Source organism: Xenopus tropicalis, chromosome 1 (genome assembly GCF_000004195.4).
Source record: "Xenopus tropicalis strain Nigerian chromosome 1, UCB_Xtro_10.0, whole genome shotgun sequence".
NCBI lineage: Eukaryota > Metazoa > Chordata > Amphibia > Anura > Pipidae > Xenopus > Xenopus tropicalis.
In genome coordinates, this window is record NC_030677.2 from 101,305,259 (window position 1) to 101,377,347 (window position 72,089).

Below are 72,089 nucleotides of genomic sequence, written 5' to 3' on the forward strand. Positions count from 1 at the left end.
ATGGTTGTATATATAGAGGAAGAGGATTGCGTGTTCGCAGCTACCCCAGTAAACAATTACAATCACTGGGGGGGTGCCTAACATTTTGGCATCCCCCATTGATTGTACCTTTTCTCCTCCTTTAGGCTGTAGTTCCCAGCACTCTATTACTAGGTAGAAATTATTTTTAAAATGTTATAAGAATTAGTCCCTGAAGGGGAAAATTGGCCTTAAATGTGGATTGTATCTTGAAAAACTCCAACTCTATCCAACCCTTCTGGCCATGTGCTCATTTTGCTGCCTTTCTGAATTTGCAACCATATTACTCACTTAGTAAAGGTTTATCCAGAATGCTGGGGTTTTTGGATAAGAGGTATTTACCTTAAATCTGATAAAAATCATTTATACATTTATTAAACCCAACAGTATTGTTTGCCAATAATATAAATTTATGCAGCTTGTTACTATCAAGTACAAGACACTTTTATTACTTTTTAAATGAGCTTCATGTGTGATGGCTTTCCTGTAATTCAGAGCTTTCTGGATAACAGGTTTCCAGATAAGTATCCCATATGTGTACCTGGAACCATAAATACACTAAAATATCCTTCCTTATTATTCATTAATCTTCAGACTCACTGGTCATAATGTAAACAAAGCCATCCAAATATATTTCCCTTTTCTGAGTGATGCTTGGGTGCAGAGGATCAGTATATTTTCATGAAGATTCATGGAAACCCCACAAGAAAATGCTGCTATATACTACTTTTATGTTTGTTTTTATTACAACTGTTGCACAAAATGGGTACATGCTTACTGCAGATTGGTTGCTAAGGGGTTAGGGGTTTAGGACTGGGGCAATACTTCTATTGCTATTGTATACTGTATATGTAAGGCTTTGTATGCGATGGTAGATATTTATAGAGGATATCAATTGTTACCCCAGAGATCCACTAAAAATACCTAGTACTTAATGCATTGGTGACTTGCTATTTCTGTGCTAAGTGTGAGAGTTATTACTATATCCAAAAAAAAAAATATTAAAAAGGAGTGCTTTAAGTACCTCTAATTAGTTGTTGTTACATACTTAGGGAGCTATGTAGTACCAGTGGCAAAAGAAAAGCCAGGACAAACTTTGCTCACACAGTAAATATACATTTATAATAAAGGAGAACCCTGAATATCATGTGCTTAATGATGTCCTCAGTTATACTCTGATTGGTAACGGAATTTCTGTCACATGACTCATTGAAACTTGTGCATTATAAAAAATAATGTACCCCTGATGTAGAATATGAGGAAAATAGAAGTCATGTCAGAGGGAGTCCTCAACCCCCCTCCATTAGAGCATAAGCTCATCCAGGAGAATCGGATAGGGGTATGTTATAACAATTTCAGTAACCTAAAGAAGTCTGGTAGGGCTTTGCAAATGGTGGATATTTCCTTTAACGTTTTAGGATATTGAAACATGTGGTTATGTATATGGTATGTAGGATTACTAACAGCATCGAGTGAAGTTTTTTTACTCTATACTTAACTTTTGACACTTGCCATTTTTGGATGTCAAGACCCTGTCTTCAAATCACTCCCCCTTTTTTTTTTACAAAATGAAGACAAAGTAAAACAAATAGCTTTTATTTTTTCCAAAAAAGTTATCAGTATGTATAAATAAAGTGGGGTAGGACTGTTTGCAATACGGCACAATACATGGAATTCAGAATAGTGGTATTAGTATGCAAAAACAATACATATTGTCATGCAGCTTAAATATCAATATCTTAGTGCAGTGGCAACAGTCTTGTGTTTTAAAAGGAGGTATAATGACTGTATGGGTGCCAAATGTTAGGCACCCCCAGTATATTAGAATGGCTTATCTGAGACCTTGGGACGGTGCCCCTGTATGCTGAAAACCGCACCAGATTGGTGTACTTCTATAACAGCACCACACTGCAATCTTTTTCTGCATCTTTCTGTTTGGCCCCAGAACAGTGCGCCTGAGCTTTAACCATACTGTGCATGCACATACAGACAGGCGCCAAAGAGGTGTTGCTTTTAGCACAGTACCCTGTGTGGAGCAGTCTTTAATAAACAGGATAACCAGCCCAGGGTTTCAGGTAAGCAATTAAAATCACTGGGGGAAGGGGGGGGGGTGCCTAAAACGTTGGCACTCCCAGTGATAACCTTTCCTACTGCTAGAAAGAAGTATAAATCATGGGGGGGTGCCAAACAATAGGCACTCCCAGTGATTATAATCACTCACCTAATACCTCAGGCCAGTGCTCCTGTTAGCAGAAACCTGCAATGGCCAGGGGTATTTCTGAACAAGCATCACTAAGCGATCTTCTTCCTGCTTCTGCTTTGCACCAGGCGTGCACATGCAGTAGAGTGAATAGCTAAACTTTAAGCAAAAAGCCTGCATTTTCACTTTACTGCAAATGTGCCGGCCGGGGCCACTAAAGAACAACAAAGCAAAAGAAGAAAATCACTCCATGGTGCTCCCTTGGAAACCTTATCATTTGGCAATTTTTTCTTATCCTTTAAAAAACTACGGCCCCTTTATAAATAGGGAATATCTTCCACTGATTTTATCCTCAAGGCTAGTGCGACACGTTTGTGATCTGTTGCATTCCATCCCTTTACAATGCACTAGGAGGAGCAGTATTAGTTTGTAAGCGCACACATTAGTTGGATTTTGTTGTAAAAATGCATACTTTTATGTTTATTTATCCCAGCAGATATCACAATGTATGACACTAGCCTATATTGTTAATTTCATCAGAATCCAAAATGTTTGAGTCTGCTTAAAACAATAGTAATGTTGTGTAAAGCTGTTCACAGGAGATTTTTAAGATGGCATGGAGGAATCCATTTATGGGTAACACAGACTATTTCTATTTCCTTAATGTCTAATAACAGAGGACCTATCTTACTTTATGACAGAGTTTCTCCTTACACTGCCAGGATAATTACAGCTGTTTAGAACGAGGTTGCAGCGTGTGAATACGGTAAGCAATTTCAAGGCAAGTTTATTAATACAAGTTCTTGGTGCCCCTGCAATTACTGGACTACTGTGGCTCTTAACCAGTATAAATTAAAGCATAAATTAAATAATAAATGTATATTTAATTTTTAAAGTAGAAAGAAATGGAAGATAATCACTATTTATAAATGAGGTATGTGTACCCATACCAGTTTGCATCATAGTTACAATATACTTTCACCTTTTATGTCAAGAAGTTAGTGCTTTCATGGGTGATTCTAGCCCCAAAGCCGCCCTGTGCTTACCTTTACAGTGGGGCCACATCACTAGTGCACAGAGCACAACTGCTGCACTAGAAGAGCTTAATTTCTGGTTTAATAACTGGAAATTCAATTCTTAATGTTACCAAAAGTGGCATTTTGCAGGCCTGGTAACTTGTGGCGTGCTACCGCCTGAGACAAGGTTCAGACCTTGCCTCATAGCAGGAGCACCCCTAAATGCTTTGACCTCTCCTTAACAGCTCCACTTACTGTGCTGAGATGGGCTGAGCTGCACACTGCCATAACAAAGATCTTAACCTAAAAAAATAACTTAGTGACCACAAGAGTCATGTTTAAAAAAAAGAGTACATTATATAATTGTGTATTTGTACTTTGTTTGCTATACATTTGTCACATAATGTGCTTTTTTAAAAAAAATTTGTATATGCAGTCAATAATGGCCAAGGTAAGTCTAAAAGTCCATGTTCATTCCATTTATTCAGGTTTCCCATGGCTGCTTGAGGCTTTACCCATTGCTAATACATCCGAGCTCTGCAAAGATAAAAGAGAAATCCTATATCATTGGCTTGCTTCATCTCACATAACTCTTTAATTGCACTTATTTATTCCAACTGTGAGGTGGCAGTTTTTGGTGGCTAAAGAAGGGGGAACCAAAATATGAAAACCCAAATACATGGAAGAGTGGAACAATTAGAATAGAAAAATATACTTTTGTAAAGTTACACCTTTCTGTAAGGTTTCAACTTCTCTAGATTTTGCAGATAAATTAACAACACAACCTGGTAATTTATCCGCAGAGAATTCAGAATGTAACTGAAGGCCTGTAGTATTGCCTGCTTCAAGCACCATATAATGTTTCCCCATTTAAAAATTACACTTCAATTAGTTTTGTCCACCACCTACCATCATTTAGGGGCAGATTTATCAAAGTGTTTAAATAAAGCTTACTAAAGAAAAACTCACCCACATTCTATTCATTTCTATGGGATTTTAAGAAGCGTATTTATCTTTGGGTGAAATTTAGAGGTCACCATTTTTTCTGTGGTGAGTTCTAATCTCACATTTTGATAAATCTGCCACATAGTGTAAAGGTGGCCATACACGGGCCGATTTTGTATTGGCATCACAGATAGACCTCCACGACAGACATCTGGCCAGATCTTGATCGGGCAGATTTGATCTTTTCCTATTCCCGCCATTTTAATTTGATCATTAGCCTGCTATCACCCACCCATAAGTAGGCACATTGGGAGAAGATCTGTTTACTTGGCAACCTCGTGTATGGCCACCTTAACTGTCTCTTGCATAGGCTTCTGGATACTGGATGCAGCAATAGCAATGTCTGTGCACATTTGTATCATTAGATTTTAATCATATTAGTATGATTACTTACCGGAGACTGTACTTTGGAGAAATTTACGTGGGCATATAATAACATAGCAATATCATTCTGTCCAGCTTCCAGTGCTATAGATAAAGCGTTACTTCCATCCTAAAGAATACAAAATTATATAACATTTAAACTCTAAACTACTGCAGATATTTGTAGTACAAAACTTTTCTTTTCAGGTCCATCCTTCTTTTAAGGCTCCAAAACTAGCAACAGCCTCTTTTAAAATATTAATTCAATTACAAAACCAGTATGAAAATGAAATAACGATTATTTGATACAAAAAGGATTTTCAGATTCTCACTAAGGACAGTGAGTGTGGTTATGCTTCTCATTGATGATGCTCTACTATAGTGTATGGGGATTTTGATAAGAGTGGCAGATGGAAAAATCAGGATGCTAACAGGGACTGAAGATAAAAGAATTTGTCTCATCACTCACATTATCTGTAATGGACACATCACAATCTGTTTGTGCTAGCAGCAACTTCACAATCTCTGCTCGGCCATGTTCACTTGCACACATCAGTGCTGTTGATCCCTCATCATCCTGAAGGTTAACATTGGCTCCACAGGCAAGCAGCGCCTGCACCATTTCCTGCCGACCATGGCTCACTGCAAGCATCAGTGCTGTCTGTCCAGCCTACATCAAGATCAAAGGCAATAAGAAATAGTAACATTTCAACTCAACCCTATTTTGAATATAATGTCTTATATCTGAATCTTTGAGGTCTGAAGCCTAAAGCCAAAATAAAAAAAAAAAAAAAAGGAACTATCACGCTACTCTTGAAAATTTGCTCAGGCCCATTAGGATTAAAGGAGAATGCAAGTCAAAATTAAAAAAGCATACTGCACAATAGTCCTCCTATTGTTAAGTAAAAACGCCACACTTTTGGCTCACCTAATCAAATATTTACTCAGTCACACTTACTTCACATTTTCTAGAACAGGCAGCAATCTCTAAAAAGGTATTCTCCCTTCCTTTCCCTCCTTGCTTTATACTGCACATGTGTTTCATTCCCTCCCCCCCTCCCCTCTGCCAGATCCGCTTCTGATTGGCTGGTGGGCATGTGTAGCTCAGAACAGGAGACAGGATCAAGTTACACACATGCTCAGAGAATAGGAAGGCTGCCGCTGGCAGCCTACTTGAAGGGAAGAGAGATTTCAGTGATGTCACTGGAGTCTTCACACTGCTGTAGGCTGCCAGCACCATATCTCAGAGAAGCAAGCAGGGATCTGGGAATTTAGATATGCAGTAAGTACTTAAAAAGAATGCCTTTAGACTTACTTTTAATTTATATTAACCTTTCATTGTCCTTTAATAGCACCAATACACCTGAACCCAAAACCATTCAAATTCCTGTCTCAAATAAATAAAAGCTGTTACCTGACTGGCTTTAGCATTAACATTGCCCAAGCTAAACAGCCTGCTCACAACATTCATGTCATCTTCCTTTTCCACAGCTGCTAGGGCGGCTAACATGATTGCAGTGTAGCCTGCCTTATTCTGTCGGTCAACATTGCAAACTCCTGAAGAAATGAACAAAGAAAGTTTACACACTTAAGAGGGCAAGCCAAACCAATAAATGTAAAAGACATAAATGAGGTCTACAAATCTACAACGTTTTATAATAAAATATTACAGAGTTCACATTTATACTGGAGGCAGTATATGGAGCTTAAAGATTTGTTAGACAAATAACGAAGGTCTTTTAGGGGTACATTGTGCATACAGTCATTTACTATGTTAATGTATCTGATGTTGGTTTTCTTTTTTTAGTAAAACTGTCTGTGAAGCATGAAGTATATTACAAAAACTCTATCCTCCTGTCTCTTCCAAGCATCTCTACACAATTCAGTGATATTGTGAACAACTTCCCTATGCCCCTAGAGAAGGGGGTCAGCTCCAGTGCCTACACTCACTGATCAGCAGCTGTTTTGCTATGAAGACGCAGTGATACAGCGAGTCTTCCAGCACTACTGTGAATCAGCTGTCCTCGCCTTGCTTATTTACATAGTATTAATAAAAGGCTGGTTGGAGTTTATACTGTTAATGCTTCAGAGATTGAACATTAAATAAACCCAACAGTATTGTTTTGCCACCAGTAAAGATGAATTATATCTTAGGATAAGGTACTGTTTAATTAATACAGAGTATAAAGAGATCATTTTTATAATTGGAAATTATTTGATTAAAATATGGGAGATGGCTTTCCCGTAATTTAAAACCTTTTGGATAACCAATGTCTGCATAACAGATCCCATACCTGTATGTATATGTATAATACAGTGGAGGAAATAATTATTTGACCCCTCACTGATTTTGTAAGTTTGTCCAATGACAAAGAAATGAAAAGTCTCAGAACAGTATCATTTCAATGGTAGGTTTATTTTAACAGTGGCAGATAGCACATCAAAAGGAAAATCGAAAAAATAACTTTAAATAAAAGATAGCAACTGATTTGCATTTCATTGAGTGAAATAAGTTTTTGAACCCCTACCAACCATTGAGAGTTCTGGCTCCCACAGAGTGGTTAGACACTTCTACTCAATTAGTCAACCTCATTAAGGACACCTGTCTTAACTAGTCACCTGTATAAAAGACACCTGTCCACAGAATCAATCAATCAAGCAGACTCCAAACTCTCCAACATGGGAAAGACCAAAGAGCTGTCCAAGGATGTCAGAGACAAAATTGTAGACCTGCACAAGGCTGGAATGGGCTACAAAACCATTAGCAAGAAGCTGGGAGAGAAGGTGACAACTGTTGGTGCAATTGTTCGAAAATGGAAGGAGCACAAAATGACCATCAATCGACCTTGCTCTGGGGCTCCACGCAAGATCTCACCTCGTGGGGTGTCAATGATTCTGAGAAAGGTAAAAAAGCATCCTAGAACTACACGGGAGGAGTTAGTTAATGACCTCAAATTAGCAGGGACCACAGTCACCAAGAAAACCATTGGAAACACATTACACCAAAATGGATTAAAATCCTGCAGGGCTCGCAAGGTCCCCCTGCTCAAGAAGGCACATGTGCAGGCCCGTCTGAAGTTTGCCAATGAACACCTGAATGATTCTGTGAGTGACTGGGAGAAGGTGCTGTGGTCTGATGAGACCAAAATAGAGCTCTTTGGCATTAACTCAACTCGCTGTGTTTGGAGGAAGAAAAATGCTGCCTATGACCCCCAAAACACCGTCCCCACCGTCAAGCATGGGGGTGGAAACATTTTGCTTTGGGGGTGTTTTTCTGCTATGGGCACAGGACAACTTATTCGCATTAACGGGAAAATGGACGGAGCCATGTATCGTGAAATCCTGAACGACAACCTCCTTCCCTCTGCCAGGAAACTGAAAATGGGTCGTGGATGGGTGTTCCAGCACGACAATGACCCAAAACATACAGCAAAGGCAACAAAGGAGTGGCTCAAGAAGAAGCACATTAAGGTCATGGAGTGGCCTAGTCAGTCTCCGGACCTTAATCCAATAGAAAACCTATGGAGGGAGCTCAAGCTCAGAGTTGCACAGAGACAGCCTCGAAACCTTAGGGATTTAGAGATGATCTGCAAAGAGGAGTGGACCAACATTCCTCCTAAAATGTGCGCAAACTTGGTCATCAATTACAAGAAACGTTTGACCTCTGTGCTTGCAAACAAGGGTTTTTCCACTAAGTATTAAGTCTTTTTTTGTTAGAGGGTTCAAAAACTTATTTCACTCAATGAAATGCAAATCAGTTGCTATCTTTTATTTAAAGTTATTTTTTCGATTTTCCTTTTGATGTGCTATCTGCCACTGTTAAAATAAACCTACCATTGAAATGATACTGTTCTGAGACTTTTCATTTCTTTGTCATTGGACAAACTTACAAAATCAGTGAGGGGTCAAATAATTATTTCCTCCACTGTATATATATATATATTATAGATATATAGATATTATCTACCAAGCAGTACCACACAGACACATAGAAATACAGAAGCTGAAGTTAAAAAAGACTTTGCTCTTTGTCTGTTAAATATTTTCCAAAAGATCTGCAATCTTTAAATGACTCTAATTTGCAGCAGAATGAGGGAGAAGCTCCTTTGTAGATTAATTTAGTACTAAAAAGTTATCTGACACTTTGAAACTCTCAGTACCACTGCTTAGAGATAATCCTACAGTCACTGATTACAAATTAAAAACTCCCTTCTGAACCTGTTCAATATTTTTTAATCCCAAGAGATAATTTTGTGTTATGTAGAAACAACTACAGAAAATAAGGCAGTAAAATGTTTATAGTTAAGCATATTCCATATAAGCACTTGTGCTCTATACAGGACAGTATTTAGCTGATTCTAGCTGCTGTGTAATGGCATTACTTGATACAGCTTATTCTGCTATGTAACAGTTATCCCTGGCAGGCATGAATTTCAAGTTTTTGCTCTCCAAATAGAATTCACTTGACCAGTCAGTGATTTAGCTAATGTACCAAATTGGTTCTTGCAGGGCATGCCCCCTTTTACTGACAGCACTAGTCATTTAATCATGAACCCTCTTTATTTGTCCTTTTTTTTGTTTGTTTTGTTTCATTTTTTATGGTTTTGGTACATACCAGTGTCCAGCAGCAACTGCACAATGAAGAAGTTGGAGTGAGAAACACTATAGTGAAGGGCTGTGTTCCCATTTCCATCAGTAAGATTTACAACATGGCTTAACATTTCTGGGGAGATATCCATAAAAGCTTTGAGGTATGCCGCCACAGTTTCCGCCACAGAGGATTTCTGACTGGAGGCTCGAAACCACTCTTGTTGCACAATGTGGGAACTGGCCAGCTGAATAAAAGAAGAAATAAATATAAGCTCTTTGTTCTCTTGTACTGAAAATAATTAACAGTGCCCTGGAAAAATTATTTTAGCAACATTGAAGTCAAAGGAAATTATGGAAATGATGTCTAATATATGGTGCCCACTCCCAACAACAACTAATTATTACAGCTGGGGAGTACCAGTAGGTGCAAGGAGCAGGAGAGCCCTGTATTTACTGCCTGCCTACAGGCATCAAGTACTGGGCTGCCTTGCATCTGTCAGTGCTGGGTCTGTGCATGGCTGCTAAGGGGCACAATTTTGTTTTGTGCTCTAGCTTGAAGTAGTGCTCCTAAACCACTACTTCAAGCATGCTTTGCTTTGTGTTTAGAAAGCATCCATATAGCCTGAAAATTAATTGCTAACTTAAAAAACAAATATGGGTAGAAATTACGTATTTTATATACTAAACTTACTGCATCAGTCTGAAGTTTCAGAATATCTAATACATTAATGATCAAGGCCTTCAAAGTTGTGCACAAGGGGGTCACCATCCTGGATTCTGTTAAAAGTGTCAGTGAAACATGCTCAGAGTACTCTGGGCAGCAGAAGGCAGAAGGCTGTCCAAAGACATCAAGCAAAAAATAAAATTCACTTGTCGTAGAAGCTGATGCTACAGGGCCAGTTAGATCTGATGCTAATTGCTCTGCCATGTAATGAGAATCTGAACTAATTACTAATCATCCTTCCATTGTGACATTTATATTCTATGTATACTGTAAACTGTCTGAAGCCTGTCCCTAAGCTCAAGAAAGTGACAGCAGCACAGAACATTGTGGTGAATCAGCAGAAAAGAAGATGGGGAGCTACTGGGGGCATTTTTGGAGTCACAGATCTTCCATGCTAAAGGGCTGTGTTCTAGGCTTTAGCTAACCCTGCATGCCTAGATTTGGTTGGGTAGTTTAGCTAATTTCCCCAAGTTTTAAAGATTCTACCATTTTTTTAGTAAACCCTTAACAATATAAATTGAGCTATTGACAGCAATAAAAATATTGCGGTTTTAATAAATTCAAGCACAGTACTTGAAATAACTCAATAACTGCATTGTAAGATACAGACATAATATATGTTGGTTTAGGATAAGGGCTAATGTGCTATACTTACAGATTGTTTTGTTTTCACAGCATTCGGTTCACATAAATGAATACTGACCACCAGACAGGCCTCCTGCATCTTCTGACTCAGAACACAGCTGAAATACAATAAAGAAACTTTCCAAAAGATTTCTACATAGACACACAAGTCATTTTTAAGCAAACATGCATGTCGTACAAGATTGGAATAGAGAAACACATTTTTAGCAAAAACAAAGATTTTATCTTGAAACAAACCCTGATTTAAAATAGATTTTCTTTAACAGACATGTTACAGGGTAACCCTTTTGAAATAAAAAATAACAAAAGTGGTATAAAGGTGATACCTTTATTGGCTAACTAAGATAACCATAGCAAGCTTTCAGAACATTTTAGTTCCTTTTTCAAGCTGAAAAGCATTTTAGTTCCTTTTTCCTGCATTAACAGACAGAAACAGGAAAATTACATGCTGCTTGCTTAACTAAGGTAAGCTAGAAAATGTCTATAATAATCAAAGGATCAGCATCATTCAGATAGCACATGAACAAGGGATAACCATCTAATCTGTAGTGACATGTCAGAAAGAACAAATTTTGCCTGGACCAAATTTGCCCAGGGAGGTCCCAGCTGAGTTAGCAGGGTGTGGGAAGGGGAGCTGAGTCTGTTATGTTATGTTTTGGGGGTAGGCCCAAAATGATGCTCTGCAAAGGAGTTTTAGTTCTAGCATTACCCAGTGAGTTTCACTAATGCAGCACCATGCTGCAATGGTAAGCTCTTCTGTAGTACTGGGTTACCAAGTTTACTTTCAACCTGGGCACTATCTACAAGGAGTTTTGCATGTTCTCCCTATGCTTTTGTGGGTTTCCTTATACTCCCGTTTCCTCCCAAAACATATAGGTAGATTCATTGGCTCCTGATAAAAGTAACCACAGAGTATTTGTCAATGTGATAGGGACTGTAAGCTGAACTGAGGCAAGGAATGATGTATATCTCAGTAAAGTGTTGTGGAATATTTTGGTGCTATATAAAATATAATAATAATAATACATAGACAATCGGTTACATTTCTTCAGAATATAGTCTTCTCTTTTATTCTTTAGAGAAGTGAAATTATATCTTTTTGTTCAGGACACTTACCTCTTTTTAGTGTCATGTTGAGTTGGTTGTTCTTCCCTATCTTTCCTTTTCTTTACTTTTTCCTCTTTTCTCTTCTCTTCCACTGCACAGTCCTCTATATCACTGTCTGTATCCTGCATGTTGACATTCATCTCTTCCTCTGAGGTGTCCTCATAGTTTAATGCCTCACTGTCAGAGCTGTCCTCTGACACTTTGTCTGAAGAGCTGTCACCTTCATTGTCACTAGATTCTTCACTTGAAGTACTTTCATATCTATATAGTTAAAGGGATTCTGACATTATGTTATGGTGTAGTTTTTATTACTAAATTACACTGTGTACATTGAAAATAATTAATTCAATAAATTGCAAAAAAAATCAGTCAACTCTTTAAACAATTTTTAGCTATAATATTGGAGTGTAGGCAGCCATCTCAGTGCACTGTGCCTGATTTTGTGCTTTTAGAAAGTGCCAGCACTTTCCAATGGAACTGCTTTCAGAGAAGCTATTGTTTCTCCTACTCAATGCAACTGGAGAAGTCATGACTTAGGTGAGCTGAACTTGGATTTTTACAAATGAGTGCTAATGCTATATCTACCACTAGGTGGCAATACAGAAATATGGATTTCAATGCAAGATTAGGTTGCACGAGCGCTATTAAGTAATTCATTTTCTAAAAAATATATGTTTTCCTTTGACAGCATCCCTGTATATAGGGATGTATAGAAGGATGCTCAACATCCTCTTTCCAACTACAATGAACTGATTTCTATAAGCACAAAAGATCATTTAAGCAGTCATTACCCTAAACAAAATTGTGTGAGGGTTTGTATTATTATAGTATTACTGGCCTACTTGGAAAAGATCACTATCCTAGTCTTGCCTTAGCTGCTAGGTTGTGCAGACTACTGGCAAACTATTCAAAAAGGTTATTAGAGGAGTAATTAGAGGAGTATTAGAAGAGCAAGTTGTCTCCAAAAAGAGAACAATGGCATCTCACGGAATTCTGGAAATGCAAACAGAGTTAGGAAAGGTGGCAACAGATGTCCATGTGAGTAGTCTGAGTTTGGATGGACCATTTTAACTATACTATACTAATAAAGTTATATACTGTAGTGATAGTAACGCTTTGAACAATACATTATATGCAATGTAAACACTTCCACAGGACATATTAGGCAAAAACCAAATCCACATACTCTCCATTTAATATGCCCACAAACTGAAGACTTTTCTTCTCTCGATTTATTTGACTTTTGGAAGCACCGTCCTTGTTTTTCATGATTGATTTAAGTGCTCCTAGAAAGGAAAGAAGGCAGAAAACATTTCTTTATACATACAAAATAGAAAGAAACAAGAAACATTCTTAGATATTGTATATTTGCACAAAAATGTAAAAACAAAAATGTTGCCTTTAAATGAGAAGAGGAGCAGAGAGGGGGGGCACAGCCCTTTGAAGTAGGCAGACAATGGAAAGATAAAGCCTGCCTGCTTTGCGATGCTATGCGAGGGAGGGAGGGGGAACTCTTTGAAGCAAACGGCAAGCTGAATCCTCCCAGTTTATGACATAGTCCTTTTGACAGATTGAGAAGCTACAGTCGGGTTGCCAGACAGTCGGGTTCAGGATTTTCAGTAAGAGAGAAAGAGGACTTTTAGGAAAAAACAGTCAACATGACCTATAGGTAGGTTTGAAAGTAGGTTCATATTTTTATAAGAAAAAGATAATAATAAGATAAAATTCAACGTAGGAACCATTTAAAGAAATTGTTGAGAAAATTACAACTAGGTTGATCATTTATTAACAAAGGTGATAGATATTACCAGTGCAGTTAATCATAGCAACTAATCAGATGTTTCCAGATGCTGTTATCCAATTGCTTTCCTATTGCAAATTAATTCCTATAGGCATAGCACTTGTGCAATATTACACCAATATGAGGATAAATTGGAATTATTAGGTAGATTCTGTTTTTAAGTAAAGGGCGACAAGGAGGGCTCATACACCTTTAAATGAATAAACATTAGGAAATAATGGGTCTGCCAACCTCCACAATAACATAAAGAAGATTGCAGGTTTATTATAGACAGAAGTAGGTGACTCTACATATATTTCCACCAGTTTCACCTATTTTGCTATGTAACACTTTCCTGACTGTCAATAACACAGATATCCAAGTTGAAAGATGTACCAGTTCATCTGAATGTGTTTGACTGCTTTGAGTAGCACAATATCTTGATACATATAAGGACGCAGCTGCTGGGGGTGGGAGACACAGAAGGACGCGGGGGGGCGCAGGGAGAATGTTGGGGGGCGCATGTGCAGTAGAGACAGTGAGGGAAAGGGAGTGGGCATGCCTTATTAAAGATGGCGGCGCCGTTCACTGAAACAAGTATGTAGAATGTAGCAGGTGTATCTCTGTAAATCTTTCATTAGGCAAGCCAGAAATATAGCGTTTTTACACAGCAATAGCAGTACTATTTAATAGTGTGCTTAATAGATTTTGACTTTCCTTGTCCTTTAACGTACTGCTGTCAGTGTCTGTATTGCTACCCCCATTCTGGAGCATAAGTGGTGGAAACAATGTGGGGGCAATAAGTTCAGGTGCCAAAGCACTAAGAACTGACAACAGTTCTCCTGTGATTTTTCTTTTTGCATTATGCAGGTTGCCAAATATTAGCAAGTTTTTTTGTAGTAACAAAGAATGTGACACAGTCATCTGTATTCTATACTGAGAATCCACAAATGGAGGAAAATCTCCCAAACGCCTTTGTATTCCTATAAATACAGTGCATGTTCCAATAATAAATACCTGCAGTTTACTATTTAAAATACTAAATGACCTAGGTCACTCAAGGGATAGAGATAAAAGGGGCATTAGCGACTTCAACTGATTATAAACCAAACTGTCTCTAGAGAAGTGCTGCCCCAGGGAAGCAATAAATATCTACAACAGGAAAGATTTTCATTAATCACTGTGAGGGTTTTCTTAACCAATGAACCCAGTATTTGCTATTGTATGTGACAGGGCATAAGCATTCTTGTACAGCACCATGTAAACAGGAAGCAATTTAGAAAAAATAGTGCAATAAGTTAACATGTATTAAGTGAGGAAGGATGAAGCAGGACTATGCTCACAAGAAGCTTCTATTTGGAAATAGGAGGCAAGTGACCAACAGGACTATTAATCTCACTTTTTGTTGGCGGATATTGGCTACACGTGCCTGCACCCAGGGCCGCCATCAGGGGGCACATCCCGGGCTGAGGCGATTTTGACTTTTAAAGGGGGCCTGGCGTGCTACAGTCTTCTGGCTAGCTCAGGCCTTTAATCTCTTATTAAACTGTATTCGATTGGTCGTGCCCCGTGTGTACGTGTGACGTCAGTACGCATGGGGCACAACCTTATAAAAGGTCTGTCTCCTTTCGCGTGGAGACAAAAGTGAAGAGGCGTCTTGCGGGAAGTATCTTGCCGGAGCCTGCAGAAGCCAACGGAACCAGCCCAAAGAACCCAACGGAGGAGGAGACCGATGAAGCCAACAGAGAAGGTGTATGGTAGGCACTGTGTATGGGGGGCACTGGCCAGCATAATAAGGGGGGGGGGGTCCTGGCAAGCATAGAGTATGGGGGGCACTGTGTATAGGGGGCCCTGGTCAGCATGTGGATGGGGGGCACTGTGGATTGGGGGTTCTGGCCATCATAGAGTATGGGTTGTACTGTGTATGGGGGGCCCTGACCAACATGCGTATGGGGGGCACTGTGGATGGGGGTCCCTGGCCAGCATAATTAGTGGGGCCCTGGCCAGCATAAGTATGGGGGGTACTGTGTATGGGGGGCCTTCGCCAGCATAATTAGGGGAGACCGGGCTAGCATAAGTATGGGGGGCACTGGGACCCAGAAAATCTATTTGTGAGGGGCCCCGTGATTTCTGATGCCGGCCCTGCCTGCACCTGAGCATATTTAATGCTTCTGAGTGCAGGCAGGTAGAAGATTTTTGCAAAGTAGGGGCGTATTTTAAACTCATTTCCATGAATGTAGGTCATTTATTAAAAGATCTGAATTGAAACAGCACAATTGAAATAGCACAAACAAAAAAAAATGTACGGAAAAAATGTGAAAACTGCAGCTTTTTCATATTATTGCACAAATTACAGCATTAAAAAACCCTGAAAACCTCTCATACTGCAATGCAAAGCTTTGTTGCATAATAAATCACAAAAAATTTTTTTTTTCCATGACAAAATCATATTTTGGCACCAAACAACATTAATAATGAAAAAAAATTGAGCATTAGTAAATCCCCCCTTAAGACCTTTTAAAATACATAATTAATCTGAATCAGAACCTCAAATGTGATAGAATAAATGATCATTCCTGGGAAGTAAACTAGGGGGATCCATAAGTAGTCAGCTCTGTACCACGTTGTTTCCACTGAAAAAACTGCTGAGGACTATTTTGAATTACCACCCTCTTCACCATTTGGCAAGATTCACACCTGAGCACACACGCTTAACTGAAACTGGATAATCATGTATATAGGAATTTAGACTGGAAATTGAATTGAAGAGGGCCCTCAGTAGAAACACAAGATAATTTAGTTTTTTGGTAGCTACCTAGACAGATGGAATAAAAAATGACCAATTCAAATGTTGCTAAGAATAGGTTGATATGTAATACTAAACATTTCTTTAGAACTTCCTATTTAAGTTACAATAAACTTATTGCTAACACGCTTCTCGACTCAGTAGACATGGAGCGGCTGATTAACTAATAAAGGTGACAAACTGCAAATGTGCAGTTGTCCATAGCAACAAATCATGTATAGTTTGTGTACAAACAACTCCTAACAAGTCCCACCAGGTGTTTCCTTATACATTAAAAGGACTTTATTACTGTATTTAGTATGAAGGATACAGTCGTAAACTAAAGACAGATCTGTAAATGCTGGGATTTACAAACTTACATAAACGGTTGCTTTCATGTGACCTGTTAATATCATACAATGACATCTGGTATTTAAGTATTTGCTTGTTTTCAGATACTGATAACTAAACTACCAGAAGGGGTCAGTGTTAGCCAAAATGCTATGAATGCTTTGGAAATAGGATCACATTTCTTTATTCATTGTGATTGGGATTTAAATTTTGAGTCAATATAGACATTTGCTACTAAGGGGCCCAGGAGGTCCCAGTGACTGTGTAGCTGCATTAAATGTGTTCAAAACCAATGATCCTAAGATTCTGTCACAATAATTTTGGTGTGGGGCTCTGCTAGAAAGACTGATCTTCAGTATGACAAAAGATGAGGATAAACAGCAGGAAAGTGAATAAAGTAAATGCAATTGAGGCCCCTGAAGACAATAATTGTAGTTGCATCTGTTTCCCATGATATTTTGTCTTTAAAGAAGAGCATAATTTTCAGTTCAAATATCTAGTTTTCTTACTTTTAAAATATCCTAACTATATTTTCCACATCTTTGCACTACACAATGTGGCAACATGTCTACTTGTTCTCTCATGCTTTTCTTCCAACAACACAAAACATCAGCATCTCAGGAAACTAGACCCCAATACAATATTCTGGATATGTATAGGTATGTCACCCTGTTATTCAGAATGCTCGGGATCTGGGCTTTTCCTGGTCAGGGATCTTTCCATAATTTGGATCTCCATATCTTAAGTCTACTAATAAATCATTTAAAGGAAAACTATACCCCTGGAATGAAAAACCATCAGTTTATATTATGTTAAGTACCTATTAAAGAATCTCGCCAAACTGGAATATATATATCAGTAAATATTGCCCTTTTATATCATTTCCCTTGATCCACCATTTAATGATGGGTTGTGTGCTCCCTCAGAGATCACATGACTAGAAATAATGTAGCTCTAACTGTAACAGGAAGTAGTGTGGAAGCAAAAGGCAGAACTCTGTCCATTCATTGGCGGATGTGATCTAGCATGTATGTGTGCCTTGGCTTGTTTGTGTGCACTGTGAATCCTACGATCCCAGTAGGCGGCCTTTAATTCTTAAAATGGCAATTCTCTATTTAGGAGTACCCAATAGCAAATACTACTAAAAAAGTATATTTTTATGAAAATGGTTTATTCAGATGAAGCAGGGTTTTACATATAAGCTTGTTTATGCAATACATTTTTAAAGAGACCTACATTTTTTGGGGGTATAGTCTTCCTTTAAACAATAATTAAACCCAAAATCATTGTTTTGCCTCCAATAAGGATAAATTATTTCTTAGTTTGGATTAAGTAAAAGGTACTGTTTTATTATTACAGAGAAAAATAAAAGTATTTTTAGAATTATTTGCTTATAATGTAGCCTATGGGAGCTGTCCTTTCCAAAATTTGAAACTTTCTGGATAACGGATCCCACACCTGTATTTGTGATACAAACACATTGGTGCAAATCAGTGGGTTTTATAAGCAAAAGTCACAAAGTCTGCACAGGGACTAGTAACCCTTGGCAACCAACCAAATACTTTCTTTCAAACAAGCGACTTGCAAATGCCACCTGCCAATGGATAGTTTATAGGTTACTAAACCATGTGCAAACTTAGGGGGCAATTTGCCTTCTTTGGTAAGTATTACCAAGTGGTAACACTGATAGTAGGAGCAATTTATTTTTTTCACTGAAATGATAAATTCCAGGAAAAAGTAAGGAAAATAACAGCATAAATCCATTCTCCCTACATGCGCTATGAATTAGTGAGTAAGGATTTGTATGGGTGTGAATGAATGTGAATGTGACAACTTTATCAGCTTTAAGAAATGTGTTAAAAATTAGTTAAAACATTCCAGAGATTTTTCCTGACAGCTAGGAAGGGTGTAATAAATCCAGAAACATATTACACTGGTCAAAATCAATTTGGACTGGCCAGTTCAATCTTTCATAAATAAGCCCCCTTGTGTCTTTTTTTATATTTAACTTTTAGTTATATATTATCCATACTTTAAAAGGTTTCACCTTTTAAGAAAGATTGGCAAAGTAATGTGTTATACAATGGAAAAGGAAATACAACTGGCTCAAAATCACATATGCCTATGGCAACTAGTTCTATTTCATAGATTCCCTTTTCAGTACTTTGTTGGAAGGAATTGGGCTATAAATGCATTAGTTAATTTTAGGAATACTTAAGAAAACAGGATAATAGGATACTCTGCTTTATTAAAATGTTCTGTTAGCATCTGATATGGAAAGAGCACTGAAATGCCATGATGCTTCTGCTGGTGAACCGACTAGTTTCCATTCAATGCAATGTGAACTGATCTGGGGACATTTGCCTGCTTAATTAAAGACATATCCTATATCTACAATATACAAGAATATAAAGTTTCAATCAGACCTTGATTAAGCTCAAATGGGACCCCCTCTTTCTCCTTTGTATTATTATATAGTGGTGCAAATAATAATTGTGAACAACAGTTGCAGGCCATATATGATTTAACCATCTAAAGGTGCCTAAAATAATACCTCCCTTATTAAGGCTTGGTCAAAAATTCATTAGACCAGTCTGAGGACTGCTTAAGACCATTAATGTTTTCAGTGGGGATCTGTAAAGGCCACCTATATAATCTGATCCCTTGCCCAAGGGCCAAAATATTTCATTAGCTCAATCTATCCATCGCATATATATGTATTCTTCTCCCTTACATTAGATGTGTAGTCATATATTTTAATTCTGATACACTTACGCCTCCCAAAAGATTTACAGAAAGGTTACTAAAGAGTTATAAAAACCTTACTGTTGGAATAATGTTTGACATGAAATTTCTGGGAACCTGAATTGAATCAAAGTAATGTAAATTAACATAGCATTAGAGGAAGATGATTTGTTGATGTATGTTATTTCTGATCTGCTCTCTGTCACCAATTGATTGATACATGTTGGGCTTACAAATGCTGACCACATTAACCTGTCAGCAAATGCAAACAGAATATTAAATCCTTTCCACTGTACAACACAGAACAATGTGCCAGGAGTGCCACAAGAAAATAAATATTGCCCAGAAATATCTTACCACGATTACCAAAATTGGCCATACTTGTGTCTTCTTCTGCAACACTTCCCTTCTGAGTATCATTATCCTCTGGTTGCTCTCCTGAGTTCTGAATAATTAAACAATGCTCATCTCCCCCTTCTGTGGTCAAGTTGAGTGCTGTGACCTTTCCTGCCACTGTAATACTTTCTTCTGTCTTATCACACTTTTCCACATGCTTTGTGATATCCTGGTTATTCTTAGCAACATCCACCTCATCCTGTGCCAACAAAGTCATCTTACATTTGGATTTTAAAATTAAGTCACTTCTTGGCATACTTATAGCTTCTATTATGGTGCTACTCATAGAGGATTGCACTTCAGTGTTTTTTTCCAAATTAGCCTGAGTGCTTTTTTCCTGATATCCTAACATCTGATCTGTGCCAACTGCAACTTCCTTTGCTTCTGAGACACAGCTGACTGCAATGCAAGACAGTTCTGAACAACAATTAACTCCTGCATCAACCATTTTCAAATGTTCTCCAGATGCCTGGTTGAGCATAGAAACCACTGCTTCAGAAGCTGTTTCCAGTGTTTGAGGATGCGCCATAACCTCTTTGTCTGCCATGTCTTTCTGTCTCCTAGAGTAAACTGCCACCCTTAATTCTTCCAATTCATTTGCTGCTTCCTTCAGGTGGCCTTCCAATAAGCCAATAACCCCTCTTTGGTGGTCTACTGTATGCTGAAGAAGTTCAATCTCTTTTTCTGCCTCACATGTCATTCCCAACAATGATTCAATCACCCAAACTTCAGCATCTTTTGTTTCTCTTTCACAACCTACCGCCACTTCCCTGTTTGTGTTTTGAGATCTATAATAAAACACAACATCATTCATGTCCATCTCCTCACCCACTGCTATTGACTTGGAACGTCTTTCCATCACCTTTGGTGGACTGGTTATTTTGCTAGCCCCAGTCCTACTCATTTTCACATTTCTCTCTGGAACAGCTAATTTTTCTGTAAGTCTTTTTAGTTCTGCAATTTTATTTGTTCTTAATTTACTTGTCTCTAGCTCATTTTCTGTTTCAGAAGGTAGTTCAATATTTTGCTCAGAGCAACTTTCGTTAAGGTTGCAATTGACAGCACTGAATGATCTTTCCAGAGGAACAATTTCCTGCTTCTTCTCAAGATCAGCTAAAAGCTGTTTCTTTTCACTTTCCAGAGTAGAAATCTTCATCTCTAAAATGGGAATGGCCTTCACCTGCTCTTCAAGATCCTTTAGCTGCTTGAGGGCAGCAGCCATTTGTTCCCGAACATAATGTAGATGAGATGAAGAAATCATAGCTGGAGTACTTCTTCCAGAATTGACAGGGCTGATTTTCACAGATCCTGAAAAGCTTGGGCTAAGTATTCCATGACTTTCACCAACTTTGTTAAGAGGTAAATTTTGTGGTAGCTGAGACAGATTGGGTGAACTTGTGCTAGAAACACCCAGCTTAGAAAGACTTGTAGATGAACATGTCCTGATTTGTCCTTCTGCCCCTTGTAAATTCAGTTGCTCTTGCTCAAGCCTTTTGCTTGTTTCTTCCAAAGTCTTCTCGACACGATGGTTTCTCAAAAGAGATTTTGGAGAAGGAGGGGGAAGTAAGCTTATAACAGGTGTAGGAGAAACTGGATTGGACTTTGGAAAGCTTAACATTTCCTTGTTATCTGAGGAATTGGATTGTGTTCTAACTCTTGGGAAAAATACATTGCTTGATCTTCCATCATCGCTAAAAGTTAGTGATTCAGTGGACGTCCAGCCGCCTGTCTGGCAGGATGGGCTCCTTAGAGATGATGTTGACTGTCGTGGTACTCTTGGTTTGCGATAAACTGGCACCTTTTTTAAAGTCTGACCACTCTGAATGTCATCAACATATTTCAGAAAATCCAAATCAAGCTGGAAGCCATATGGAGTCTCAACAGAATATGCTGTCTTTTCATTTTCATCCTGGTCCCGATATAAAAAGGGACCCCCTAAGTCTAAAAATATAATTAAGAAAAAGCAAAATTTATTTTAGAAAAGTAATTTAGCAAAAATACGGCACAACACAAGATATTTAACAGCTTTTTTTTGTACCTGGTAGATTTTGATTGAGATGTATTGATTGAGTCATCTTAACAAAAATAATCACAGACCCATACACAAAATTCTGTAGATTATGTAGAGTTCACAAAAGTAAGGGCAAGCAGAATTTCCTGTAAAACAAATACATCAGCATTAGATACTAGTAACATTTTATATGTATGTTAAAATAAATAAACCATATTTATGAGCTGAATTCTTCTTTTTCAAATTATTGTCATACAGAACTCTCTAGGATCTATTGTATCCCCCAAACTTGCAGTTCTTGGGCAGATGTTATTTCTATTAAAATTGCTTTTCACAGTTTTTAAGTATCAGTGCAGGAAACGGAGAATAGTACATACAACAGAACATTTAGTATTACAGGAATGGCACCTGTTATACAGAATGCTTTTGAACTAGGTTTTTCCAGATAAAGAGTCTGTCCATAATTTGGATATTTATACCTTAAAGTGGACCTGTCACCCAGACATAAAAAGCTGTATAATAAAAACCCTTTTCAAATTAAATGTGTAACCCAAAGTATTTTTTTTATTAACATATCCATACTCATTATATAAGCATTTAAAAGTCCCAGCTGTCAATCATATATTGCCTGACCCGCCTCTATGCCTTAGGCTTAGAGGTGGGGCAGTTAGTTACTTTCACTTTCAATTCAGAACTCCTTAGATGTCACTGCACTGCATAATAATGTAATAAATGTTTAGTGAACACTAAGAATGTTTAATACCTGCTTGAAGATGGATTAAATCTTAATGCCAAAATAGGTTAAGAAGTTTTATTACATACACTGAGCACTCACGCAAATTAAAACATTTGCAATGTTATGTCACAAGACATGCATAAGGTTCACAAACGGTATTTTACTGTTGCGAAAATGCAAAATTTGTCGCAAGGCTAAAATTTTGTCCAATTGCAATCTTTTTTCCTGTTACCAACATATATTACATTCCCCCATAAATCTACTAAAATATACCTTAAACATTAAATAAATCTAATTGGATTGATTTGCCTACAATAAAGAGTAATTATATCTTAGTTAGGACCAAGTACAAGGGGCTGTATTATCATTACAAAAAAATAAATACTTTTTAAAAATGTGAATTATTTTATTAAAATGGAGTCTACGGGAGACCACAATCCCATAATTGGGAGCTTTCTGGATAACAGGTTTCCAGATAATGAACCCCGTATCAACATAAGTAATAAAAATTGTACAGGTATGGGACTGTCATCTAGAATGCTCAGGACCTGGAGTTTTTTGGATAAAGGATCTATCCGCTGTTTAGATCTCTATACCTTAGGTCTACTAAAAAATCATACAAAACATTAAATAAAGCCAATAGGAGTGTTTTACCACCAATAATGATTAATTATATCTTAGTAGGGATTAAATACAAGCTACTGTTTTATTAGTACAAAGAAATAGGAAATATGATTTTAAAATTTAAATTATTTGCTTATAATGAAGTCTATAGGGGATGACCTTCCTGTAATTCAGAACTTTTTGGATAACAGGTTTCTAGATAACGGGTCCCATTCCTGTACATATTTTTTAAAGGTGATCAGTGTGTGGTGCACTGGACCACAAATGCTCTCTTGGTTAGGATATGTACAAGATTTTGAGAACGTACATTTAAAAATCTAAACCTGGTGATCCCAGGGCCACTACTGCCATGAGGCAAGGTCAGTAAATAGGGGCTGCAACAATCAGACTTTGCTTTAGAACTTTATGAGCCGTTTTATCGCTTTTTAAAACGAAAATTGGGCTCTGCCAGTGCAGAGATTGCTATTGCTATGCAGCCTCCTCTGGACCCACTCCAACGCTAAAATTGTAAGCGCAGAGCAGGACAGAGGGGACGGCATCCAGGTGGCAGCAGCCCCAGGATCAGCACTGGGTGATCCACATAATTTTTTTTTATTTTCTTTTGACGTTTACCTCTAAAAATGTTGGAAGCTATGGCTTTGTCCCTGGATGCCAATTACTTACACAGTATCGTCTTACTTATGGGAGTGGATGTAACATCTAGCCTGAATTTGAACCAGCGACCTACAGTTACTGCACAGTCTGCTATAACTCTGCTCTATGTGATCATTCACACAAGGTTCTGGTTCAATGTTTTAGTATTCTTAAGAGTTCAGGAAAGCATGGTATGTATCAGCTGTTATTAAAGGATATGTCAACCCCAAAAATAATTTTTTGCCTAATAAAAAAAGAAAATCATTCCAAGCAACTTTCCAATGTGAATTATTTGAATTTTTTTAGTGCTTTAAAAGTCATTTGTAAATGTAATTGCTATAGAAAGCAGCATTTGCTGAACTACTGGTTGTTTCTTTTTAGGGCTCTGGCACATGGGGAGATTATTCGCCCGCGACAAAACTCCCTGTTCGCGGGCAACTAATCTCCCCGAGTTGCCTTCACCTGCCATCCCACCGGCGAAAATGTAAGTCGCCGGTGGGATGGCACACGCGGCGGCGTGATTTTGCGCAAATCGCCGAAAAAGCCTTGCGAGGCAACTTCGGCGATTTGCACTAAATCGCGCCGCCGCGTGTGCCATCCCATCGGTGACTTACATTTTCGCTGGTGGGATGGCAGGTGAAGGCAACTCGGGGAGATTAGTCGCCTGCGAACAGGGAGTTTTGTCGCGGGCGACTAATCTCCCCATGTGCCAGAGCCCTTAAACAATGTTGCAAAGGTCAGTCTCCTCCAGCAAGACAGGTCTGTCAGTCTGCTGGCTTGTGTTACATTGTTGCAAATGCCAGAGCCACCAGGGCAGAGAATAGAAAAGGACAGGCAAACACTACTTCTAATAGCAATTATATATACAAATAAGTAAAAAACCATTGCAAATTTTTAATGAATGTATATTGCAAAGTTGCTTAAATTATGTTTTTCTATATAAAAGAATTTTCAAGGACTGGTTGTCATTATGCACATACATGGTTAAATTGTTGTAATTAACCATGCCATCACTGGAGTAGGGGAGGGTTTTTCTATCCCCACCCATTTCACAACCTTTATAACTTGAACACTAATTAGTGCACCATTAGCTAAGGAAGGGACCCGAAACTTTGCTCTTGTTTTTTGTATGTACTTGGGCAAATAAAACACTTTTTTACACGGCTTACAACTTCAGTGTGCTACTGGATATTTTTGCTGTCTATTATATGCATAATAAAACTCAACAAAACCTAGCTAAACTTTGTGCCTTATTTTTATGAAGAGTAATGGTCTCTCCATTAGAGCATTTAAGTCTAACTGATCAAAGTAATCTGTAAGAATTGTATTACTACAATAACTATTAATAATGTTCAGTATTTTATTTCAAGCCAAAAATGCTTGCACCTTCTTATTTAGCAAATCCAGTTTGAACCTTTAACACTTCATTTATATTTATTTAACAATATTTATTTGTAATGAAATAAACATAGGCCTTCAATTATCCTTTGCTGCCAGACAACAACCTGCAAAGCCATCAGCCTTTAATTCGTTTAGTGGGATATAATGGGATTTATTTGATATACTTGGTAAAATAAAAATGGCATGCAAAGGCAGTAAGAGGGTTAAAATGTGTAATGCTTATCTTGCCACTAAAGAATGATGGGAGGAGGATTGTTTAGCTGATATCTTCTTGTTTAACTAGGCCACTTCAGTCTGTCATGTTGGTAATGTCAGCCACACTACAGAAATTCAACTAACCTACATGAACAAGGGGCCCTAAGAGACAAAATCAGCCCAACAGCAATCATTAGCAATGTACAGCTTCATTGAAGTGAACTGTATCATTTTGTCTGTATGAACAATGGTTTATTTATTTTCTACATATGTTTATATTGCCAATGGACCTTTGATATTATGAATCATAATTAACTAAGCCTAAGGGGCTTTGTCACGCTCCGATCCGTTTACTTCTACCCCGATATCAGTGTGCACTGACAGGAACAACATTTGCCTGTTAAGAGTACAGATGGGGTGGATTTTGGCAAGGATCAGTGAAAGTATGCATTTGCAAGACAAAATCAGCCCTGTCTGTGCACAGGCTGATGCTGTGTCTGTCAATGCATATTGCTGTCTGGGGCAGAAGGAAGCGTTTCCTCTGCTTGCCTGGTATGCCATGGCCCCAAGACTATCCTAATTCCACTCTACTCTAACAAGCTTGAAAATACTGTTTATGTGCATAAGTAAAGGTGCCCATACACTATAAAATTCGCTCGCTTGGCGATGTCGCCAAGCAAGCGGATCTTCACCCGATATCCCCACCTACGGGTGGGCGATATCGGGCAGCAAGTACCTTAAAAAAAAAATAATCTGATCGTTTGGCCCTGGGGCCATTACATTTGTGGTTATGGGGCAGTCGGTTCGGGGACCGCATCAACGAGCCGATACGGTCCCCGATCCGACCGGATTTTCTAACCTGGCCGATCGAGATCTGGCCAATTTCAGGCCAGATATCGGTCGGCCAGGCCGCTCTGTTCTGCCCATACACGGGCCGATTAGCTGCCGAATCAGTCCAAGGGACCGATATCGGCAGCTATAGTCGGCCCGTGTATGGGGACCTTAAACCTTTTCTTGTTAGTATAAAAATCCGAAACCTAAATACCACATCATATTTGTAGGATTGGTAAATTAGCATAAAATTAAATTGCAATTGCAATCACATCAGTTCCTGCCCCAGCGGAGCTTACAATCTAAATAAAGTCATAATGGGGCTTAAACATTTTTAACTTTGCACTCCCTTTCTTTGAACAGTTTTGTACCTTTTTTGGTTATAAAAATACTACCTATGGGAAGTCCCATGGTATGGGAAGTCTGACAGTTTTACACAAGGTGTAAAAGAGGCTATTCATGTTAAGGTGGAAAAAACATTCCTAAACAGAGGCGGGGGCCTTCAACACCATCTGTCTGCTACATACAGTGCTGTTCTAACATTTGTACCTCAGCGGATTCAGAACTCTTTACACATCCATTCATGCAACACTTACAAGTAACACCTGTCTCTATGAGTTGCATGATACTTTGGTAATCCTATCACAGTAACCCAGCAGCATTCACATCACTGTGAGTTTCAGGTGTCACCTCTCTGAAGAGTTACAATGTGCCATTATGATTGAATAAGTAGCAGTTTATTTGTCAAGGGCTTCCCATGCCAGTCAGTTGAACTAAAGAAGTTGCTCAGATGAGTAGTGAACTTCAATGATTATTCAGCAAGCCCAATTACTTTAGATTTACTTATACTAGATATATTAGTTCATGTTTGAAGGATTTACCTTTTCTAATCACTGAGATGTTAAATGTTTTCATCCAGTCTCTCTGATTTCTTTGTTCAAGCTGAGCATAATTTTGTTATTGTTGTTACTTAAGTTGAATGTTCATTTTCCAAAATTCTTCTTCGTCATCATCATACCCTAAAAGCAGCTAAGAGGTTAAAGGAAGTTAATGACACTTAGAAAAGGACAGGAAGTTCTTTATCTATGTAGGTATCTGTAGAATTTCATCATTTCACCCAAGGGGCAAATTCCTTGTCAGCTTTCCAAGATCTTACATGTCACAGTATAAATCCTCAGCTCTGACAGACAGCTGAGAGCCATGGTCTAATGGGACTGACATTTTCTTGTTGTTGTTTTTAGAGTGTTAATGCCTGCTGATGGAAGGATTTTACACATCTGACAAATGTGTGACTTCAGAAATTAATTGGAACAGCCAACACAATCATAATTAGTTAACAAAAGAATATTGGTTGAAATAATTACTTTTTGTTTTTGTTTCTCTTAAGCATGTTTATTTCTTGTGCAATCCCTACTACTGCTGGTGTAAATGTGTTGCACTGTACATAACTACTGAGAACTTCAGGGAGTAGCCAGTAGTTCTCTTTTGCTGACATATACTTCTAAAATTGTAAGATACATTTAATAATTCTATTTGTACTTTAAGCAACACATTTTCACTCATCTTTTGGATTATAAATAACGCCAAACTATAACATTTTGCACAAAAAGTATGCAGAACACAGAACTGATTGCAACTCCTAATTTCATACTCAAGTTTGAGAAAAAAGAGCAATTTAAAATTGTCACATACAGTTTTCCAGAGTACTCTGGGGACTATTCTAAGTAAGTTTTCACCAATTCATTTTTCAGGGTTTGAATCCTCTTTAAGATTTAGCTGAAAAAGCAAAAAGTGCTGAGATTCAGCAAAATCCCAAACTGAATTCTGCATCCCTAGCACAAGTATTTCCAACAATAACTGTTGCATGGAACTATACATAAATCAGTCAATAAGTGGGAGAAATAGGAAATTGGTTAAGCAGATTATAAAATGCACTAGTGAAAGAAAGGGGAGCAAGTGGTAAAAAAAGAGAATGGTGCATGTGGAAAGGAGAAAATGGGAAAAAGCACAATGAGGAAAGCAAAAATAGGGGTTGCTAAACAGTTGGTTGAGCGTAAAGTGAGAAAATGACACAATCAGAATGAAAAGAGAGGGAGTGTACATAGCAAGAGAATTAATAAGCCTATTTTACAAAGACAAGAAGCAAGGTTCAATGTAGCACAACACAACACTGGATAAAAAGCTTCAAAAGTGCTGTATTGGCTCCATATGTAGTTACAAACAGAATAAGACTTAGTTTCAGGTCTCACTGGGCCCTTTTTTTACAAAGACAGTGCAATGTGCAAAGGGCAATTTTCAGACACAAATCTTATATACCTGTATAAGAGAAAGCCACAATTTATGACTTTTAAAATATTTTTAACAATAGTTATTACATGACCACTTGTGTGATTAATAAGTAGCTATGTCACTGTGCCAAAAATGTCAAATTACCCTACCTTGCCCCTGCGCTCGGTGGATAGAAGACGTGTTCTAAGCCTTAGAACAGGTCTTCTATCCGCTGAGCGCAGGCCACGCCCTCCTCTGAATTGCATGCGGCATCCTTGGGACCCACCCTACCTTGCCCCGCAACATCCGCGGCCAAACATATTGTATGGCTCTCACGGAATTACATTTTAAAATATGTGGTGTTTATGGCTCTCTCAGCCAAAAAGGTTCCCGACCCCTGCGCTGGAGGTATATTAAACATCAGCCATTCTGTTTAAAAAAAAAAAAAAAAAAAAGTCTGTAACATTTAGCCTTTTACTTGGAAATTATTTCTTAATGTTCCAACATTTTTATGAAATATTAAAGAATATTTTTTACTGGCACTGAACAAATACATTCTTTTAGTTGCTTGCTGCTCTGCCCATAAGAAATAAACTCTATTCTGCACAGACTTATGTACTCACATGGCTAAAGTTTAAGATTGTGAAATGGTTAAGAAATGTCAAAGTGTAGTGCTAACACTGTATTTCATTATAATGCAATGAACACAATGTATTTTGTATGCAGTAAGTGTTACCCCACTAAAGAATATATACAACATTATAAATACTTTACAGTGAAACATTCGTTACAAAAAAATCCATATAGCATCTCTAAGGAGCCTATTTATCATGCTATGTAAAATGACATACACTGAAAAAAGATGTTAAAAGCCGTGTAAAATAAATGGCAAATTTATAAAGCTGTATATTATCTCTTACGCTGCTGGATTGTCATATTTAACGTCATTATTTTATGCTATTCTATTTATGTCCATTTAGGTCAATGGAAAAACTTCAGGTGGCAAGTTAACTGCCATGGTATTCTTTATGTAAAAATTCCCAAATCCCATTTTTACACAGCATTTTCAAAAGTTCACTGATTTTTTTGCTGGAATTTCACACTGACCAATTTGACACCAAAACAAGTGGTGTATTTGTTTGATGTTTTTTAACACACTTATAATAAATAAAGGTACAGGTATGGGATTCAGTATCCTGAACCCCTTTGTCCAGAAAGTTCCAAATTATGGAAAGGCCATCTCCCATAGACCCTAATTTTTAAAAATGATTTCTTTTTTCACTGTAGATTTCATATAGTATCTTAGATCCCATTTAAGATATAATTAATCCCTACTGGGGACAAATCAATCCTATTGGGTTTACCTATTGTTTACATTATTTTTTTAGAAAAACCCCTTATCCGGAAAACTCACACATGCATAATAAAAATAGAGAGCTGTCACTAAAGGGTTTTTGAAATATAATTATAGCTAGCAAAGGCTTTCTGCCACAGAGAATGGAAAGGTGCACCCTTGACAATATAGGTGGGAAGTGGTATTACAAATAACAAGCCAAGAATACTGTCTGTTGTAACTGCTGTGTTTTTAGAGAAGGTTAAATAACAGTTCTGTCTGGGGAATATATATCATTATCCCCATAAGAATCCTCAACTTTATTCTAATCAATAATCTATAAAGCTGCCCCAACCTTTTAGCACAAAATATACATTTTATACCAACAATAATCCTGAAAGAATAAAGTTTGTGGGTAATACAAGAGGGTATTTATTTATATCTCCTTGTATGTGCATTTATATCTTTTATTTCTTCTTTTTTTGTTAATGTATTTATATCTCCTTCTGTTTTAAACTAGAGCTGGACAAATCACATACAAATTGTTCAAGGGAAAGCATTAAAAAATAAGGCTCCACTACCACAGGTCCCAAACAGGCCTTTTTGTCTCACTTACAGAGGAACAGGATATAAATTGGTACTACTCCCTTCTACAAAGCAAACATAGCTTGGCGCCAGAATGATAAAGATCCTGTTTTATTAGGAACTTGGCCTTTCTAACTCATTAGACAGCCTGGTTAGTTTCATTAAAATTTCGGCTTCCAGAGCTGCTACTGCATGCATCTCTCACAAAGACCAAAACACACACCACAGTAATTAAAAGGCTTTTTCTTGGAACTGACACTTAAACCTAAGCTTAGATCCAGCAGCCATCCAGCTGTACATTACTCCTCCCAGTATTATCACGTTGATTAGTTATATGGTATTTACCTGAACTAGATATTATATAGACACAAATGACTAAATCGCATAGTGCTTGCTGCAAATGAAATGAGCTGGTGTATACACACAAGGAACAGATCATTATGATAAACCAACAAAACAGTTGCCAGGTTGGTAAATTTGTCCATGAATATGGTTAATTGGCAAACGTGACATGAACAAAAATTACACTTGCAATAATGAACAAGAGAGTAGAGAAAAATGATCAACTATTAAAAATGATGACTTCTATAGGCACAAAGTATCAACGCAAAGTATCAATAAACAGAAACATTTTTAAGTCCTAACGAGTATGAATTAACAGGTTTAAGCATTGTTGCTGGGACTAGTAGTCTCATTATGCACATGCGTGTGATATAGAAGCAGTGGATGCACCCCCCCAAGTTTACGTCACACACATGCACAAAATGAGCCAGCTGGGGCACATACCTGTGCCCCTACGTGACCACCTTCAGTGATGTAGGTTGCTTAATGCTGCCAAGGGAAATTTTTAGTGAAGAAAACTATTTTAGACCGCACTTTTGAAGGGGAAATATTTTTCAGTGATATGCGGCCTTTAGTAGGATAATAAATCCTTCAAAGCTATTTCCAGTCTATCTAAAACTTCAACAACCTGCTAATGCAGTTATCAAAATGTAAACAATATTTCAAGCAGCCATTATGATTATTACTATCAGCACACTTTTATGAAGCACCAACACACTCCGTAGAGCTGTACAATAGAAGGATATATACACTAATAATACAAATTACATCCATATACTACCAATCGAAAAAAAAGAAAGAGGGCCCTGCTCATTAGAGCTTACAATCTAATCAAAATAATATTATTATATTATATTATATTCCTCACTTACAAATATTAGTGTAAAGTGTCCTATAAAGATAAAGCTGTTGGCAGAAATTTAAAACATACAATCAGAATAATTATTAAATATTAATATGTAGTATGCATTGAAATGCATATCTGATACTAATTAATAGCTATATTCTTGTGAATATATGGCAAGTGAATTCAGCATCTGAAAAGCAAAAAAGTCAGACACTGGTTATACTGCTGCATAGTCCTGACCCTTAGCATATGACATTTCTTGAGTCTTTAATGTGAATTTCATGCCAACGAATGTCATAATCACACAAATAACTTGTTGTCTTGCCCCCATGAGCATTACTCACCCTGCTATAATGTGCATTCCAAAAGTGACATTTTGGAAACGTGACAGGACACAGATTCAGATTAAGAAGTCACTCTGGTACACACAGTGGCATCTGATGGGACAGTGCAGTTTGGTCCAAGTCAGCTTTGGATATATGCACAATAACATTTTATGTTGTTACTATGGTTACCAGCTCTGCAAAACCAATGGAACACCCTCCTTTCCACAGCTTCAAAAAGATGCAGAAATAAGAAGCGCAAGAATGCAGTCTTTTAATCATACACTTGCACAAATGATATAGGCAGATGCATTTCCACGTATGTAGAAAGGTATAACTAGAACTCACAAAGCCCCCAAAAAATAGCTGCAACCTCAGTACTTATCCAGTACAATATGGGCTCATCCACTGGCAAATACAATTAGATTAATATATTTTTAATGACAAGGGTTTAATTTATATAAAACAGTGTTTTATGTGACAGGAGCATAGTGTACATTTAAAGGGGACCTGTCATCCAGACATAAAAAGCTGTATAATGAAAGTCCTTTTTAAATAAACATGAAACCCAAATTCATGTTTTTATAAACATATCCATATTAACATATCCCATTTTAAAGGCATTTAAAAATCCCAGCTGTCAATAATATATTGCCTGCCCCACCTCTATGCCTTAGGCAGACAAATACTTTCACTTTCCATTCAACCCTCACATTCCACCTCTTTCCTCGCCATCTAATTGTGTTTTCAGTGCATAAACAAGATTTTGGCATGATGCAAAGCTTTCCTTACCAACAGAGTCCACAAAATGGCCCTCCCTGCTTGTAATTCCAAGACTAAATAAAATAAAATGTATTTTATTTTTATAGTGTAAGTTAAGTTTATTTTACACAATAGAAAAAAATTTGAATTATTTCTTAGAGTGACAGGCCCCCTTAACTAGTTTGTAGAGCCACCTTTTGCAGAAATAATAGCTAGTGAGTGTTGTAAAATCTGCTACATTTCTATTCATCTCTAGCAAACCAATCAGCAGATTGCTTATAAACTAGGGTTACCAGCTCACTTGAAAATTCAGGGAATCCTCAAATATATGCATGTGGCATGGCTGGACTGATTGCATAGTAAATCACATTGCAATCAGTTAAGTGCCTCAAGCTGAATTTTCTAGACTGATCACTTGTGATCCAGTAACCCTGTTTAGAAACAGGTGACCATTAAATTTAAAAATTTCATTGACAGGTATAGGTAACTACACTTGGGCAAAGGTTGTACCTTACTGTGTATGGATAAGTCTTTTAGGGGTAAGTATGTGACAGCTGTACACACTGTTCAAGTATATTTCTAGCTCATTCTTCCAGCCTGATTTGCTTAGGTTAGGTCACATAAATTTTGCACCTTTTGAAATAGTGCCACAAATTCTTGACTGCATTGAAATCATGGTTTTGACTTGGTCAGTGTAGGACATTCATCTTTTTGATCTTGAGCCACAGTGTTACTTTGTGTTTGGTATGCTGCTAGCAGCATAATTACAGTCACCAGGGGCATGTGCATGTGACACATTTGCAGCTGATGCCTCCACAACTGGTCTTGTGCTAAATTACCCATTTTCTCTTGCAGTGTTTCCCAGCATCTCACTTATTCCAGCATGATGCTACCACTGCAATATTTTACTGCAGGTATAATGTATTTTTTAGGTTTGGGCAGTGTTGGATGTGGTTTTGGTAATACCTATAGTTCCCAATTTTACCTTGAGAACGATAGGTATTGTTCTGACTTTTTTTTAACCCATACTTATAATTCTCAAGAATATACTATACTTCCCAAAAGTATCCTGGCATCTTGCACACCTAGCATCTCATTCCAAAACCTTTTCACTTCTTAGAAGGCTTTTCAGTAGATGCTGGAACACTGGAACACCTTACTTTTTGCAAGGCACAAAATATATAAAAGAATAATAAAAGATAACAATGGAATAATTTTTTATAAACATGGAATAACTTACTGTGCATCATAATAGCTAGATCTCCATTAAATTATTTAAGGCACTATGGCACTTGGCAAACAGCAGCTTGTGAAGTATAAATGGCACACAGACAGAATATTAAAAATGATAATTCCAACCTAGCCTATTCAGAGTGCATTATGCACAGTGCATTAGCTAAAAGTTCTGATGTCATTACAGACAAATATACTTATTTGCTTTAAGAAATAACAGAGAACCCATTGCAATTTACACTCAGAGTATTCTGGAAATTAAGCTGCACAAAGCAAATGCACAAATCAGGGATGGGGCCTGCAAAATATCTGTTGTCATAAGTGAGTGCCCTGACTTCCTGAGGAAATACTTGTTCTGGGAAGAGACCTTTCCTTTGGAGGGCTCTACATTGTTGTGTGCCTGGAACATGACTGGGGATTTCCATAAATATGCAACAAGTTTCCTGACATACATGAGAGAATTGCAGGGAGTGCGCACATTAGAAATACTTGTCCAGTTCTGTATTTTTTTTTTCATTTCCTAACTTTCTTCTGCCCTTTTTCCGAATGTTAAGCAAAGGTTTTACACATTGTTTCTTAGTTTGTCATTGATTTCCTTAATGTTGTCCTAACTTTGCCAACATCATCAGACATTTCCCCACTCACATTCAACAGCATTCCTTAATATATCCTTAAATTCAGTTCATCTCTAACAATCCTTAATTTAACATCTTTAATGTTGCTCTTCTAATTTCCACTGACATTACGTCCTAGGTAGGCACTTCTTTGCTACAAGTCAACCCTTCTGCAGCCTTGTGTACCTGCGCCAGTCATCCCTGCGCTGACTACTTTTTTTTTGATCGTTACATAACCTGTGCAGTCAGTTCTGCTGCTCAACTGCACAAGAACCATACAGAGCACAGCATCTGTTGCAATTTTTTTTTTTTACTAAAATGATACAAGAAATATTCATTTCAGCTCTGTAGCATGTTGGTGCTACCAGTTTAAATGAGCATATATGGGAAGGGGGTTAAGTAGCCTTGCAGTTATTTATTTGTAAAAAATGTTTGGAATCATGTATGATTTTCCTTCCACTTCTCGCGTGTACACCACTTTGTATTGGTCTTTCACGTGGAATTCCAATAAAATTGATTCATGTTTGTGGCTGTAATGTGACAAAATGTGGAAAAGTTAAAGGGGGACGAATACTTTTGCAAGCCACTGTATAAATTTAAATTCTTTTTAGCACTTATGTTTGTGTTCATAAACCCCTTGTGTTCATCCAATTTATAATCTGTTGCGTTACAGTCACCACTAAACTGAATTATGGTAATAACACACATTACATTAAAAGAATATTTTTGCATATTAAAAAATAAAAACTTTTCAAACATAAACACCGCATGCATCCATCCTGCTGCTGGCACACCTACATGTGATCATTCTGCTGCTCAAGGCCATGCAGTCAATATAGCTTTTTAAGTGTGCACAAACAACAATTTTTGCAAACATGGCCAAAGAAATGAAGAATATTGGGGGTGGGGCTGGATAGATTAACCTATTTGAAATTGCTAATATTCTTTTCAGGGTTACCTGTTCTTTTATCACCATGCTATGGGAGTAACAAAATAGGGGACATCTTTTTAGTTGGAAAGTTGAACCTATCTGAAGTTGCTAATATTCTCTTCGGTGTAACCTGTTCTTATATTACCATGCCATGTGCATAACAAGATGGGGCTAAAATTGTATTGTACCATGGGCCAGAGGAAATCTTACTCACGATCCCTAGTGCCCCAAATGTATAAATCATTGGTCCCAGATCTGGGACTAACAATCCCCAGTGCCCCAATAAATATTTTATGACAAATCGACAAATTTATCAGCACTGATTGATGTGTTATTTTTTTTAAAAACTTTCCTTGTCCAAACCGTTAGTCCAAGATTTAAATTGCATGCAGGAATTTAAGATTTTTACAATTATTTTCTTCTCTAGTGCTTAAAAGTAATCAGAACAACTAGGGGGGCATTAAGTATGTGCAGGGCACAGTGCTAACGATAGGAAACCCATAATGTTTTTGTACTTTCTACATGCCGGGCAGTGCACAAAAATAGCTGCAAGTTTTATTTAAAAAGTTTCATTTGGCAGGCATTGTTTGGCAGTGCGGTATTCATTAGGGTTAGGCGGGGGCAGGGTCAGATGGGGGGTACAAGGCCCACTGGGGCTACCACCCCAGGGGCCCGCACCTCCCAAGTTGCACCTGCCCAACGTCTTCCCCTGAGTGAGAAACTTACTTTCATCGCGTTAGGGGAGGCAGCAACAGCTTTTGCACCTCCTAGTGCTCTTGTGCTTCACCTTCCCCCTTTGGGGGCTTGGTAATTGACCTTTGTAATGTATTAAATTGGAATAATTCAGGTCACTGATTTGTTCCAAAATCAGTGATCTTGGTTACTGAGGTGCTGCTCAAAACAATTTCTTTCTAAAACATTTAAAAAAAAAAAGAACTAAAAACATCATTATTTCTGGGGTATTATTTAACACAATAAATTTTCTTGAAGTTGAACTGCCCCTTTAATGTCAGGACATGGCAGTTACCATTTCATATATAATTAGTATTTCAACAGAAATAACCCAGGGATCACTAATTCAGACTGTTTCTATTGTAAACTGCAAGGCATAATTATCACTGTCAATGATCTACTAATTATTGCCTTTAAATGGCAGTATACTGGAATTAATTATACTCTACAGTGCATAGTTCAACTGCCTACAGAGCTAAGGGATTTTCTAAAAGTATTTTTTTGTTTGAAGAATACAACAAAGGCCTCATTTATTAATGTTGGAACAAGATTACATTTTTCAAAAACAAGTACAGAAGCACTGCTTTTTTTTACCCTTGTGATGTACTCCTGTGATGTACTCCTAGAACTGAGTGTAAAGGGTTGCCTTATTTAATTTCAGCAAATTCAGAGCTTGAGTGCCCCTGGGTACTGGAGAAGATCTCTCTCCATATGAAAAAAACATGAATGAATGTATATTGCAAAGTTGGTTATTTTAAGAAACTCTGTCAAAATCCCTTGGGTGCCCGTTAGCTCCCTTTAAAACTGTCCACAGCAGCCCCCCCATCTTTGTTTTTCTTAGGCTATGTTTTGTGTGCCAGAGGCACTGCACATGCGCAGTGTACTCTGGGCTGCTCCTTAGAAGTTAAGCTTTGAAAATGATCAAAATATGAGACAGGTTACATCTGTAATAAAAGCAGGTTGGCTATTAAATCACTCTGATGCAGAATGAATTGATTTCTATTCTGCTAAGTAATGTAAATCTTAATGAGCTACCAATCTGACTCATATAAATTGAACATGTGCTTTACCGTCATCAACGTCATCATTGACCACAATAACCTAAAGGGAGCAGCTTGAAATGTCACTAAAGACTTTAATTTTCAGAGCCTTTTATTATGTATTTAAATGTCACCAGGCAATTTAAATTGAAGGGCCTCTACAGGGAGGCATATGGGAAAAGGCCTACAATGCGTGTATGGGGGGGGTTGAAAGCTGGCTTTCGTTCCACTTAAATAGCATGTTATTAAATTGTTGACTAGTATTGTAAACCAACAAGATTAGCTAGAAAAAGTAGAGAGGATAACAACTGAGGTTAAATATTAGAGGTACTGGAGGAAGCAACTGATGGATGAGGTATGGGAGAATAATTATTGTATCAGCTAAGAGTGGAAAACATAAAACAATTGTAAATTTGGTATCAGGATTCAGATGGTGCATTTAATAGAGATGCTTGGAAGGGGTTGACATTGACTTCATGCAGCCCACGTGCTGAACACTTTTAGATACTGAGGTAGCATTTTCGTACATTCTATGAGGAAGCCAATGGACATGGTTTATATGTCCGTACATGAAATAAAAGGTGATTTCTATTAGGAATATAGTTGTTTTTCTGATTCCTTAATGTACAAAAGATTTTTCCAGAGGAAATTAAAAGTATAGAAATAGACGGTGTTCTCACTCCCAGACAAATTTCACTTTATATCCCATAACAGCCAATATTTCTGTAGAACAATGCACATACTGTTTTTTCTTCCATGCATCTCTATAGCTGCTTTGTTTTGCCCTGAGCCCTACACAACTGCCCTACACACTGCCAAGCGACAGAACAGATGTTTGAATAATCATTTCTTTGAAGAGATTAAAAAACTGAGTAATCACTCTGATATTTTTATGAAAGCCACTAAGAAACTGGAAAAAAAAAAAAATCAGCAGTCTGTCTTAGCAATGATATGATTGCCTTAATTACACATAAAGATCCTGTGTTAGTTAATCATTCTAGTTGTTTTTTTCTTTTACTGATAAATACATCCCAATCACTAAATGAATAAAAATACAGTATCCAAACACATAAAAACATAAAAGTATCAGAATGACTTGCCCCAGTTTATGTTCTTCTAGCACTGCTTAATTTTTTTAGGTATAGGGCTTATGGCTGCTGTGCCACTTCTCACAGCCAGCAGACCTATGCTACTGAAGTGTTCTCCAAACATATTTTCCATGATCCTCTTACGGGGTTCTTCTTTTAGAAGAGATCTCTTCCAGGTCATTATGAAAGAGCCTTTAGAATAGCAGGTGTATGAAGTACCCTGCACCACAATGAAATGCTTTACTTGGGGACTGCATCTTAGACACGAAGAAGGTGGCCAATGCAGAATGAATGTGGTAGGTAAAAGTTAAAAGCTGTGAGAAACAGCACAGAAACCATATGATTATAAGAAAAAAGTAATGCTGAACCAATGAGCATAACACTGGAATCTGTAAGTATGCCTCCAGCCTTACAATGATGCTATTACAGAAAATTATGATTCTGCTATTTGTCCATTGGTTTGTGGCTTCGTTCTTTTTGGGTTCAATAACCGTATTAGCAATTGGAACAAAACTTCTGAGGTACTATGCTCTTATCCAGGAAGAGGTCAACAGCTGATACTCCCTCTGTGTGCACTTTCCCTATGTATCTGTAGCCATCGCCATCAATGTTATTTTATGGTTTTTTATAATTAATTTGGACATAGAAGTTCGCAAGTGAGCACACTTATGCATGTGGGGTGGGGTGGCAAAAGGCACAGAAATAGGGGTAAGTGAAAGAAGAGGTACCTGCCTGGTGCCCACCCACTGTTGCGCCCTAGGCAGGTGCCTCTTCTGCCTACCCCTAGTTCCGGCCCTGCATAGAAAGCAACAATACTGTTCAGGGACCATACTCTGAGAAGGGAGGTTGGCACTTACATTTTGTTGACTAAGCATCCATCCCTCACCCACAACAACCTTCTAATCTATCTTTCCAATCTTTTCGTTATCCCACAGCATGTGATCATATGCAACAAAACATGGACCTAGGAATATATTTTAAAATTTTAATGGCAATGATAAATACCTCAGCTAAAATATATACAATAATATATAATATATTTAGAGTCCTTTCAGGGCTGGGTCTAGGAGTAGTCAGCAGAGGCATGTGCCTAGGCTAGGGCATAATTGAGGGAGTGGATCCCAATAACAATGGTGTTGGTAAAGCAAGATGAGTCAGTGAGCAAATGTGCATGCATGCAACCAATGGGTGGTGTTGGGGGTCAAGTAATATTGCTTTGCATGCCAATACCACTTGGCTTAGATCTGGGTCTCATTATGAATGTTAGCATTTTTACTGAAACTCTACTCCTCACACAGTTTTCTAGAACACACATTTTCCTGGGTCTTTGACCAAAAATAATCTTTTTCTAACAAACTGCTTTCTTTATCTAAACTCTCTGTCTATATATATATATATATATATATATATATATACAGCAGTCCTTAAGTATGCAAAAATTCATCTGTATTAAAAAGATTGAAAGCAGCATACAAAAATACATGTGACTTTTTGGGACTCAAGTCTCTTTCTCAAACATGATATATACTCCCAAATATACATGTCATGTTTGAGAAAGTGACGTAAGTCCCAAAATATCACATGTATTTTTGTATGCTGCTTTTAATCTTTTTAATACAGATGGATTGTTGCATATTTAAGGGGTGCTGGTGACTTTTGTTTTGTATGTATGTATTGCGGAATGATGCAGAAACATTGGGGTATTGTAAATATATATACAGTATATATATATATATATATATAAAAAAGGTTCTCACAACAGCACCTCACTCCAAAATGCTAATAAATAGCCGCCCATGTGCACGGAATAGAAAATAAAACACAGCCAGCACCAAGGGTCTTATAGTTCAAAACAATCTCAAGTGTATTGCATGTATAACCGACGTTTCGGTCCCTTTTGAAAAAGGTCCCAAAAGGGACCGAAACGTCGGTTATACATGCAATACACTTGAGATTGTTTTGAACTATAAGACCCTTGGTGCTGGCTGTGTTTTATTTTATATATATATATATATATATATATATATATCCCTGTTCCCCACACTGCAATTGTTTTCATACAGTATGTGACGGTAGTCACTTCCTGACCTGTATTTACACTGATTTAGGACTTTATCGAGAAATATTTTGTCTCTTGAATTAAACGCTGTAAAAAACTGTTTTCGTTAAGATTAACAGTGTATAGCCGGATACTTTTAAAGTCTGAGTAACTTAAAAGAACATTTAGATATTTATTCAGCTTTTCACTCCACATACAAATAGGAAAGAAGAACAATAGCAGGAAATCCTTAGGAAATGCTGAAGTCTATGGTGACTCATTTAAGATACTTCAAAACAACAGCTTGTGATTCTATTTCTCTGCCTCTTTGCACACATTGCACAGGGTAGGTATAGCAATGTACCCATCATACGCTCTCAAAAATAATCTTTGAAGTGTCAGTTATGCTCAAAAGATAACCTCAGTCATGATATTCTTTATTTTGTCACACTGTTTAAAACAGTTAAAGTGGCAGTATGCCCCCTATTCAACATGAGTTGAATGAATAGGGCTTGGGCTGAACATAGTATTGGCCTATGTTTTAATTGCAAAATATTCATGGGTTTTGTTATGCCTTGAGCTACACAAAGCAAATTAAAGCTACTCAATGTTTGGTTCTTGACAGGTAAAATTAGATTACCAGAGTTAATTTAATCCTGTTGCATAATGGACTTCTGATTATCTGAGATCAAAATGGCCAAACATGGTGTAGCTTTAATTTCCCTGTTTAGCTCAATAAACAAAAAACATTTGTGTGATTAATGTATGATTAAAATGTATGTCCAACACAAGACATGTTCACTGAACAAATGCTTTAAGGAGTGTATACTGGCCCTTTATTAAAGTGTTTCTAAGTTGCCTGAAATTTGCCACATTGCACTTATATACTTTTGTCTACCCACATAAGCATAACGCTAGTCATACAACATACACACACATTTTTCACCTAGTTCAATTGAATTGCAGGGCTTAATTGTGCCTCTTGCACTCTAGCCCATGTATTCTTAAGGACAATTCATGTGCTTAAAAAATCGCTTTCTGTAGAAATGAACAGAACTGGCAGGCACTCAGAGGAATTCCATGATCAAACCTGTAAAATCAGTAACCTTCATATGTGCACTATCCATTATAGGCTGACTGATAGCCTGGACAAGGTGTGTATTTATAGATGTACTAAAGGCACAGAATTATTATTATTAATGTGTTTGGATAGCTCCACATGTAAGAAACGTGTGATCAGTGGTCTATTCACCAATGTTAAACTGTGATCCATTTTTCTCCATCTAGTATAATGCTGTCTGACACACAGTTGTCATGTTGCCACATGACATTTTCCCAGCAGTTAAAATTATCTTACATTTACTATTCTTTTCCTCACATTCTGGAGTTTTGTTAATGATTTTGCTCATTTATCAAAGTAGGTCCTACTTGCCTTGATGCATGTTTGTGCCAAAAGGAGTGATCCAGCTTTGAGCAGTTGATTTCCATTGTACCCTATTGGTTAAAGTTTGCTTAAAATTCTATCATTAAAATGGTTTGTAAAGTCACACAAAATGTTATGAGTTGTGCTAATTTTACACAATGCAAGTCTATGAGATGGTAAAACCTTTTGCCCAAGTTTTCGCTCATGTAAAAATGCAGGGGGTAAAAGGAAAAATTCAGGAATCTTGCCCTGAATTTTTTAAAACTTACATTTCAGAAAAACAGTAAAAAAAAGTAAAAAACAGAAAAAAAAGAACACATTTTTTAAAAAGGGTTATAATTTGTGGTGCATTATTTAAAAAACAATAAGATGTATGAAGTCAGTTTTCAGAAAGAAGACTGCAATCACTGAGCTTGGCACCCCCAGTGATTCTACCTTTCCTTCTACATGATAATTTGCCAACATTTTTTCACTCACAAGGCAACATTATTTTCCAAAATTTTAGCACTAGTTAGTAAACTGTGTGCAAAATTACAGGCAGTTTAATTATGTGGTTAAATTGTGCAATGCTATAGTAAGTATGTGTACAATTCTGAGCCTACCTAAGAACTTAGCATTATGCCTATCCATTGTAAATAAGGCATCATATATGCACCAGTAGTACTTTTGTTGGCTCATCTGGGGCAAGGCTCTGCTAGCAGAATTTAAGAGAACTTAAATGTGCAAACAGTGCAGACAACTTCACTGCTAAACATTGGGGGGAGGAATTACACCTAGGATAGACCTTCTGGTTTTTAATGAGTTTGTATTTTACAAAAAATGTATCCAAGGAAACCAAAACTAAGAGAAACACATATATAATAATTAGTACTGCAGTCATGATGAAGACTTTGTTCAGAACAAGACAGGAACAAAAAACTTTTTATTGCCCTTTCCATTCCCAATTCAGTAAACAGCGGATGATTTTATACACACTTAAAAAGATCAATCCCCTCAATAAATAATACATGTCTGTTAAGGTGGCCATACACAGGCATATTTAAGGTACCAAACTGGCCCTTTCAGGCAGATTCAGCAGTTTCTCTGCCTCTGTGGGCTCCTCTAACTTGTCTACCTGACTAACATCTGGGCAAAAATTGCCCACATGTTGATCAGGCAGGTTTGATTTTCGCTTAAAATTGAGGACTGCATCTGCACAGTGATGCAGTTCTCGTATGAATGCCTGTATAGCAGCAATTCAGATCCAATTGTTGGCCCGAGGGCCAAATGATCAGATCAGCCCAGTATTGCCCACCCATATCAGTGCAAGATCCATTTGCTTGGCTACCTCACTAATTTAGTGGATCCTTGGCCAGCTTTACCTGTCAGCATCAATTTTATGCTGTTTACAACCTGCAAGCTGAAAGAGAAAGCATGCCCAGCACATTTTTTTCTTTTATTTTTTTCCCTTTTGACCAATGGCTTCTCGGTGCAGGACTGGAATTGTCAGCCCTTGTTTTGAGAAGAAGGCACAGAAAAACAAGAAGGCAGAAAGAAGAAGGCACAGAAAAAAAAATATATATATATAGTTTAAGCTTTTTCTAATCACATATTTATCAATTAGATCTGCCAGCTGCCAAGTTATACCTTCCCACTACTGCAAACAACAATTCCCAAGATCATCAGGCAGCCACTGAGGAAGACAGTAGGGATAAATTATGTTAGGAAAAAAGAGGAAAATAGTAGGTTAAATATGGAAATGGAAGAGGAGTAAAAGTGTTATAAAAAGTAAGTAAAAGCAAGCTTGCCCACAAACACATTATTCTTTCTGAATGTTTCACATGATAGCTAGATCAGAAAAAAAAAACAAATATGAGGAGCACCTCTAAACTACAAATAAAAATAAAGTTGCTCTGTAGAAGAAAATGGTATCCCAGTCATTAGCTTAATAACTTATTCCCACGTCAGGCACAAATCTTGCACAAAGGAATACAAATATTTAAAAAAAACAATTAATAAAGTGTGTTCATGAGCACTTTCCCCAAATCAACTTTAACTGAGGTTTTGCGCAAGTCATGACACCATCTAGCACAATTATGAGGTGCACATAAAATTTTGTAAACACACAATAATTTATACTCAGATCCGCCCTCTGTAAGGACAAAATAATTTTTTTGCATAAGCAACCAAGCAGTCTACAATAAAACATTTGAGAATACACTGTGCTATAGCACAAACCCCTCAGTATTCCCTCTTAGTAGGGTACTCCAATCAAGGGCCCAAAAGAAACAAATGTGCAATGGGCAGGGTTTTTATATGATGGGGCAGATCAGGGGTGTGTCCATATGTTAGTGGGGAATTTTTCATTTCATTTTAATTCTACCTACTGGCAGGGCCTATCATCGAACAGAACCTCAGTGACAGGTGGGCTAATAACTGGGGCCCCCGAGGGTAAGGGCATTCTATGGGGGATTTGGAATATGTAGGCTGAAGTCAGGTTGAAGACAGTCGACTACTGTCGACTACACTTTTTTTTTAAATCTCAAAGTAGTCAGCCAGATCAGCAGGAAAATAGGGGACCAGGCTTAGGTAACTATTTTAAACCATATTATTACATTAAAATCATGAAAAGATTGCATATTTTTAACTGATGTATATTGCAAAGTTGCTTGAAATTATGTTTCCTTTTTAAAAAGCTTGAGTTGTGTTTGGGTGCAGTTTCCTTTTATATATTATTCAAGAGCTAAATAACAGTTTTATTGCTTTCAGCTAACAGCCTTTTAAAAAAAGTAAATGTTGTTAGATAGCTTTGATTTCAAAACAAAAGTATGGTCAAGAATAAAAGGTCTTTGGAACACAGTGCTTAGGGAAATAATATATTTACTATTGCAAAATATAAGGTCCATGACCATATGAAGGTATGGGGCCAAAAGTTGGTTGCTTTACTTAGGTGCCTAGGTGATTTCCATGCACAATATGTACAATATAATCATCAATTCAAATATATAGGGAACCCCTCTATAATCCAACCCTTTCCTAAGGCAGTATCTATGTGCTCTATGGTTTAAAGCAGTGCTGTCAAACTTATTACATGTAGTGGACTGATTATTTCTCATATAGTATTTTTGAAGGCTGGATTAAATTAAAATGAAGATGTCTCACAGGAAGTATATGGAGCCTTTAAACAGAGTAGGGGCCACGTCCGGCACACGGGCCTCCAGTTGGACAGCTCTGGTTTAAAGGAAAATGATACCTTCAGAAAAAATAATTAATGAACAAATAATTTAAAATACACATCAGTAAATATTGCCATTTTACGTCCTATAGCTTAGGCTATGAAACAAATCATTCATATACTGCAAGGTCCTCTGTATAAGCAAACCCAAGCCTTCCCCCTGCTAAGGCCTGAAAAAAGTATGTTCAGCACAAGCCCTATTCATTGAACCAGTATTGAAAAACAGCAGTATACTCCCCCTTTAATGACACATGGGTGTGTTTTGACACTCTCTGTGCTAAGGCAGAAAACAGCAGTGGTCAAAACAACCCTATTCTCTATCGAATGCTTCCTATAGCAAACTGGCCTGTGACAGGTGTTCTACACCTTACAACCATCCATTGCATTAGTCTGTTGTCACCACAAGGTCTTTAACCTGCAAGCATATTACCCTGCATAAAACACTGACAAATGAAAAAGAGAAATTAGTTACACGACAGGCTAATCTTGCACAGTACATTTTCCATCTACTGCGAATGACAGGTTTATAACATGAATGCAACATCAGAAAATACTTTTCTGTCTTTTGTAAGCATCCAAGCCACATCAGTGCAAATCTGACAAGATTCAGATCAGAACAGCTGATTCTTTTCATAAATCTTATAATCTTCATACAGTTTCCCCTCTGCTTTCCAAACCAACAAAAAAAAAATTTTAAGCAATTATTACAGTCAAGTTTGCAGTTACAAAACACTTCTGGCTGCAAAATGCTGTGTTACAAAAACTACAAGCGCTTTAAGAAATATTTGCTAACACTGAAATGTTCAAAGAACACCACCTGTGATAGAAAAAGGGTTAACAACAAAAGCATAACAGCAGTCAAGGCATTACAAAAATATATAAATCTACCCCACTATGTAACAAGTAACCTGCAAAAATGAATCATTAGGTCCATGGGAAGATGAGTGCACAGAGACAAATTAACCTAATACACAATTACCACATGGTGAAACTAATCATTAATGACAGTGACATAAGAGAGCTATGGAGGCACACTATAAGGCTTCACTGCTACTCCAGTAGCAGTTAGGCCAGTGCACTTACAAATGCATGCTGAGCACGTAGAAATGCATATAATATGCTATTGTCTGAACATATGTCAAGACAATGCAGCACGCAAACGCAAATGCAATAAAACACTATTCTGAACACTCAAGAGTACAACCAAAATATAATGGAATCAATTATCTGATGTGTCTAGGTGTGCTCAAACCTACATCTCAAACTCGTGTCAACACACAAAAAACTGCCTGTGTGCAAGAGCTTTAAAAAGGCCAGAAGCCAAGACTACAATAAACTGTTTTACAGTTGAACTTGGCTTGTGATCCATGGCATGTAAAATAAAAAGAAATGTGGGACACAAAAGGTTACAACCAGGTATGAAAAAAAATGAAAACAAACATTCCTCTGTATGGAGTTTCTACTTATGTCTACTGCAAATATTTTTAAATTCCACAAGAATGAATGTCTAAGAGCCAGCCAGTATCAACTTACAAAATTCCAGTTGTTCAAATCCTCATGGAAATTTGTGGTAAGAGGACTATGAATCACACGGATCCTGAATAAAAGGGTTAGGCTCACTACTAAGCAAACAAAAGGTCACCCAATGGGGCTCATTCAGGGCAAATCAGCACCTGGACAATAACTTATGGAAACCAATCAAAATGCTGCTTTCATTGTTCTACCTGCAGTTGGCTGAAACAAAATGTAATCACTGATTGGCTACTACAGGTTACTGTCCAGATGCAAATTTGCTTTGTTTTGACATATGACCCCCAATGTCTCAGTAGGGACCCCAGTAGTTGTAATATCTTTCCCACAACAGTCTCCAGCTGTTGGTGAGATGCTCAGTATGCAAATGGAGATGCACAGGTTGGACATTCCTGAGATAAAATTGTATATTTCAGTACGCAACTGAAAAAATTTAGCACAGAATCATTAGACTATAAAAAACACAACACACCCATCAACCAGAATGAGATTCTGTCAACATTAAGTTCTTGCTCAAATAAATCTGGTTGGTTCCTGGGATGTTCGGAGATCTCCTAAGTAGTAAAATCCATTTACAAAGATTCATTTTCTGGTTTGTTTCTCACAGTGTAATGTACAGAGCTGCCACAATGTTGCCCACTATATAAATATACAAAATACCAATGTCTGACCAATGTTCCCTCTAAAGCGGGCTTTACATGCACCGATGATATCGTATGAAACCTTGTACGATATTCGATGCGAGTACGGGGAGGCGACCGATATTGCAAAAGGCTGCTGATATCGGTCGACTCGCCAATTGGGCAGGTTAAAAGATTTTGATCGGGCGCCATTGAAGGCGCCTGAGCACATATCTGACGATTCAGTCCCGAACGTACGAAAGATCAAAAATTGCCACATGTGTGGCCACCTTAAGGTGTGCGTACGCATTTTGAGGCCAGCGCGCACAACAAATTGTGGTTGCCACAAAGAATTTTGCATAAAAACCGATGATATCGTATGAAACCTTGTACAATATTCGATGCGAGTACGGGGAGGCGACTGATATTGCAAAAGGCTGCTGATATTGGTCGACTCACCAATCGGGCAGGTTAAAAGATTTTGATCGGGCGCCATTGAAGGCGCCTGAGCACATATCTGACGATTCAGTCCCGAACGTACGAAAGATCAAAAATTGCCACATGTGTGGCCACCTTAAGGTGTGCGTACGCATTTTGAGGCCAGCGCGCACAACAAATTGTGGTTGCCACAAAGAATTTTGCATAAAAACCGATGATATCGTATGAAACCTTGTACAATATTCGATGCGAGTACGGGGAGGCGACTGATATTGCAAAAGGCTGCTGATATTGGTCGACTCACCAATCGGGCAGGTTAAAAGATTTTGATCGGGCGCCATTGAAGGCGCCTGAGCACATATCTGACGATTCAGCCCTGAACGTACGAAAGATCAAAAATTCCCACATGTGTGGCCACCTTAAGGTGTGCGCACGCATTTTGAGCCCAGTGCGCACAACAAATTGTGGTTGGCACAAAGAATTTTGCATAAAAACATTTTGTATCTATTCTGACGGGAGCACAGTTTTTAAAAATGCCACACAATTTTAATATGCGGGCACAAATGAATGTTTTAGTGCATGTAGCGGACAAGGAATTAATTAGGTGGGAACATTGTGCCTGACTATTAGTTGATGGTGTATATTGCTTTTTCTAGAAATCCTAACTACTAGAGTTTCGTACATAAAATATTTCACTTACAATGTATTGCTGACAAAAATGGGTTAAATTAAAGTGGTAAAGCCTGAATAAGGCATGATACAAATAAAGAGAATGTTTATAGCCCAATTTTGATTTCTCTAGTATGTGTAACTTGGGTAAGGATGTTACACAGGGCTGCTGCTCTGTGTGCGGCCAGTTTCACTAGTAGAGTTAAGTGCTACTGAGGCCAGGTAACCCTTGGCTCTCCAGCTGTTCCCTGGACCCTCCTGCCAACGAAGCGCCGGAAAGGGGTTGGAATAAGGCTTGGGCTGTAACAGCTGGACTGCCAAAGTTCTCCTAGCGCTGTTAAGCGACAGAACAAGCAACGAGGGTGTGAGCCTTACAAGCGTTGAATACAGTGAGAGCTGGCGGATTCATCCATAGATACGTCCGTAGTTTAGTGAATTAAGAATGAACACACAAGACAGGGAATGAACGCAAAAGTCACAAAGCGAAAGAAACAAATGTGAATGCCCTTGCCAAGAGGTAAAGGAGTTGGGGTTTCCAGAAGAATAAAGACAAAAGCTTTCCTGCATAATTGTTACATAGGGGACATGTTTAAAAAAAATCCTAGAAGCCACAGTAATTACGGTAAAGATTCGGAGTTATCCCGAGGATATGGTTACTACCATTAACCACTTCACCACCAGCACAACTCGCCATTTCTTACCTGCTGCCCGTCCTGCTCAGGACTGTTCAGATGAAGCAGAACGCAAAACTCCGGACAGGCAGCTCCGCCCACCAATGAGGGGCGGGCACTGTAGCGTTTCCTCCAATCGGGCGGGACTTTGGCACCATATATACAAACCGGGGTATGTGTTTGTGAGGTATTACTTTTGGAAGATGTTTTTATCATATTAGTGGTGCATACGTGGTTGTTAGCACTCACAGAAATCTGTTGAGTACCATGTAGCACTATTTCTAGCGTAGCAACAGAAAAATGTGTCATTACATTTTACATTATTATTCACGCCCTGAACCTGTAGTAAAAGCTTGTGAAAACGGTTTACGAATTACAAAGGGTTTAAATTAAGTGATGTGTTTATAAACCTGTGAGTCACTTGTACTGTGAGTTAAGCTTGATTTTATGTGGCATGTTGTGCCACATAAACTACTGAAATACTGAACTAGTATTTCTAGAGAAATATATCTTGCTTTTCACATCTGACAGCAGTGCTTTACAATGTTGGGTTTTTTTTTAATTTATATTTGTATTTTTTGTAAATTGTTCAAATCAATAGGAAAGTTTAAGAAAGCAAGAACATTCCAGCTGTGTGAATTTGGAATAAAAAGCAACAATAGCAAAATAGTTTTTATACATCATTTTTCAATTCTCTGTCAATATTTCGGGTAGAGTTGTACACTGGGCTTCACGGTTGACTAAAATTAATACTAAGTTTATAAATACTACTGATTTTATGTGACAATGCCTAGTGTGTAGACCATAATATGGGGCAATGTTTGCTGAATTTCTACATTGTTGTAGTTACATAGCTTTATGTGTAATCCAACAGGTTTCTCAAAAGGTGTGTTATCTACTGTATATAGACATAACCTATACATTATACATTACATAACTTCCAATTTCTATTTTAAAGGCTTTATCCTACAATTTCAATAGTTTCAGATCGTTGCATTTAAACGTACGGCCGATATCCATACATTTGTTGGAAGAAGACTAAAATCTAAATGTGTATGGCTACCTTTATTAAAGGAAAAGTAACACTAAACTTTTTTAAAAAAAAAAAAATCTATTTTACCCTGCCCCAATAATTGCCCTATCCTGCAAACCACTTAGTATTTTGAATGCTTTATTAGAAAATACCTGATTAAACTGGGCTTACGGTCATTTGAAGTAAGGCGATGCGGCGAAGGAAGGAGCGGCATCCACTATGCGACGATCGATTGATCGAGCCTTACTTCAAATGACCGGAAGCCAATTTTTAGCAGGTATTTTCTAATTAAATCATTCAAAATACTAAGTGGTTTGCAGTATAGGGCAATTACTTAAAAAATTTTAGTGTTACATTTCCTTTAAGAAAATGCTTTGTGTGACATTTGCCTAAAAGGGTTAGGTAAAGTGCACAAAATAAATGTGAGATAAGACTCTCTGTGGTGATTTTGTTTACTTTCTGGCTATAGACCATACAAAGTGTCCAACAATGTATGCCATAAGCTTCAAACTGCCAACTTTCTCTCAAATCACAATGCATATGGAGCAATTTGTTTTTTGTGTACGTTTCTTATAATCTAAGAATCTTTACACTATAAATTCATTAAAAATGTTTTCTGTGGTTTTACAGTTTTGCAAATGCACTCAAAATCACGATTTGTCCCTTTCTGCAGTCCATGTTCTGACTCTTGAAACAGTTTACCAAAAAGCCAATTCCCTGAGCCAAGATTCCAAATCCTACTTGTACACTGCCTCACAGGTCTGTTAATCACTACAATGCTCATTAACACTCATGCAAAGGGTACTTCTGCTCAGTGTTTGGAAGTGCTTTAATTAGATCTGGTGCCACCCTAGGCACTGGACCTAATGTGCCCCCCCAGGTTACAGAAGTGACTTCACATGTAGCATGCATGTGACGTCACCTCCCTTTGCAAGGGATGTCACTGTAGTGTGAGTGACTTCCGTGCCGCGTACCCCTCAGCTCCTTTGCCGGATTTATTCCGAAATTTTCTGGTAGTGGCTGGAGGAATTTTTGGGGGGATTTTAAAAAAGTCTAAACATAATTATATAAAATCTAAACATAATTATATATATATTATAGGCACTCAATGGCTGTCCCCCAAAAGCCACCCTAGGCACAGGCCCTTTGGTGTCTGGTAAGATACGTCACCTTATTTCAGATCCAGTATGAAGAGCCAATTTAGCACTGGTGGGTGCAAGCCAGCCCTATCCTTCCTGCTGTTTGCATCCCTCGATTGCTGTCTGACATGAATTTTCTTCATTCTGCTAAAGATCAAGAAAAAAATTGTGATTACAAAAAAAAACAACAATCAAACGTAATCAGAATTTTTTTTTTACAATCAAAATTTGAAAATACCTATGAAATATATGGTAGGCCCAGACTGACAATCTAGGTACTCTGGCAACTGGCAGAAGGCCTACTGTAAGTTGCCATAGACTTGTGCAAGACTGTTTGGACCTTTGTGTACATGAAATGCCAGGGCCTATTTTGAATCTCAGTGCAGACATGGTCTGTCAAAATGTTTACAGTACTTACACATATTTTGGAATGGTAAAGACAATCTCATGTTATGCCAAGTTATATTTTATCTTTACTGTTATTTCTAAGTGATCTGTTGTATACAGCAAGAGTGGAAAGTTTCCATTGTGCACTCAGATTGTTTGCTTTTTTTATTTTATGTTTTTGCCATTTGCTTCCAATAAAAGGGAATGTAATGTGCATTATCCGTATTTTAAGTGTTTTTTTTAAATATTTGCAGCCTTTAAAATCATACAATTAAATCATTTATCATTTTTTTATTACTATTCCTAGATAATTGTTAGCAAAATGTAATTGCCTGTGTGTCGGAGTACACTTCTGAGGGCCCAATTGATATGGAGGTGCATGGCTGCTAAACAGGTTGGGGGACAAGCATACCATGCTGTGGCCCATAACATTGTTTTTGTAAACCCAAGAAATTCCAAAAAAGACATGACAACATTTGGATGAAAATTGGGCCACAGCTTTATTGATAAATTTATTAACACTTAATATGATAACATTATGCCAACAGCTGCATTGCAGCTGGCACGATATTCCCCAATCACCAGGAGTCTCCTGCTGTAGCAGGTTCAAAGCCGTGGGCTGCTGAACGTGCTCAGCTTAACTCACCAAGTATTTTTCACATTCCATCAGGCCGTGCGTAAGACCCCCGCCACCGGCCGCCCATTGCAAATGGGCCGCCGCCCCAGCACGGCTAATGCTTGTTCCACACCCGTTTGAAATTCCATGTTAAGAATATCCAGACCTATTGGGTTGAGATGTACCCCATCCTGTCTTAACAAAGGGCGATTATCCTTTTCCATCTCATTATGACGGATAACTATACCGCCAATTCTAACCACAAACGAGGATACTGACCTGTTTAATTTTTTGCGTGCTCTATCTAAAGCTTTTATATCTCTAGCTCCCCGCCAGTATTGTCTGGATATGATCTCAGACCATACTATTACTAATCCGTCAATTAAAGCGCAGCAACGCGCCAAGTCCTGTTTTATTGTATTAATCAATTCAACATTGCGCATGCTACCAATATCATTCCCACCAGCATGAATGATTAATATTTTTGGTCTTGAAGACATACCCTTAAGTTGTATTACCTCTGGGATGATCTGAGACCATTGAAGTCCAGGAATGCCCCTCCATCTAATGCGAACTTTTTCCAATGGTAAGCCTAGATGGCGACCATAAGGGCGAATACCAGCTCGCTTAGCAGCCCATTTAACATAAGAGTGACCAAGAATCCAAACATTTGTAGGTGGGAGACCTGTTTTTAAAAGGAATTAAACAGAAATAAGGATAAATTATATAATGAACTATTTACAGTAAATGAGGTCGGATATAAGTCCTGAACCGGTTAGAACGCCACCTACCAATACACTTCACCATTTCAGAAGGTAAACCTATTCGATTAGCTTCAGTTGCAGCTCCTATGCGAAATGAGTGAGTCCCATATGATAACGAATTTAAGTTTAGTTTAACCAAGGATTTTTGAAAAACAGTCTGAAATTGGTATCTGGTTAAAGGGGTACCATCCAAATGCATAAGGAAAGGGCCAGGTTTTTGAGGGCGGATTTTTAAAAATGATGACAATAAGGCAAAGGGGCATAATTCACCACTTGTGGGGAATAAAGATATTAATTTTCCTTTTCCATGCCTGTCTGTTTTTGAAAATCTTAACAATACTTTAACTGAGGATGGAGACAGTTGTATGTCCGAAATTAATAAGCCCCCTGGATTCTTTTTTGATGGGGATACCAATTCCCCTAAACGGAATGCTCCATAAAATGCAAAAACAAATGCTACTTTGAAAAGGAGTGTCTCATATTCATCCCTACAAATGCTAGGTAGTGTCATCGTTATGTTTTTTAATAAGTTGTAAGAGACTGGGCGCCTGGAATCAGGCCTACTTGATTCTATCTTCCAGCCTTTAACCATTTGTTTTATAACAAACTCTTTTGACACATCGGTCCAACCCAAGAGTCGGAATAAAAAGGATAATGCCGAAAGATATTTCCCAGCCGTGGAGCCTGAAATGCCATTGTCTTTTAATATTAAAAGGAAACTAAATGTGGCTACCAACCTGCTGCTATGATCCCCAATGCCATTTTCCCCATCAGCTACTGCCAACCAGTCCCGCCAAACCTTGCTGTAAGATCTTGCAGTAGATGGGGCAATGGAATTGCCCACCATGGCAATTAAGTTTCGGAAACGAGAGTCCACAAGTAAGCTGGGACCTTCTTTCCTTCCGTCTCGGCCGAAGGAGCCAGACGTCTGAATTCCCCGTACTGGAAACGGGAAAGAGCATCAGCAATTGAATTTTGCACACCCGGCACATGTCGTGCTCTAAACCAGATGTTCATACGGAGACATTGCAAAACTAATACCCTTAACAAATTAAGTACTGGGGGTGAGGAAGAAGTCTGATTATTAATAACTTGAACCACACTTGAATTATCGCACCAGAAAATGACTCGTTGGTTAGCCAATAACTCACCCCAAATATGTGAAGCCACTACAATTGGAAATAATTCCAAACAAGTCAAATTACGTATGAGATCAGTATCCCTCCAAAATGAAGGCCATTGAGCAGAACACCATTGCCCTTGAAAATAAGCTCCCATGCCTTTGCTGCCAGCAGCGTCAGTAAACAATTCCAATTCCAAATTAGATTTTTCGCTGATCTGCCAACAGGACTGACCATTATATTCCGCCAAAAATTTTTGCCATATTCTTAAATCATCCTTTATATGTTTAGTCATGCGAATATAATGATTAGGATACTTAATTCCTTTTGTTGACAAAGATAATCTTCGACAGAAAACACGTCCCATAGGCATTATTCTACTCGCAAAAGTCAAATGACCCAATAAGGATTGAATTTGTTTTAAAGTTAGTTTTTTGGCCATTAATGCTCTATCAAGTAATTGGGACAATGATTCCAACTTCTCAAGTGGAAGCCTAAAAACCATCTCCCGTGAATCTATCTCAATACCAAGAAAAACAATGACCTCTTGAGGTCCTTCTGTTTTATCTTTTGCAATGGGCACCCCAAAATTTTCCATCACTTCCATAAACAAATGGAGTAAACGGGCACACTCAGGTGAATTGGCTGGACCTACAAAGAGAAAATCATCCAAGTAGTGCAGCATAGAATTTGACTGCGCTACCTGGGTGACCACCCATTCAAGGAAACTACTAAATAACTCAAAATAATAACATGAAATTGAACACCCCATGGGTAGGCACATATCTACAAAGTACAAATTAGCAAATTTTATTCCTAACAAATGAAAACAATCAGGGTGTATGGGCAGGAGGCGGAACGCTGACTCAATATCTGATTTAGCTAAAAGTGCTCCCCTGCCAGCATTGCGAACTAATTCTAAAGCCTTATCAAAAGAAACATAATGGACTCGTGCTTCATCCTTGTCAATTCCATCATTGACAGAACTGCCCTTAGGGTAGGAGAGATGATGTATAAGGCGGTATTTACCCTCCTCCTTTTTTGGGACTACTCCTAAAGGGGAGACTCTAAGGTTGTAAAAAGGAGGAAAGTCAAATGGGCCTGCTATCCTACCCAAAGAGATCTCTTTTTCCAACTTTTCAGACACTACATGTTCAAATTTTGAGACAGTTTTTAAATTATCTGCTTCCATTGGATTATCAGAATGAACAAATGGTATCCAAAATCCTACATCAAAACCAGATTTTAGAATAAGTGCATCCCTATTATTGGGGTATATGCTTAACCACGGGTGCATCCTTTGGACGCTCACCGGGCTCCTCACCCTTTGACTGATTGGGTGCTTGCTTTTGAACAGCTGCTTTTGCCTTCTTAAAACATCTGACTGCTGGGTGTGCTCCACCACAGAATGAACATTCATGCCGGTATTTACAAGCGGAGAACCACCTGCAGTGGCTCTCATTAAAGAGCCAACACTGTCCCTTTTTGTTAGCTGCCGATGCCCCGCTAGGCGCAGCACCGGCACCTGACTGAAAGGTGGAATGAGGAAAATTAGAGTGGGGACGATTAGGGGTCATTATGAGTAACCACAGATTCATATCCTGACAATCCCAACGCATGAAAGAACGAGCCGACATTCTGCGCCTAAATTGCTCATCATATTTTAACCAACAACCTCCACCATAAATCTTGTATGCACTCCAAATTAGGTCAAGATAACAAAATAAAGAGGAACCTTTCTCAGGGTATTTTTCACAAATGATGCTCGCATACGCTGCAAAGCCTTGCAACCAATTTCCAATAGTATGTGGAACTGCTAACTTTTTTGCTTCCTCTCCAGGCTTTTTAAAAGGTTTATCAATTGAATCTTTTTCAAGTGATACTAAAGTAAATAAATCAACAAATTGACCAGCTAATATTTTTTCTCTTGTAGCTTGGTCTATTTGTAATCCCAGAGGAGCTGATTCACACCATTGGCTCATTCCTTCACCACTTCTAATATCAGGAAGTGGTTGTGTACAGTTACCATGGTGACTAGGGACTGGCTGAAATATATCAGGGGCAGCATCCACAGAAATAATAGAAGGAGTTTTAGGAGCTGAAGGAAGTCTGTCCAGTATTAATTTCAAAACATCTATAAACTCTGAATCCCTTGAATTGCTAACTTCCCCACCTTGCCTACCCCAGACTCTACTAAAATCATACTCACATTGTTGTGGCACAGACAAAGGCACATGAACAGGAAGTGCTGCTTCAGTCCTGTGCTCCTGCTGAGAGAAGAGCACATTGGATGTAGAGGGAGTCGCTCTGTCCTCCCTGCTGGGAGAGACAGTTACACGTGCAGCAGAGGAGTTGCTGGCGGTGCTGCGCCGGTAGCGCTGTCTTCCTCTTGTGCTGTGACGTCGGGAAGATGAGGCAGGCTGTCTCGGCGCGGTCCCTGCAGTCACAGGTGAGAGGCTCTCTTCAGCGGTACTTCTATGCGCCGCCGCTGGGGAGGGAGATAAGCTGGGTGCTGTTCTTCTGCCCCTTTTGGAAGTTCCCACCGGGCTGGGGCTAAGGCGCGTGGGTGCCCGTGACCTGCGGGCCCGTCCACCGCCGCTTGGAGGGTCCTCCTGTTGGTTTTGTTGAGGTGGCGCCGAGGTCTGCATTTCAAGCAAATGCTGCAGCCAGGCATCACCACGAACCTGCGCTGCTTCCCTCACCTTCTGCAACAATTCTTCCAAGGCAGGGGTAGCCATAATAGCACCTGGAAAAATGGAAAAAACGTACTGCCAAAGGTAAAGTTAAAAGTTGCTCTCTGTGGAAAGTTGCTCTCTGTGTGTTCCACACCAAGTGCTGTGGCACTTCCTGGAAGAGGGGCTATTTAACCCCTTTGTGCACACACACCTGAAAAAATTAGCCACAGGTGGGCTAAATGGGATGGGATAATGAGACACCTGATTTAAATTGGTATTGTCTGTCCCCCAGCAGCCATGCCTCCACTCACTTATACAGTTCGTGGAGCTATCTTTATCAATGTTCTTTAACAATACTTTGTATTGAGGGCCTCAAAATACAGCAAAATAGACAGCCCTTTAGAAGCTGCGCATGGCTGATTCCTGTGATATCTGTTCAGTTGGACCACAGTAAACATTTCTTTTACAATATTTTAGTAATAACATTATTTTTTTAAATATGACTTAACCAGACCTACCCTTCCTGGAGTGTTCTTAATTTTACACAGAATTATACAAGCTAATGTAGGGATGTATTAAATCAAGTAAGTTCAGTGGCAATAAGGAGAGTGCTGTTGGAAAAAGGAAGAGTTTCCTATGATGGTTTTACTGGGACACTTTTTTAGTAGCATTACTTATGAAGAAAATACTGTATCTCTTGTGCTTCTCAGCCAAGTCTTACAGCAGTTTTGTGAAAATATTTGCCAATGGCAAAATGTGGAATTTCATTGCCAATCCATACATGGTGCTCATAACTACTTACACAGTGGTTAAAGTGGGGCTGGTTGAGATTTCCCCCAGTGTTGCCTCTAAGTGGTGCACTCGCACAAATTATAAGGCTAGTGCATGCAAATCAGAGGTGGCCAAATTGGCCAGGCACCCTAGGCAACCTGGCTGGCCACTTCACCCTGCACCATCTCCCTGTATGCGCCCATGAAGAAGTGTGCATGTGTAGTGATGGTGCAGGGGGTGCCACATAATGACAAGTGACAGCGGGGGCAAGAGAGAGCAGACTAGGGATAGGCAGAAGTACCTGTCTGACCCACCCACTATGCTGGAAGTCACAATACTCCTCCTTCAGACTGAGCTGGAAGCACATCTTTTTATATAAGTTACCTTCAGGCGGTCCTGCTTGACCGATGCAACCTCCTGTGGTCCAACCAGCAGTTACATAGGGTTACATAGGGACCAGAGTTCATCAAGTCCAACCTGTACTTACCAATCTATACTATCACATACAAAAACTATATATACAACCACTAATACTAACTGTAGATATTAGTACCACAATAGCCTTGGATACTATGCTTGTTCAAGAACTCATCCAGGCCCCTCTTAAAGGCATTAACAGAATCTGCCATTACCACATCACTACCACATCACAACCTCACTGCCCTCACTGTGAAAAACCACCTACGCTGCTTCAAATGGAAGCTCCATTCCTCTAGTCTAAAGGGGTGGCCTTTGGTGCATTGATTGCTTTTATGGGAAAACACAACACCCCCCAACTGCCTATAATCCCCTCTAATGTACTTGTATAGAGTAATTATGTCCCCTTGCAAGCACCTCTTTTCCAGAGAAAACAACCCCAACCTCGACAGTCTAACCTCATAGCTTAAAGCTTCCAACCCCTTTACCAGTTTAGTTACACGTCTCTGCACTCTCTCCAGCTCATTAATATCCTTTTAAGGACTGGAGCCCAAAACTGCACCACATACTCAAGGTGAGGCCTTACCAGGGACCTATAAAGAGGCAAAAATATGTTTTCATCCCTTGAGTCAATGCCCTTTTTTTATACAAGACAGCACTTTATTTTCTTTAGTAGCCACAGAATGACACTGCCTGGAATTAGACAACTTGTTATCTACAATAACCCTAGAGGCAAAAATATGTTTTCATCCCTTGAGTCAATGCCCTTTTTTATACAAGACAGCGCTTTATTTGCTTTAGTAGCCACAGAATGACACTGCCTGGAATTAGACAACTTGTTATCTACAATAACCCCTAGATCCTTCTCCATTAAGGAAACCCCCAAAAAACTACCATTCAGTAGATAGTTTGCATTCATATTATTTCTACCAAAGTGTATAACTTTGCACTTGTCCACATTGAACCTCATTTTCCAGTTTGCTGCCCAGTTTTCCAATTTTGTCAAATCCCTCTGCAAAGTGGCAGCATCCTGCAAGGAACTTATAGTTTTGCACAATTTAGTGTCGTCAGCAAAAATAGAAACAGTACTCTCTATACCCACGTCCAGGTCATTAATAAACAAGTTAAAAAGTAAAGGACCAAGGACTGACCCCTGCAGTGGCCCATATACACAAGGTTTGCGGTTCAAAATGGGCAGGCCCTGAAATAGGGTCAGGGTGCCATTTTGTGGTGCGGAAGACACAGTAACATTATGTGCCTTTCTGTACTGGAGACTATGGTGTCCTTTTATGCTGGGTCTTGCAGGAAATCAGAATGCAGTTATATGCTGGGGGTTAGTAGGGGTTGCAGCTGCATTAGATACTGGAGGCTACTGTGCCATTCTAAACTGTAGGCAACTATGTACAGAGTGTCATTGTTTTGTCAGTAAGACAGGATATTTCTTGTCTTAGGTGTTATGAAAAAGTACAACACACAGTACAGTTGATGGTCCAGTGAAAATTGAAGAAGGAAAGTTACAGTCACTGGGGGTCAAAATTTTAGGCACCCCCCAATGATTGTAATCGCTTACCTGAAACCCCTGGCCAGTGCTCCTGTTAGGCCGAGGAGTATGCAAGTTAGCATTACTTCTTTGGTCTTTGTGCATGCGCAGTACAGTAAAAAGCCGAACTTTAACAAAAAAGCTGTTTTTTTCACCTAATTGTGCATGTGGGGACCCTGGGATTGCTTTAATGTACCCTAGCCAGTGCAGTTTTTTCCTGACAGTAGCACCACCCAGGGGTTTCAGGTGAGTGATTACAATCACTGGGGGGGGGGGTGCATAACATTTTGCACTCCCTAGTGATTTAGCTTTTCCTTCTCCTTTAAACATTGGGTTCTTGCTAAAATCAAATTCCTTACTCACATCAGCTTTTAAAATATCTGCAATAGCAGCACCCTTTTCTGTAGGTGCATTGCTTGAAGTCATATATGTGCGGCAACATTGTAAGTTTTGGTCTGAAGATTTGTTTCTATCAGCACACTTGCAGTCCATATATCATACCAAATAAGGGGGATTTATTTCCTTGTTTCCTTTGAGATTGTCTGCAAACAAATGCACAATACATCCGAGGTAATTGCATCAACCAAAGGTTCTTTTAAGAGAATTTTTAGATAGTTTTGCTGCTGTCCTATAACATCTTTGGTAGAAACAGAATATCTATCATTGGGTCCATTAAATCTGACTTCCTTTGAGGTTTCCTGGCTTAATGGACAGTTTCAGACTTCACATTTTATAGTCTGCCAAAGTCATTATTATATGCACCTCTACAAGTGAAGCATCAGCTAGTTAGACAGGACTTAGCATTTTTCACATGCCTTTAAACCAGCTGTTAGAGGCCATACAAGGGTTGTACAATAAAACCACTAGGAAATTGCTACATATGGTTTTTATTGATTGCCATATTGTTTTTTCTTTAGCGTGGAAGTCAGGTTTAGATTTTTTAAATTGATTGCATCTACCAATAAAATAACATTATAGGGCACATTCAAGTATGACAGGTCCGATTACAAAAATTTTTTATTTTTTCTAAAGTTTTCTACTTTTGTGTATTTTCTGCCATATTTTCGTTAATTTGCGCAACTTTTTTTGCGACAAATTCGTATTTGTCGCAACAAGTACGAAAATTTAGGTTTCATTCAAGCTTCGTTATCGTGACTTTCCTTGGGCCAGGTTGGAGCTGCAGAGTAACATTGAGCCCTATGGGAGACTTTCCTTGGGCCGGGTTGGAGCTGCAGAGTAACATTGAGCCCTATGGGAGACTTTCCTTGGGCCGGGTTGGAGCTGCAGAGTGCCATTGAGCCCTATGGGAGACTTTCCTTGGGCCAGGTTGGAGCTGCAGAGTGCCATTGAGTCCTATGGGAGGCTTCCAAAATCATGCACAGAAGGATCAAAGTCAGAAAGGTTTTTCCACCATTTACGATAGTTCTGATACGAAAATTTTGTGACTATCGGATTGTCATTCACAAACAATCGTTTCAATATGAAAATTTCGTATCGTAAGTACGAAATCTTCGTATTTAAATTAACTGAATTTTCGTGACTTTTGCAATCATCAGAAATTATCGGATTTCGTGATTCGGATTCGTACTTTAATGAATGTGCCCCTATTAACATTAACATTAACATTTATTTATAAAGCGCCAACATATTCCGCAGCGCTGTACAATAAGTGGGTTACATACATTGGACATACAGAGTAACATATAAAGCAATTAATAACCGATACAAGAGGTGAAGAGGGCCCTGCCCAAAAGAGCTTACAATCTACAACCAAAAGAGCTTACAAGCCCCTATGTATTTTAATTATTGCATTTGTAACTCATTGTTCTGTTTGCCTGCTATTTTAATATATTGTTGGTACTGCACTTCCTGGACTGCTATCTATGGGTTATGGATTCCAGAAATAATTAATTAACATGCATAATTCGGAATTCTTCATTACAAATTGTCAGTTTCGCATTACTTTGCTTGCCTCTACTGCAGTGCAGGAAATACAAGCAAAGCTTGTTCTGTTATTGTCTTTCTAAGGATATAGATCATGCACAGAGGAAATTGCCATGTTTATGTGCACCGCTGGCATTTTTTTTGTTGCCATACAGTGTACTTCTTCAGACAGTCCTTCTACCAAGAAAGACAATACAGCAAATGCTTGTGTGGCTGAAACAAAGAACATGCCTAATTCCAAGACTGTAGCTGTCACAAAAGACACCCTCTTTATAAGCTCTTTTTCAATAAAACAGATAAACTTTATACACAGAAATGTATTGAGGGTCTACTGCCAGTTCAGTTGCAATGGCAATTTGTTTGATTTGTTATGTGTAAGTTAGGAATACAAACCCACGTTACCATGGCAAGGCTATGTTGTTTTCCATGGTGAAATAATGAACTATCTAATAAAATGAGCAATTGCTTAATATTTACTTCTATGCACATTAAAATAATTTTGTTTGGTATGTGCTAAACTGGCACAGATGTTACAAGATAAATTTAACCCCGGCACAATATGCATAGAATTTCAGGCTATAGCTACCATTACCTTGTAAAGCTGACCATACAAGTCCAGATCTGGTTGGCCATTTTGGATAATTTTTAACTACTGCCCAACTGTCTGGCATGTATGGTACCTTTAGAGGAAGGGTCTTGTCAACTTTAGTGGCTCATTTTGTGTTTCTTTTGGGTTGCAGCCAGTCATGCACTACTGAAAATTTTATATACTTATGCACTTTATAGTGGATGCTGGCAAATGAGGAAGTGAGAGGGAACATAGCTTCTTCTCACTTCTTAAGAAGGAGAAAGAGTATTTTGCCAAGAGTCTCTAACTATTTAGCACAATATGTATCGGTTTAGACTATTGTTTAGATAACACTAAGGCAGGCCTAATTTTTCCACTCTAAGGTAAGTCTTTTTTTATTGAATTGAAGTTTATTGAATTTTAAAGTATAAGGACAAAAAAGAATCACGTTTTCTGACTCTCATTATACTTTACATTTATAAACCATTTCATATAGGCAAACCAAAAAAAGAGCGTAAGTATACAGTATTATACTGGATAGAAAAAGAGGTGGAATAGAGATAGATTTAATAACTAAGCAGTAACTTGTGGGGTTTTGACTTTGGTTTTTTATTAGAATCTATCTACTCTACTCAAGTTAAATTTACCTCTACAGGACTTACCCCATTATATTCTAGGAAAAGAAAAAGAGAGATTGCCAGAGGAGAACCAGTCACCACCAAGTGAAACGTCTACAAAGGTCATAGGAAGTTGTCCCGTGTAAATATAGCTGTTAGGAGTGCAGTGTCGAAGTTGGGGCCAGTGTGAATCCCATGTCACACCAGGATGAGCGAACTTCAGGGAGTTTCATCTTACTTACTTGAACGAGGTTGCATTAAGCTCTTATATTGATCTGTTTCTTTGTATCTAATCAAATTAAACCATTTTGAGAAAATTTCTGTCTCTCTTGTGCTGTTGATACTGTGTAACTCTCAAATTTTTAATTTTCTGTTATTTTATGTAACCAGTGAGTGATAATTGGTAGCAAACACTGTCTCCACCTCTGTAATATTAAGAGTTTGGCATGTATTAAAAGTCTAACGTGATTGGTACAATCCTGGTATATTTTTCAGCTCATGGGTGTGTAATATAAAAGTATACTAAGCGGTTCATTCAGGTCCTCTACATCTGTCACTTGTAACTTCACACACTTTGGTCCAGTAATCTGCTAATATTGGGCATCACCAAAAAATGTGAGAGAGTGTGCCTGGCCATGTATGACATCTCTAACAAGTAGTGTTTTTTTATATCTTTACCTATTTAGTTGATGTTCTGTACCATTTACTTAACAGTATGTAATTTAGTGTATTTTAGAGTGAGATGGAGTGTATTAGTGTGACTCTTTTCTGCCATTCCTCACTCTATAAAGTTGTGCCCATTTCCCCCTCCCATTTGGCTTTAGAAAAATTGCTAGGAGTATCCTTAGTATTTAGTATACTTTTATTACTTTTATACATAAAGAATATCTAGCCAGGGGGTTGGAGGCGTCCCATAGTAACTCTGTCAAGAGTCTTTAGTTGTGCAACACTGATCTCTGAGGCTTTTTTTAACATAAGAGATTAAATGGATTAGTCTCTCATTCAGTAGGCTTGTGTTAGCCAGTGCAACCCATAGGAGAGGTTAATGTTCAGAATTACATGTGTTAAAAATATTGCCGTTATACATCAATGAGGCCTTCCACTCTTCATGAGCTCCATCTAGAAAATGTATCTAATATATGTTCCTGGTTATCTATATTCCCAAAATAAAAGAGAGAAAAGTGTATAATATCGAGTGAGTCAGTGAAGGTTATCCTCCTTAAATGATGTGGTTGGAGTTACCTTTGCCCTAGCAGAATACAGCAAAGTCTGATGCTTCTGGAAGCAATATGGTGAACACACACACAAAAGGGGGTGGTGGGAAAAGGTGAGATAAGGGGTGGGGTTATTCAGTGTAAGATTATGGTACACTCTCGATCAGATGAGTGTATAAGTCTGGTATCAACAGTCAAGAATTTAGAGGGAGAATGTAAAACAAGTATATCATTCCAACTGGAATTCCAATCCATGTGGCTGTCATTCAGCTGAGTTCTATATTTATGTTTGTCCTGGTGTGAAGTGGGGGACCCGCTAAGGCTGGTTTCACGAAGAGTATATTTATGAGCGGGGATCCAGTGATTCGTAACCGGGTGTTCCAATAAGTCTTCACTGTAAGCTAGCCCAATCCATTTCTGAAGCTGCATTTTCAGGAGGTCCAAAGCTTTGCAGAATGAATCCAAATCCACTGACTCCTTTTTTTTTTTTTTTTAAAGGTTTTTATTTTCATTTTCTTTACAAACATAACATAAAAGCACATTCATATATACAATGTATAATGCCATGACCGTATACGAGTATGCAATAACAAGGACAATTGGATACAGTGGACATTGCCTGATCTAGTTACAGAGTCAAATTAAGGGAGGAACTTCATTTCCAGACACCCTGGTGTTATATCCTGAGATTCTCGCTAGAGTGTGCGTCTAACCAGGGGGACCATACATTCTCGAACTTATTTGGGCAGCCCCTAGCCAGATATGTCAGCTTAATAAGTGGGAGTCTAGAGTGTACCAGTTGTACCCATTGGCGGAGGTCGGGGGGGTGAGGGCTCATCCACTTCATTGCAATTACCTTTTTTGCATAGAAGTATAGTGATCTGAGTAGCGTTCTAGTTTTATTCAGAGGGACTAAGTCTTCTATAAGTCCCAGGAGACATACTTCTGGGGACAAAATACCTGGCAAGGGGATTTGTTCATTTAAGTAGTTAGTTACCTCTGTCCAGTATTTACATATTGTGGGGCAGGTCCAAATTAAATGAAAGAACCCAGCTTCTGTAATTTGGCATTTTCGGGCAAGAGGCATGTTGGTTTTTCCCCATAACCTTTAGGCGCATTGGGGTGATATATGTTCTGTGTATTATTTTAAATTGGACCATCTTGTCCTTGGTGGATATCAGAAAGCTGTATAGGTCATCTGTTACTTCTGCCCACTTGTCGTCATCGAGTTGGGGGATATCACCGTCCCATTTACACTTAGCTGTAGTGCTGGGCGGTATACCGGTATAAACCGAACACCGTTTTTTAAAAAAAAAAATGATATAAATTTTTGACATACCGGCATACTGGTGTGTGCGCCTCCTGGCAATTTTTCTTAGTATTTCTGGGTTGCGCGTGACGTCAGTGCGCACGTAACGTCAGCGCACACGTGACGTCAGCGCGCACACTCTACAAAAGCGCTGTCGCTAGGACGCATCACTCAGAGTCGGATACCAATGTGAGCTGTCGGGGGTGCCTGCGGCTGCCTGGCCAGTAATTTATATTTATGTGAAGGGGATGGGGGGGTGTTTGGGGTGGGGTATGCGGATGGGGGGGTGTTTGGGGTGGCGGGGGGGTTGTTTTGGGTGGCGGGGGGGGTTGTTTGGGGTGGCGGGGGGGTGTTTGGGGTGGGGGGGGTGTTTGGGGTGGCGGGGGGGTGTTTGGGGTGGTCACCTAATCATGCATGGGAAAAAAAAAATACCGTCAAATACCGTGATACCGATATAATTTTGAAAAATACCGTGATATAAATTTTTGGTCATACCGCCCAGCACTACTTAGCTGTGTCAAATGGGATCCCAAGACTTGGTAGGAACATTTTGTATATTTCAGACACCAATTTTTTGGGGTTTGGGTCCCAAAGTCTTGTCTCAAAGGGGAGTTCTGCAACATTAATAACTTGGGAGCCAAATTGCGATATCATTGCATGGCGTTCCACTGACTCCTTTACTGAATAGTGTTTCTATTATAGACTGTTTTGGGTATCCCCTAATGTGGAACTTATTTCTCCTACCTCGGTTGTCGAGGTTCTCTATGTGTTTGCGTAGTATATATATGTTGCTCTATCAATTAACACGTTACATGTAGACTTCATTGTCTCTAGATTGCAATTGCATTTGAATTACTCCTATGGCCTGGAGATCCACCTTGAGCTCAGCTAAATCTGCCTTATGAGCTTCCTGTATCATTTGAACTGCCGCATTGAGATTAGCTTTAATAGGAAGGTTGGACAGGATTGAGGGTATATCAGTCTGAAGTGATGCAGAGCTGAGTCTGGAGGCTGTGGAACCCATTGGGCTTGGGCTGCGTCTACAAGCCCCTGCCATCTTGAAATCTTTCAATAAGGCCGCGTGCTTCTGTTTCTTATTTAGGTATTTGGTCATGTTGCTTTGATGCATGGCCTGGAGCATTAGAAGGTTGCTTTTTACCGGTTTTCCCCATTTTGTGGCTCTTATGGTTGTTGTAGCAGGAATCAATCGGCGCACAGGTCGGGAGCTCTCACAAAGCATGTCACCTTTGCTTGTAAGATAATTTCTAAGGGGCCTTAATATTAGCATATACTCTTGGCGCTATTACATTAGTAATTTGTATTCCAGTTATGTGTATGTCCTCTCCTAAAATCACACAACCCTAAATAATAATGGGAGGTAGTACAAAAATCTAATTTTAAATTGGCCTGTTGGCCCATACTTTAGATATATCAGTTCACAAAGATGTTTTTGGCTGTCCCCCTGATTGGTCCTCCCTTGCACCTGCACTAAGAATAGTCTCCTGCTCCACATAGATTGCACCATATTTATATGGCAACATTGGACAGAGTAGGGTAGCAAGATCTAGGACCTGATCAAGACAAACCCAAAGTATAATGTCTGAGGTCTCCTCTAAGGCCCTCAAATATGTCCTTACCTTTCAGTTCTGTTGCCATCTCTCACCTCTCTGCTCTTCTTTCTCATGTGTATCTGAAGCCTACTGGTTAGGAGCTATCCTAAGGCTGTTGTACCTTCTTCATTGTTGCAAATGGCAGCACCATACAGTTCCTTTTTTAAACTGCTGTTATTTGTTATCCCAGGCACAGACTTAGGTGCTGCCTAGACAATCTAGGTCTAGGACTTAGTCTGTTTAAAAGATTATGGGATTTGCTGTATTGTTGTCATTTCCATAATTTTACATGGCAGTTAAAAAAAATGCATATGTGTAATTTTGCATGTAGTCCATGATGCAGTAAGTGTAAATGGTAATAAACTGTAACATTTTGACAGTATTTAAAAGAATCTTTAGCACTGTACAGCTATGATCTAGTCTATATACATTTATAGAGTGCATAGTTGGAATGTTTGGTGCTTGTCCTGCCATTATCTGAAATATTGCTTTGGGGAGTACTTTCATTTGATTGCTCAGGGGCAAGAGACAACGCATAACAAATAGGAAAAAACAACAACTGTACTAGTTAAAGGCTTTAAAATTATGACTCTTTAAAAGTTAGTAACTGAAAAATCTTGAAAATATTTGAACTAAAATGTAATAGAAATCTTTTGAATCTTTGGACTAAAGCCATCCAACCTATATATGCCCTAGCACCACGTAGTCTGTATTCAGATGGGCACAATGTGCATAATGTACTCCCTAAAAAAAATAAAGCTTACAGTTTACATCTAGGGAGTAATTTATTAATTCAGATAATGTAACTACCCACAGCAATTATCTACAGCAACAAATTAACCACCCTGGCATCCAAAAAATTGGGAGGCTATATTTTTGCTACCATTGTTAATATTTCTTTGTTCTAGAGAGACCCTCTCTTAGTCCCCTTCTACTATAATTTCCAAACAATTCTTGGTTGTTAGGGTAAGTGAAGACTATTCTAAACTGGAAGTCACATAATTCCTAAACCATAAAAAATGAATACCTATTACAATTTGATTTAGAATACCATCTATGTACCATATTTAAAGTTTAGGTGAACCCCGCCTTTAAACATTAAGTGACTCAACCACAATGTTTAAAACTCTGGTCATAAAAAAAATAACCAAACTTTTATAACATAATTCCATGTTAAACTGATAAGATTTATTTCATTGCAGTGAATTTTCTTTTCTTGTTTTTATTTTAAAAAATTAAAGGATTCAGGGATTTATTATTAGTCCTTGCTCAAATCACCCACCTAAAATCTGGACATCTTTTATTTGTTTCACAAGACCTGATGGTGGATTAAAAAAACTATTGTGGAGATAAAGATCTTTATTCTTCTTTCTTACATTGTTATGCTCAACTAATAATAAATCTACCCAAAGTTGATTCAGGAACAGGTCTGATTGCCCTTTTAGAGTTAGGAGAGAATTGGACAGGTTACAATTTTTTTTTCTGGCTTTCTCTAAATCATCTCGCAGTTAGGCAGGTTTACTTGAACATAATGGTTGAACTTTATGGACTGATATCTTTTTCAAACCTCAGCTACTGTTTTAGATGAAGTACCATGAGCAAAGTGATTTTCATGACAACATAATATTCTCCTTTGATCTAATTATTATTGAAATTTTATAGTGGAGAGACTTTGGACTCATTAAAACCTTTTATGTGAGGATGAAATAGAGCCAAAGCAAACACAGTTTACATTACTGAAGGTGGCAAGACTTGAGTTGACAAAGCTATTTAATAAATGTCTAAAGTATATTAATTTTTTTTTTTTAATTTTTAAAGTATATTACTTTTTTCCATCTAAAAAACCAAGAGACCCTTTATCAGTATTTGCTGTTTTGCATTTGGTATTAGTCAGTAATTAAGTATTCTGACTTGGAAATGTTTGGTTTTGCCATGTCTGTAGAATGTATATATTTTTATATATACCGTATTTTTTGGACCATAAGACGCACTTTTTTTCCCCCAGAAGTGGGGGGAAAAAGTCCCTGCGTCTTATGGTCCGAATATACTTTAAAAAAATGTTTTTACTTGCCCATGTGGTCTCCATGCAGGGCCCTCCTCTATTCACCGGCGCTTAGCTCTGGCGCTGTGCGCATGCACAATGACGCGCATGCCCATAAGCATGCGCGTCATTGTGCATGCGCACAGCGACACAGCTAAGCGCCGGTGAATAGAGGAGGGCCCTGCACGGAGACCACACGGGCAAGTAAAAACATTTTCTTAAAGTATATCTGTAGGCTATATGCTGGTACAGATGGGGGCAATATGTTGGGTGCTGCTGGTACAGGTGGGGGGCAATATGTTGGGTGCTGCTGGTACAGGTGGGGGGCAATATGTTGGGTGCTGCTGGTACAGGTTCGCTTTTAATGCACATAAAATATTTTAGGACAGTATTTGTTTCAGAATCTTTTTTTCTTCAAAACTGGTGCGTCTTATGGTCCGGTGCGTCTTATGGTCCGAAAAATACGGTAATATTTGTTAACTACTTGAACTATTTTTTATTTAAGGCTATCTAATACGATTACATGCAATAGTAGGGCTAAGTATTAAAACCATAAATGAGCATTGGTGAATCAAAAATTATGCCATTCGTAATGACAAATCACAAGGCGTGGCACACACTTTTTCAGGCACCCTATATTATGCTGGGAATCTGGAAAAAAATCTGTATTGTGGTTAAAGAAACATGATAACGCGCGTTCCTTGGTTCTGCACTTGCAATCATAAAATAAGCCCTTCTGTTTGTTCTGTCTCTAACCTACCTTAAAGAGAGCGGAGCTGAGATTTATATGAAAGTTGGAGCAGGGGCCAATCAAGGCGAGGAGGGCGGGGAAGACTTCTTATGCCATTGCATTACCTCCTGACATCTTTCAACCAAACTGCAAACTTTTCTTTGTAGTTAGAATGTCTTTAATTTATGCCTGTTTTCTACTAACCATTTATTAGTATTCTTGCCATGAGGCATGGAGAGAACCTTGCCTCAGGCAGCAGTGTTTGTCATGTTACCAGGGCAGGCAAAAATCCATGCCTGTTTAGCTGGAAATTTAGCTTTTCTAGTGCAAAGAGTGCAATGGTGCTCCAAGTACTAGCAATATGGCTATCCTCTGTCAAAGCAAAGAAAAAGTGGAGGCATCAGGAAGGCTGTGCAGACGGCATTGTGCCGAGGACCACCTTTATTCCATTGCCTTTATCCATTCATTACTGTCCAGATTTTTTTTTACCCATTTTTAGTTCCTTAATAATACAGGTATGGGACCTATTATCCAGAATGCTTGGGACCTGGGGTTTTCCGGATAAAGGGTCTTTCCGTAATTTAGAACTTTATATTTTAAGTCTGGTAAAAAACAATTTAAACATTAAATAAACCCAATAGGATTGTTTTGCTTCCAACAAAGATCAAGTATATCTAAGTTGGGATAAAGTAAAAGGTACTGTTTTATTATAAAAAAAAAAAAGGAAATCATTTTTAAAAGTGTGAATTATTTGATTATAATGAAGTCTATGGGAGATGGCCTTCCTGTAATTTGGAACTTTCTGGATAACGGGTTTCCTGATAATGGGTCCCATACCTGTACTATTGTCTTGAGTGATTTTAACTTTCTGTGTACTTTTTTGCAGCCAGGATTTTATGCCTAGACTCACTACTGGAAGATAATATTCTAGTGTTAGAAATGTTTCTATAAAAAGTTTATTTTCCTGTACTCATTATGGTGATCCATCAAATTTGTGCTGAATACTGAATCCTCTACAAAAGATTTAGCCAAATATCAAACTGAATACGAACTCTAATTTACAAATGCAAATTTGAATTAAATTAAAATGTGTAAAAAAAATAACTTTCAGTCATCCAGCAATTTATGACTACTTCATATGCATCAATCAGGTATTAACAACTTGGGCATTACAATCAAAAATTGACTCGTGGATTCTGTGCAGTCCTAGTCATTTTGACTATACCCCCAAACAGTGCAGGTCTCTATAAAAATATATTGCATAAACAGGCTCATATGTAAAACCCTGCTTCATAGGCAATCTTTCTTTCAAATTAACAGGGTTTCCTAAAACTGGATCCTTGTACTTACCCTATAAAAACAAATCTGCTGATACTGCTAACCAAATAAGCAAACCATATGTGACATTTTAGAAGTGCTGTGTTCCACAACAACTATAAAAGAAAATAATTTTCAGTGACTAAATTTAATTGTAATACAACAGAAATTACCATTACATGCATGATTTAAATAAAACTTTCCTGTGTGCATATGTGTTATTGCGCATGGGAATTGCCTTATACTCAAGTCCAGAATGTTGAGTCTGCCCTATTTTGTTGTTTACAATTTATGCCTTGGTCTACTGTAGCACTGCATACTTTATTTTCACAGTGTCTTGTGTTAATGTGGTGGGGTTCCTGGTATTGTATATATATATATATATATATATATATATATATATATATATTACTGTAAATATGTAACTTTGAGAAAGGCTGCAGTAGCGGCCGAAACATCAGTCTGGTTTTACATCTAATAAATCACATTGTTCTTCATAAGTCCTGAGTGGAGCGGCCCATTTTTTTTATATATATATATATATATATATATATATATATATATATATATATATATATATATATGTTTTCTGCTAACAGGAGCACCATGGAATGCACAACCAGCATGATTTTTTTATCTTCACCTTCCAAAAGATCAAATTGTTTCAGGCACTGGGTAGCGGGTAGTCAGCAAAGCAGAGCAGGGTAGTAGGCGTGACCTACTCAGATTTTTCCTGGTATCCTAGGGGGACAGTCCAACCCTGAACAAGATGAATGTGGCAATTTGCTTAGATGTGTGTAATAGCTTTAAGTAGAGTTTGTGTCACATGGGCGATATCTGTTATCTCTTGACAAAACTGGAATTAGGATGAAGGCAGAAGGGTCAAGAAAGAAAGTCTCAGAGCAGTCACTTTTAAAGCACTGGACCGTATTGTTGCAATCAGATGGAGATGGCAAGTAGGAAATGAAATCTGTGTCAGTCTGATTTGTGGGCTTATTCCCCACATCAAAGCCTATTATGGGGTTGTCAGCCCCATTTAACCATCTTTAATCCTTTACAATAAAACTCCATGCAATAAAAATGCTACACATGGTACCATTATGATCTTATAGTGTATGGCCACCTTTAGTCTGCCATCTGCCAAAAGTCACACTCCTTCCCATCTTACCGAGACTATGCCATAACAAAGTATTGGAAATATTGATAACTTTGTGGTCAATTTCCTGTCTGCTTTATTATATAGAATAGTAAATAAACACTTTATTTGACATGTAACATTGCTCAGATCTGAACTGTGGACTGGAAAAACAAGTGCCAATTTTGGTAGTTTTAGCTTTTTTAATGCTCAACCTTAACTCTGCTTATGGCATATTGAACAGACTTGGGCACTAGTGATGTTTGGATTTGCCCATAAATAGC

At 38.3% G+C, this 72,089-nt stretch overlaps 1 protein-coding gene across 1 annotated transcript; it reads right to left on the reverse strand.

Annotated features, from left to right (window-relative positions):
• Positions 1–1,598: 1,598 nt before the first annotated feature.
• On the reverse strand, positions 1,599–48,955 carry kank3 (KN motif and ankyrin repeat domains 3). Its single transcript, XM_002938551.5, has 12 exons — positions 48,888–48,955; positions 27,038–27,185; positions 21,764–21,882; positions 19,687–21,666; positions 12,855–12,954; positions 11,678–11,929; positions 10,572–10,659; positions 9,218–9,437; positions 6,017–6,159; positions 5,072–5,272; positions 4,634–4,732; positions 1,599–3,771 (listed from the first exon to the last, which is right to left on the reverse strand). The coding sequence occupies exons 3-12, from the start codon at positions 21,798–21,800 to the stop codon at positions 3,715–3,717; spliced, it is 3,177 nt and encodes a 1,058-aa protein (XP_002938597.1). The 5' UTR covers positions 21,801–21,882; positions 27,038–27,185; positions 48,888–48,955; the 3' UTR covers positions 1,599–3,714.
• Positions 48,956–72,089: the final 23,134 nt, after the last annotated feature.

Bases quoted from the DNA above. Each gene is read 5' to 3' on its own strand.
- kank3 (XM_002938551.5), bottom strand. From the start codon at position 21,800: ATGACTCAATCAATACATCTCAATCAAAATCTACCAG. The intron at 11,930-12,854 runs GTATGTGGATTT...TTAACTATATAG, and splicing joins GTGGGCATATTAAATGGAGA to ATATGAAAGTACTTCAAGTG. The intron at 6,160-9,217 runs GTATGTACCAAA...TCATTTCTTCAG, and splicing joins GCAGTTGCTGCTGGACACTG to GAGTTTGCAATGTTGACCGA.